The sequence below is a fragment of the Sinohyriopsis cumingii genome, chromosome 12 (genome assembly GCF_028554795.1).
Source record: "Sinohyriopsis cumingii isolate HCF-2022 chromosome 12, ASM2855479v2, whole genome shotgun sequence".
Lineage (NCBI taxonomy): Eukaryota > Metazoa > Mollusca > Bivalvia > Unionida > Unionidae > Sinohyriopsis > Sinohyriopsis cumingii.
The window spans coordinates 92,192,078-92,264,166 of record NC_142972.1 but is presented as its reverse complement, the minus strand read 5'-3'; the positions used below and the strand labels follow the sequence as shown (position 1 = coordinate 92,264,166).

The following is a 72,089-nucleotide window of genomic DNA, read 5'->3' as shown; positions in this document are numbered from 1 at the left end:
AGTCTTTGGCACGAATCGGTCGGGGTTCGGACCCACGACCTCCCGCATTCGAGGCGGACCCTCTAACCACTAGGCCACCGGATCGGTTTGGTTCAACCAGAACGTTGCCTTTGAAAATTTAATGTCATATGTCCTGAATTCCAAGTTCACGTGTTGTATCAAAAATTCTTGTCCTTAAAGTTCCATTTTCTAGGTCGAGATTTTTGAATGTTTCTGAAGAATTAAACCAGAGTGGTCGAAAGTTGTATTTTCTATGTCGAGGTTTTAGATTGTGTCGTTGAAATTACAAGGCAGTGGTTGAAATTTCAATTTCATACGTCGAGAATTCCTAATTTACGTATTTGTTCAAAGAGTTTGTGTTGAAAGTTCCTTTTAATATGCTGAGTATTTAAATTTTATCTCTCGAATTCCACAGCGCTGGTTGAAATTCGATGTCCAATGTCGAGATTTTAGATTGTATCTCCTTAACATGCTGAACCACATTGATTGTGCTGAAAATTTCCATTTCGTATGTGGAGGTTTGAGATTGTATCTGTTGTTATGCATATTTGACTTAATTTATATCGGATTTAATTGTTTGCAAGACTTAAAATCTTTTTATTTTTTAATTTCATTATATGTGAAAATAATGTAGTTTCGTTTACTAGGAACTCGATACTTTTTCAGGAAATAGTTTGACCTTGACTGTTCATTTCGTAAACACTTAAAGCTGACCTAGTTCCTGAACTTAATTCAAAGTTAGTAACAGTCACGTGAAGAAGTTCATTTTTTTAATTTATTTTTTGTGGGAATAATAAAGATGAGATCGAGGCTTTCTTGGATAGGTGACCCTCGACTTGTAAATAGACTTTAGTGAAGTAAACAAATTTTTTTTTATTCTCGGAGTAACATGATTGGTTTTTGTTAAAGACATTCAGGGGCAACGTGATTTATTTATATGTAAACATGATCCCGTGATCCTTATCCGCGCATCTGTTTGGCTCAATATTCAAGTTTTAAATCATCGTTTTAGAGAAATAATCTTAGTTGGGCTTCTAAACACTGGGACGTAAATGTGTTTCTTTTCTTGTGTCACTTTGGGAATTACATTTTACTGTTTATTCGAATTTTTTGCATTCTTAAAGATTAATTCTTTTCTCTGGAAATATTTTGAGTGCTCAAGCAGAATGCTTGAATAAAGAAATGTCAGCAATTCAAACAACGGATTATTTCTTGCGTTTCTACAAGGAACTGTAGACTTTAACACAGTACAGGATAACACAGTACAGCATACAGCATACGTCATCGCCTTCCATCTTGGATTCCTCTTCGGGACTCAAACAACTTGAATTCATTAGAATATTTTAATATTAGGACTTCTAAAATTTTGTTCGTGGATTATTCTAGGATTATTTTTGGATTTGATTTTTAAAACCGTAAGTTCTTATTTTTTTTTCTTCATTTTTACAGTATTTTTCCAGGGAAATAAATAATTTGTTAAATTTTTCGAAAGCTTGTTGCTTTCATGCTTTCTTGTGTTACTGTTTATTCGAGCCTAAACACGTAACACTGTTGAATTAAACAGCGGTAATTGGACATTTTATCGTGCTTGTCGGAATTGTCATTTTATATGGGGACATACTGTGTTGGTGTTAAAAGTAACATTACACAATGTCCACTTTAACAATTCAATATAATATTCCATGCATTTACAGTTTGAAAGTTACCATTCACAGGTCGATAATTACTATGAATTTCTTCGAGTTATTTTTATAAACAAGGAGGCTGATTCTCGTTGCTATGAAATTCAACACATGAAATCGAATTACTCGCCATATGAAATGGAGCTTTCATCACAAACAGTTGCTTACAACGTGTGAATTGGGAATTATCGACATATGATAATGAAATTTAAGCACCGCTGAATAATTCAAAATATACACGGTAAAACGTCGAAATATGAAATACAATTTAAACCGCCACTGTATAATTCAACATATAAAATTTGAAAATCTCGATCTAGAAAATGGAACTTTAATGACATGCAATATGATCAAACAAGTGATATTGGATTTATCGACATACGACATCGAAATTTCAACTGCAACTTTCTCATTGGACCAGCTTTTGCCCGCTAGTGCGCCTCACACAACTGGTGATATATCTTGGCTGATTAGTTTGAAACTTTGTTTAGATAGGTCTTTTTTTTTTCTTAATATGATTCACGCTCTTGCTTATCAGAAAGTGCCTTCTCACACTCTGTTGGAAACGTATACCACAAATAGACTAGGTCTCATGCATGCAATCGAATGATATATATATATATATATATATATATATATATATATATATATATATATATATATATATATATATATATACATCCCATATATGCATACATATAAGGTTTATTTAATATATGTTGTTAATGACAAAGTTTTCCATTATCTGTTAATATCCCGTGTGGGGGGACCCCTCCAGGATAGTCAACAATGCACAATCTAAGTGAAATTACAGTTTGTCCACAAAAGGTCAGTGTGTCAGTGTGTACCTGAATAAGGTCAACCACTACTGTGTATTAGCTAGTGTTGACCCAGATATTTACCCTGGAATATAATACGCGATACATCCCGTACAACCTGTTTATTTGAACTTTGATTATTTAAATCATTTCGGTTTAAGATAAACTCTTACTACCAGAATTATCTGCATTTGGTCATTCATATGATATCATTTCAATTGTTGAAAGTTATCTTAAGGAAATAGATAGAATCAGTGTCAATGTTCATCAGATAACTTCAATAAAGCCTAGATAGTTCCGACGTGCCTGGGACATAGTAGTTCTTATCAAATATTCCGTCCCTGAGTAGTATAGAATGTTGTAAAAATCGGAACTAGAACATACCTTTTGGATCAAGAGTGGAAAGGTGGTAATAACTGTCAGTGATCCTATATATATATATATATATATATATATACCACCCGATGGTGTGAAGTATACCTCGGATGAAGCATTTACTAAAATATAAATTGAAATGCATTTTTCCAATAGCTCTAGTTATACTTTGGTCGCCAACAATACTTTTTAACACTTATTATTATCCAAGCAGCGGCTAGGGTGGTGTGACATATCCGCTGTACAAATATACAAATATACTACCTAGGATCACGCTATTTTGACATGACCTCTGCTCCAAAATTGCTCGGCGTACTTGTCCGAAATAACCGCTCAGGCGACAGGAAAAACAATTACTGTTATCAGTTCAAAATAGATCTAAGATACGAAATGCCTATTTTGAAGTTTTGGATGAATATAAATACTTAGTCCTTATATTTCAGAAGAATGGAAAGTTCTCCAATGACCTGAAAAATCTAGAAATCATTGTAAATTAAGGTATGGAGTTGCATAGCAGCGTATACACATATTAGATTTGACTATTGTCATATGAAACTGTTCGATCGAACCACTGTACCGATTTTAACATATGCGTGTCATATTTGGGGATTTGAAGAATCTATATAGCTGGAACAAAACGCATCTTTATTTCCTTAGAATTATACTGAATGTCCAAAAATGTACCCCTCTTTGTATAGTTTACAGGTAACCTAAGGTCCAATACTCGAGAGACCGAAATGGAAATAGGTATGGTATAAATTTAATGAATTTTCGTTAAAATAATAAAACGTGAAATTGTAACGGAAGGATATTTACAGACAGGAGATAGAAAATGTACATCCGGTGGCAAAAGCCTAACTGATTATCTAGTTTCAACTTTAAATGACTTATAATGATAGTTAAAGTAATTTTAAGTTCATGACCGCAATCCTTATTACATTCCTGGTGAATACCAAATAACATGAGACGATGTAAACAGATTCATCAACAACATAAATAACACGTTTTTTTTAAGTCATACTTATATTTTCCGCAATATACAATACTTTGATTTTATATAACCTTTTTCAATTAATTAAACATTAAAAAAAAAAAAAAATTGTGCTTTTGTTGATTTTTAAGTGCCTTTTATAACCTATGGAGGGTCGATATAAACTGCATCCGGAAGACAACAATTAATAGTGTTTTAATGTTATACTACGTATCTGTAATTGTAAGATTTTGTGTCTGTGTACATAATGCATTTGTATGTTGCTTTATCACGATGATGACACCATATTGCTTACACGTACTTACAGGTTGACATGCAATGTACCCCTGATCTCTATAATAGATAGTGCGTATCCTGGAGATATACAGTCAATACAAAAAAAAAAACAAAACAATTATTTGTATCGGTTCAAAATAGATTAAGATACGAAAATCTTATATTGATCTTGTGGATGCATATCAGTATTTAGTAGTTATATTTCACAAGAATGGAAAGTTCACAAATGACCTCAAAAACCTAGTACCAACAGTTAAATAAGGTACAAGTTACGTAAAAGATGTATACACATGTTAAATTTGAGTATTGTCAGATGAAACTATTCGATCAGATCACTGTACCAATTTTAGCATATGCTTGTCATATTTGGTGGTTTGAAGGAGCTGATACAGTTGGGGGAAAAAAACGCATCTCTATTTCATAAAAATTATACTGTACGTCCAAAAATGTACCCCTCTATGCATATTTTACTTGGAACTTGGTCGTTTCTATCTAACAATACCATTTTAAGTCATATAATACCTAACTATTGGGCTTGATGAATAAATGGTCATAAAAGTGTTATGCATATTTGATTTAATTATATCTGTTATAATATATATTTATTTCAATTAAATTGTTTGCTTGTCAGTTTTAATGTTTTATATATTTTTCATTACATGCTATTGTAATGTAAATTTATTCACTGAAGATGATATTTTTTTCAGAAAATAGTTTAACTTTGACTGTTGGTTTTAATAAACACCAGGTGCTGAACTAGATGCTGACATTGATTCAAAATTAGTAGCAACCACGTAAATAAGTTCTGTTTTTATTTTAAAATGATTGGTTGTTGTCGATGTCATGATGGTACTACGTGATTAAGAACTAAAAAAAAAGTTTTAAATTTTATTTCTTAGAGTAAAATGATTGGTTTTCGTTAGTCCCACACTGGGTATACATGATTGTAACAAGTAAATAATTTCGACTAGGTTCTGGAATATGATCACGTGACCCCCCTTTTGCGTTTCAGAATACGATATAACCTTTCTTTTGGAGAGGTAATCACAGCTGGTCTTTTTCTTGTCACTGGAAGGTGTTGTGTCGTTTTGAGTTATTTCAAATTACTTGGATTCAAAATGATTCATTCTATTTTCCTGGAAAATACGTGCACGCAAGTGAGATTCTTGGACAAAGATATTTCTTATAAAATAAAATAATTAAGATTTCCAAAACCGGAGTGCGATTTCTTGCTTCTACAAGGAACTGTAGACTTCAACATTACAGGTTACTGCATACGTCATCGTCTTTCATCTTGGATTCTTCGTTGGGACTCGAACTTGAAATCAGATGAAACATTTTATTGTTAGGACTTCTAAACTTTTACTCGTGGATTCTTCTTGAATTGCGTTTGGATTTGATTCGATAACACCGTTAGTTCATATTTTTTCATTTTTACAGAATTATTCTAGGAAAATAAATTAATGTATTTTTCAAAGCTTGTTGCTGTCACCTTTTATTGGTTTACTATTTATTCGAGCCTAAACACGCAATATAAGAAAAGAAAACAAATACCTTATCATAAGTGTTCTGTCTTAAAGAACATTTTCGACATAATTCATATAACGATAAATTGATCCTAAAATTAAAGCTATATTAGATAATGTCGAATTTATCTACATATGGCGAAATCAAAACTTTGTCCTAGTTAAATGGCTAACAAACACGGTAGTACTCAGACAGATGATCAATAGAGACAAGTTTGAACAACTAATATGAATACGTTATATCAACGTCTTTGTTATCGTTTATTTAAAACTAGCTTCGAATACGAAAAGACGTATCTCTTTACCAAACAATAAATCTAAGATCTTAATAAAGTTTCGAACAATGAATCATAGATTCCCCGTTGAAACTATTAGATGTACTAGCGTTTCCTAAAACGAAACTTACTGTGCGAGTTTAGTCTAGTCTTGTTTTGTCTTCTCGTCAACAGTAAGGCGCTACCTTGTTGGTAGAAAAGTTACTTATAATCAATATATAATTAGATTTTCTTTGTGTAGCAGTAATCCGATGTGGTACACATCACAAGAAATCTGTGGAACAATCCAATATTCGTCCACTTTGCAAATTATGATCCAAAACACTGGTCGATATTGGGCTGTGGAAGGGTCGAAGGTATCAGAAAGTAACAAAAGTAATAGCCTTCAAACCCATACTTTCTTTAAGAACTGAAAAGGGTTTACGAATACAGTGAACGTGACTAAACCAGACACATTTGGGACATAAGACAGCTCTTGCGTTCCATAAGTGTGTGTGTGTGTGTGTGTGTGTGTGTGTGTGTGTGTGAGTGTGTGTGTTATAGGAACTCCATCATATTTTATGAAACAGACCCTAAATCGTGAGATGCTGTTTGTGGTTATTCACCGATGAGTACAAAAGTTACAAAACTAATGTATATACAACTACGCTCCCACTGTCACAAAACTAATGTGTCCATAACTACGCGATTACTGTCACAAAAACTAATATGTCTATAACTACGCTATCACCAATGTGTCTATAACTACGCTATCACTGTCACAAAACTAATGTGTCCATAACTAGGCTATCACTGTCACAAAAACTAATGTGTCTATAACTACGCTATCACTGTCACAAAACTAATGTGTCCATAACTAGGCTATCACTGTCACAAAAACTAATGTGTCTATAACTACGCTATCACTGTCACAAAACTAATGTGTCCATAACTACGCTATAACTGTCACAAAAACTAATGTGTCTATAACTACGCTATCACTGTCACAAAACTAATGTGTCCATAACTATGCTATCACTGTCACAAAAATTAACGTGTCCATAACTACGCTATCACTGCTATCCGCTCAATCAGTCGTGTATAATGATATTGGCTTACCCATTCAAATAACATGTTTCCTCGGCATTTATCCCTTTAGGTATTGGACCTTAATATGGATATAATTACACATTTAGAAAGGTGCCTTCCTACCTTGACCGAGACGGAGGGGTATGATGGGGGTAGTTCATTTTATTGCACAGTTTTGACTTTATAAAGCATTTTTTGTTGCGTCAGGCAGATAAAATAAGTTAAATTTACCAATTGTGTACTAATTCAAGCAAAGAAACAAAAAAAATCCAAAACAATTAAACGACCTTAAGGTGAATATGAAATTATATGTACCAGTAAACCTATCATATTGGATTTAATATTCACCCCAACAAAGGTCAATAATGATATAATATGATTCTCGAGGGAACATCTATCTCATGTAATATGTAAACATATACATCATAATTTCAAAGAGGAATTTTTAAGGATTTTGCGATTATGGTAGCAATAATTAGTTTTTTTCATTGATTTTGGCATGCTGTAAGCGTTTCATTGAAATTACACGAATTCACTCTATATACAGAAGTGAACGTTTCTTTGGAATAGACATAGTTATACTATCAGGGTTCGCGATTAACCTCCGGCTAAAATACGCAGGAGCGGCTGACAATTTTCTCTTGGCTTCGCTTTTTTTATGCTTTTACCGACATCTGCATAGTAAGTGACTTTGTCGGAAATTATTTTATTCTTGTTTTGGGAATCAGACATTCCTTGTCGAAATATTAAAATAACAGAAGATTTAAATCACAAAAGATTCGTTTAATCGCCATCATTATTACGCTTCTCCGCCCCTGAATTTTCCTTAAGAAAAACAACTGTTAAATTCCTACCTTCCACACTCGAATTATTAGAACCAATCTTGCCAATTGAATTACAAGGGACATTTTTATAATATTGCCCATAATAACCCATGATCACAAACATGACCCACTTTCCTCCTCACTAGGTAATATTCGGGACGCAATTAGTACCACCACGTGTAAGCATTATCTCTAACTGTGTTCAGAATAGGTTCTTTGTGGTGTTGAAAATACGAATTTGATGGATTTTCACGCGTTGCGCGGAATGGTTTTGGAATAACGCTAAAGAGGATAATGAGCAGGGAATCGTTGTTGTTGTGCCCATCTTTTAACTAACAGGATGTCACCAATCTCTGACAAGTTCAAAAAACGTGTACGTGTTGATGATCGTGTAGACTTACTTTCCTCGATTGTTTCTCAAATATGAGATTGTTTAGGCCGGAACTATTCGATCGCCATTGGTGCATTTGAGTCTGTATTTTTGTTTGTAAACTAATCCTTGTGTTGACTGCCACAGGTTGGTAAACAAACAATCATTTTTGCAATATACACTCCATGCGTATCAGGTAACCAAATGGAGCTAAAATAAGGACATATGATCGGCTATATATATATATTCTTTATTCATAACATGATGTCCTTTCATTCCATACAATTAATCAAAGGAAACACCATAATACTGAATACTGAACTTCTTTCCCATTTGGGAACCATGGGTAACAAACCTACGTCGAGTGTCAAATGTTTTTTACCCCTAGATTATGTGTAATATTTTTGTATAATGTTAATATCGCCAGTCCTTTACCTCAAGACTATTTGTATTATTTTATTTTAGATAATAATAATAATGCTACCCAGTTCTTTAACTCTAGGCTCTTTGTAATCTTTTTGTACAATATTTATACGTAAAGTCCTTTACCACATGGCTATTTCTAATCATTTTTTAATATTAATACTACCAGACCTTTACTACTTCCTGATGCTATGGGGATAAATGTAGGCATAGACAGTGTCTTGCTGATTTGCAGCATACGGTGGAATTAGATGGGATAGAGCCGAAATCACCAATTGTGGTGTTTAGATATCAGATTTTGTATTTGAGACCTAAACTAGCATGTGCACTTGATGGCAAAATATGATGACTTATTGACTTAAGTTTTTCAAGATTTTTGGAAGACAATAATTGATTGCTACTAGATATGTTGTAACCTGTATTATTTTATTTTATTTTCTATTATTTTGGCGGAGAAAAAAAAATGTTAAAGCAGGGTACTGTTAAAAAAAAAAAAAAACAACATCCAATAATCACACCGCGTGCGGCACAATATAACTGTGTTTTGCCTTGAGAAAATACAAAATTTAGTTTAGGAATACATGCGACTTATAAGTACCAGTTGAAAGAGTAGACAAGTGTCAGAAAATAATCTTGAAAAAATAACTTCATTTTTTTTAGACAATGAACCAATAAATAAGCATTACTCTCACTTTTTATCAAGACTTTTACAGCTAAAGTAACAATGAATAACCTGAGCTTCAGCAGTGAACACAAAATACATACATTACAAATGAAACGTTTCTAATATAACAATACATTATTGGTCCAACGCGTGTCTCAAATAATAATAATAAAAGAAGAAGACACATCAGGTGAACTTTCAATCATATTTCCCTTCAATTTCATTTTACCTTCCCACTGTGCACGGCCTTTGTGATATTGAATGAAATTGTGAAGTAAAAACCCTTCCGTAATGTCAAATTGAATGCATCGTGACATTTTCTTTCCCAAATTAACCAATAATACAAGCGAAGTAAATGAACCGTCTCGCACTGCCTGGAGTACTATATTATTTCACTCTGACGATTTGTACTTACGAAGAAAATGAAAATTACTTGAACGTGTACGAACCAGCTCAACGTATCAGCTGAACCACCGATAAATGTTTCAGACAATAATAATAACTTTCAATCATCTTTCTTTTTATTTTCTTTATCTTTCTTCTTTCTTTCCCTTAAATCTTTCCTCAAGCTCATCATGTGATACCGTAGTCCTCCCGATTAAGACCAGGATTCCTGTTCCAGTTTATCATCTATTAACAGAGTGCAAACATCTATCGTATAGTTTTCTGGCAACTAAATTCAGCATAACAAAGAGGAACACGTGGGACTGAGATCATGCATCTGGCAGACATCTGCATAATATCAAAATCCAACAGAAGCTTGCCTAGAAATCGCATTAGGTGATTTCTGCATAAAGTTTTTTCTGCTGCTGTTAATAAAACTACTGCTTTAGGGTTTTTCTCATCTTTGCATCCTCATATATATCTGATGGCATATTAGCATTATTTGCTCTATGCGGAAAGGACCGAATTTCTTGCGGAAAGAACCGAATGCCATGACGTTTCCTTTCAAAGTTAGTCAAAATGGTGTAAGCAGTTTTCGTAGAGATGAATCTGCGTCATTCATATTTTAGTATCCTCAGACATACCTGAACTGTGACGTGCTATAAATCCTAAAAGTCATGATATTTTCTGTCAATCTTGGCTGAATTCTGTGCAGCAGTTGTGAGTACATTTTATACAGCTAAAACCCTTCATGCCAAATGACTGCCATGTAAATCCTGTCATGCGCTGAAAAGTGACGTTAAACCAAGCAAATTCAGGACAAAAGGAGATTCAAACTTGTCATAGCTGATTAACATTAAAAAGTAATGTGACTCATTATTAGTTAAAAAATTGGCTCTCCATTCACGGTCAACATATATGCTTCTAAATTTGTGTTACGGAAAGAAAACTACAGTTCATGTATACTAAAGAATACAAATTCTTGCGCTCCAGGTCATCTGTTAAAATTATAATAATATCTCCGTTTTAATTTCTCTCTCAAGCTGAAGAATGACTCACAGGACGAGACAGTGTAGACTTTGTTATAAACTGCCTGTACCATCATTTCAGAAATTGTTGCTGATTATTATTATTATTATTATTATTATTATTATTATTATTTCTAGCAGTAGTGTTTATACATTGTCAACAAACTATATATCATCAGCAGCAAGAGTACCGTAGTACTACTAGTAGTAGTAGTGTTAGTAGTAGTAGTAGTTATTATGGTACTTAACGCCATTTCTCAGCGTATGATAGGCTATTCATTGCGGTCAGTATAACAGGTGGAGGAAGAGGCCGGGAAAACCCGGTAAGAACCACAGGCACACGGGACTCTAATGACGGCTTTCTGACATATCCACACTGGCGAAGCCCAACATTCGAACCCACGCGGACAGAGGCAAAGATGGCAGTGATTGTTAAAGGCGAGAGCTTTGGACAACTCGGCCATCCGGGGCCCCTATCACAGTAGTAGTAGTAGTAGTAGTATTAGTAGTAGTAGTAGTAGTAGTATACAATTATTTAATACTACTTCTAGTATTTGTACTTTTTAAGTCTATTCAGATTTTATGTCTAGAAATAATGATGGCATTGAGGATTCAGAGTGATCTAACTTTCAAAAAGAGATAAGGTACACTTGTGGTGAATGTGTGAAGTGCGACATTCAAAATTAGGTTTAACATTTCACTTTCTATTTCTCGTTGTAAACAGTGAATCTTTTCGACCGCATTCAGAACACGCATCGTTACGTTGTAAACAGTGAATCTTTTCGACCGCATTGAGAACACGCATCGTTATTTGAATGTATTAGAACCGTACCGCTCGATCTCTTCAAGAAGGAGATTTGGGATGAAAGTGTACGGTAATAACATTATTGTATCATTTGTTGTTTACAACATGTATGTATGATTTTGCGTCATCGTGGTGAGTAAGTAGTACACATCCTGCATGTGGTCCAGACCACGTGTTCCTGTTGTATCGTACTATAAATGACCTTAATGAACTGGTATGATTTAGTTGGCTGTTCTTCACATTTCATTCAAACACGATTAGGCTGTATACAACTATCTTGAAGCAAGCTATACAGTGACAGTAGATGTACTATAGCAATATGTACTGTAACACATGCTTTTTGTGACACTAACTGTACTTGACCACAGGGGCTCGTATCGTTGCTTACAATTGATCTCTCGTACATATACTCTTTAATAACTACAAGGGAGGACACTTCTCTCCTTTCTCGCGCGACCCGTTTAAAAATAAACGCTGTTTTTTCAAGCTACATTTCGCGTAGCGTAATAACTTTGGTACGATGTTTAGCTCAGGCATTCGACTTTGTATGCATATCCAAAGTTTGGCATACTGTCATACCTTTAAGGAATGCCAGATCATTTTCCCACGCTACTGCTCGACATGGCAGTGATCGCGTCCGCTTAATATGCAAGTGAGATCCTGCTGAATGGAATACTTTTCTCTCATTGGTTAAAAGAAAATGACGTCATGCATTTATTTATCACTTATTTTCAGTGGGCCAATGAGAAGGTAGTATTCCATTCAGCGCGTTGTTCTTGCATAATAAGCGGGCGCGATCACAGCCATGTCGAGCAGTAGCGAAGTGTAGCTTGAAATAACAGCGTTTATTCTTAAATGGGTCGCGCGAGAAAGGAATAAAAATAGAAATAGCTCCAGTGGATGAGGGACAAATAGACCTAATGGGTCTGAAACACCTTACTTCCACAGCAATTAATCTGAAACCCCTCACCAGAACACCAATCCCAAACTGAGGATCAAAAAGAGGGATAAGGTAGAATCCACCTCTAGTCCTTCCTTTGGGGAGGAAGACTCAGTTTTGGGAGAGGACAAAACCTCCAATACTGAAAATACACCTGAGGAAAAAGAAACACTGTTAAAATGAAGAAAATCGAACAAATTGGAACGGACAAAACAAAGGACGTGGAAACGGGAATGGACAGTGAAATGGAACAGTAACATAATCAGATAGTGAAATTGAGAATTATGAATTTGAGTCGGGATCTAAACCAGAAACCGCAAATGAACTACCAGATGAGTTAAATCAATCAGAGGGCCAGTGCCCCCAGGCTTAACAGATAACTCTTGAATATAACTATAAACAAAACGGGGAAAAAATAAGTATAAAGCGATTCGGCAACCTGGTTGGAAGGAAGAGAAAATGGAGGGTACGAACTTCCGTATAGCTTCCGTAAATAAAAATGGGATAAATGATGATAAAGTTAAGAACTTGATAAAGCTAACTGAATACGATATAATATTTTAACAAAAAGCTCATAATAAACGAACCAAACAAATGCAAAGTACCATAGAAAGAGAACTAAATGCGATAGTTATTACTAATGACTTTGTACAAGATGATCGGGGGGGGGGGGGGCAGTAATAATTAAAAACAAAAGGAACCGGACGTGGGAAAGAAAGGACGAATGGATAGATTTTAGAGGAAGGATGATGCATATATCGATAGAGAAAACCCATCTAATAAATATTTACGTTCCTGTGAAAAGGAACAAAAGAAGAGATTTTATAGAAAACTTAGATAAATATTTAAACAACTTTTCTATGGATAATGTAATTATAGGAGATGACTCTGACTGGGTGGGAGAAAGCATAGATAGAATGGGGGAGTTTACTCCAAAGGACATAATAAATTAAATAGGAGATGGAAAATTTAATATCTCAGAATAAACTAGTAGATCTGTATAGAAGACTAAATCTTTTAAGAACGGAATACACAGATGAATATGGAGACAAAGCAAGCAGATTAGATAAATTTTGCGTCACAAATTATGAAAAAGCCAACACAAAAAACGGAAATTTTAAAATTTAAAATATCGGACCACAGTATAATAATATTAGAAGTATTAATTAAAAATAGGAGTCAATGGGGGAAAGAGATATGAAAGATTAACAATACAATACTAGAAGAAAGAGAATATATAGAAATGACAAAGAGGGATATAACAAATTTCAGATTCAAACATGTAAACATAATTGAAGAATGGGATAAATTCAAATATGACATTAAAAAAAACACAATTGCCTATTCAAGAAGAAGGAAAGAATTAATCAATATGGAAAAACAGGTAATTAAATCACAATTAGAACAAACTAATACAGAGGAAAGAACAGAAATAATGAAAAAAGGTTAAAATAAATAGAAGAAGAGGAAATAAAGGAAGGAGCATTAGAGCAGGAAAATTCACACAATTATATAAAAAGCTGAAGGATTATACAAAAGGGAGGAAATAAGGAAGGGGGGGGGTAGAAACTGGAAAGGATTAAAGATAACAATAAAGAAGTAACATAAAAGAATGACATTATGGAGTGTGTCCTACAGTATTACAAAGATTTATACACTACGCAACAAATTGATAACAATACCATAGATAGTTACCTAGAGAAAGTACAGTATGAGATGATATCAACAGAACATAGGGACATGTGTGGCCAATTTATCTCGACAGAAGAAATTAATACAATAATTAAACAATTAGCTAAAGGAAAAGCGCCAGGTGGAGATGGACTTACCGCGGAATTCTAAGATTTCGCGGTGAGTTATCGCCGATCCTAGAAATGCTATACAACAATATTTTCTTAAAAAATGATACAATGATAAAAACTATGAGGGAGGGTATTATAACTATTATGTACAAAGGCAATGGAGACAAAGAAGATCTTAAAAAATTGGAGGCCCATCTCCCTCCTAAATCTGGATTACAAAATTTTAAGTAGGATGCTAGCGAATCGAGTAAAAAAGAGGATAGGGAAAATCTTAAACATAAATCAAGCTTGTGGTGGAAAGGGCAGATATATTCAAAACAACATTCTAAACATAAGAGCAGTAATTGATTACATAAATGAAACAGGTCAGAAAGGTGCTATGGTACTTTTTGATCAAGAAAAAGTTTTCGATAGATTAGAACACAACTATACACAAAAAGTATTAGAACAATTTGGTTTTGGAAAAAATTCAAAGGTGGATCGAAATCCTGTACAAAAAGATAACCTCAGAAGTACAGGTAAATGGCGCTATCATGAACGAATTTGACATACAAAGATCGGCGAGGCAAGGCTGCCCACTGTCTATGCTAGTATATGCAATAGCGATTGAAATCTTAAGCCATAGGATAAGAAACAAGAAAGAAATTGAAGGGATAAAAATCCCCAACTTATGGTACGAGTTCAAAATGCTCCAGCATGCAGATGATCGCACCAGCTTTATAAGAGATACCAGATCCTACCAATACCTAGTAGAAGAATTTGAAAAATTTGGCAAAGCATCTGGATCTAAGATAAACCATGATAAAACAGAAATATTAAAAATAGGCAACTGGTGGGGTAACCACCCGGTATCCCCACCACACCTAGTGAAAAAGAGGGTAAAATCACTAGGAGTTTACTTTGAGAAAAATGATGGTGAGGAAAACAATAAGAATATGCTGAGGAAAATAAAGGAAAATATAAAAATCTGGGCACAAATGCCATTATGCATAATGGAGCGGGTCCAGGTGGCCAAAACATACTTCTACTCGAATATGAACTGCATCATAAAATCAGTAGATACTGAAAATAAAGTATTGAATAAAATAGATAATGAAATGATAAACTCTATATGGGGCTTTAAAACACTATATAATAAAGGAAAATCTGTATAGATCAAACAGAAGAGGGGGTTAGCACTACCAAGCCCACTACTACTAAAATGCGCAAATTATATGAACAGATACAAAACCATAAATGTAGAACCAAAGACTCCATGGGAAGCCCTATATATATACTGATTTGGTTTTAGCCTGAAAAAACTGGAGGTACCCAGAAAATTTAGGAATATTAAAGATCTCATAATTAAAGTTAGAGAAAAAAAAAAGATTTGTGGAATAAAAAGAAAGACGAAACATATAACTGGATAAGGGAGGAAATCACTAAAAACAGTAGATGTAAAATAGAACAAGAAAACTTTGGGGTTAATTGACCAAGAGTGCGGGGACATTGGTCCCAAATCAAGTCACTAAAATTACAAAGCCTAAATTTTAAATACCTTCACAATGCATGGCTAACTGTGGATGTTGCATTTATACATATGATAAAATCAATACCAAATTGCCCTTTGTGTAAAAGAACTTGTTTTACTAAAAAAAACATGTAATCACACAATGCGAAAAAAGGAAAGACCAAATAATACAATTAATTATAGAGATCTGCAAAAGAGAACGGTACCGAAGGAATAACATACTCTTCCTAGATAGAGATTTTGACAAAAGCACAATTGTTAAGGTCATTGAATACATAATTGAGATCATGATGGCATGCGGGCAAATAATACAAATAAACAAGTAGGCTTAATACATGGATGTGTAACTTGTATGGAGGGGTGTGACACACCATGAGGGGGTGGGGGAGATTTGGTTTGCTACCCATTAGGGGTGTGCTGCTGCCAGTGTGCGGGCCAGAGCCCCCACCTCGTCCCTCAACTCAGACATGTGTTCTCACTCTCTTTAAGTATCCAAATGATCAAATTAGGAGCCAATTTAAACCTCGTCAGTAATATCTCAAATTTTAAAATAACTGAAATAAAGAAAAAGAATGGGAGGGGTGTGGAAGGGGGGTGGGAGGGGAGCTTCAGTTTGCTACCCATTAGGGGTGTGCCACCACCAGTGTGCGGGCTGGAGCCCTTACCCCATCCCTTAACCCGGACCTAAATTAAAATGTGCTTAAGTTTTAGTAGGGTAAAGAAAAAGAAACCAATGGATGGGACAGGGAATCTATGTGGGGGAAAGTACGAGGCAATGCTTTCATGGGGTATGTCACATGGTGCTACGCGAAGTGAACAGGCCCGTGAAATAGCCTGGGGATAAACACCCCATGTAGAAAACTAGCAGACCATACAGAAAACAGGGGAATAGGCTAGTTGGCAACGAATAATCTTCTATACCTTTCCTATCTAACTATACAGCTCCCTTACTGTATAGTTCTTTTCCCTCCTATGGAAATTTCCTTAAACCCATTTGGATTTTTTGTTTAATAGGTTAAATAATAAAGAGGCGGCCAAACTGGAGTCGGGAGAAATACAATTAAATAAAGAATGTGTGGACCCCCTCTCGAGCTCAGCCGGCCTAATTCTAGAATTTAACTAATGCTAGGAACGACACATACCAACACGCATATAAAACAATAGGTTTACTTTTTTAATGACAAACCCGTGATACACCGTTCACTCGCCGAAATTCAAAAATATTAATTAAAATTTTAATTATCTAAATTTTATCAAAATTATCAAATGGATCTGTGATATCCAAATAAAATTATATATCAAGACAACTGGGATGAATAGAAAAAGTCGTGCTGTTCGTACACGAAAACTATATAGCACACACAGAATATAGCATATATACACATAACACACACACAATGTAGCATATATACACATAGCACACACACAAGATAGCATATATACACATAGCGCACACTAGGAGACCTCTAGCCAAGGTCAGCTAAGAACTCGGGAGAGGGATTTCGAATAAGGTGATAGAAACCGAACTCAGATAAACAACTCTAAAGATAACACTAGGGCATAAATACCCCATCAAAAATTTCTATAAATTTTTTTCGGATCAAAATTCTTTAAAAAAATAAATAAACAAACAACATACTTGGTGGAAACAACAACACATAAAACACCTTTTCGTTTTTTTTGGATAAGTTGGGGGGGGGGCATCTGTCTGTCTGTCTAGCAGTTACAAGTTTTCAGATTGTTGTTCCTCATATGTTTTGTCCTAACGTGTTTTGGCACCGGAATGTATAAAACTAGTGTTGTGTGTTGTAATAGTTAAACGTCACCTCTCCCTGGAATTTTATTTTCTAAATGAAACCTTTCACGTGTGAATCATTGACAATGAAATGCAAAGAAAGGACAGTTGTTTATTGAACAGTCTGCACAGCATTCCAAATTTAAATGTTTGCAAACGACCAACTTCTAGTGTCTCCATAGACGCAGATGACTTTGTCTAAATATGTACAGTACGGTATACTGCGATCATAATCACGTACAAGCGATATGCATTTAGGATTCACTGCTTAAATCTTTGTAAAGAAAACATTACCTACTGTAAGGCAATGTAATGAAGACATGTGATTATTGTGTTGTGGCTGATTAGTCAATCCGATGACGTGCACGCAACAACTGATTTCTATAGAAACGTCATCAATAGGATATTAATAACTTATATTGCGTCAGAAACCATAGGTGTATTCAGTTCAATGGCTAAGGTCACATTTTAGTATTACAGATGGTCACGATACAATATCAGCCTGAAATTCTGATAGATACTGATAGTAGTAATGTCTGTCAACTTGCGTAATTTAACTACTTATGAACGTTATATTCATGTTTCTTAGCTATTATTTATATTTGTCTATTTTTCCTTTGAAACTCTTAAATATTTTAAATAAAACCCAGTCATACATACTCAGGGCCAAGACTTCTTGTGAAGAAAAAAGAAATACTTTCCAACGTGCCATCATAAAACCATAGCGTATCATCGCCACGCAACAGCACAAGTCATTATCACGAATAATGTCAAATACCTGTCCGTTTCCACTATGTTGTGATACATTCAACATTTGTGTTACTTTAACGTTGTATACAGGTGTCAGAATGTAATATGGGTAATTGTACGAAAGCCAGTTTCCTTCCGAATGTCCAACCTTCAGTCAGAGTGACAATTGGGTGATTATATGAATGCCAATATCCTTTCTAATAATAAGGTTTCGTTTGAATTTTGTGGCTTTAACGCCATTTTTCAGCACAAGATAGGCCATTAATGGTGACCAGTTTTATCTGATGAAGGAGAAAGCCTGGGAAACACCGGGAAGAACCAACGACCAACGGGAAGTAGTTGGCAAGCTTTCTCACATACACACGTTGGTCAAGCTGAGACTCAAACACAAGCAATCACATATAAGGTGTCCGTGATCTGCAAAAGAGGGCACCTGAGACGTCTCGGCCAACCGGGACACCATAAAAATCAGGTCTCAAGTCAGAATAACATATACTAAATGAGATTTCCAGATTCCTTTCTAACAACGAAATCATACGTCCGAATCAAATATTTTCCTTCTGGCAGTCCAGTCCTCCGTCAGAATGATACCTGGGTAATCGTACGCATGTTAGTTTCATTTATATTAACCAGTCTTCAGTCTGATGGACAACTGGGTACTCGTACGTATATCAGTTTAATTTCTATTCACCAGTCTTAAGTCCGAAAGACACCTGCGTAATTGTACGAGTGTCAGTGTCTTCTCTAATAACCAGTCTTCGTTCAGAATGACATCTGGGTAATCATATGATTCAATGTCAGTTTCATTACTATTAACCAGTCTTAATACCGACGGACAATGTCAGTTTAATTTCTATGAAACAATCTTCAGTCAGCATGACACCTGGATAACCGTACGAATTTCAGTTTAATTTATATTAACCAGTCTTCAGCCTGAATGACACCTGGGTAATTTTACAAATTACAGTTTCCGTTCAGTCAAGACTTAAACCAACAACGATTGGTCGCTTCTGATTTTGAACCAACATTATTACAAGAAAACATTATTCATATGCTTTGAGAATATTTATTGTTTTACTTATCATTATAATTATTTCGCTAATCATTGCTAATGAAAATCGTTTTAGTTTATTAGAGTACATGCTTTTTACATTTTTATTTATTATATGACTAGATCGAAGAAATATACGTTCACCGGCTTATAAATACATTATGTATCTACACTGGATACTCCCAGAATTAGGGACACAACTGTATGATAAAGCAGGTGTCATTTCAGAACTTCGGGAATTTTAAACACATGTCAATGCGATAAAGATTTTATAAATTTACAAATTGAATATGGTCTTGAAGGCAGTATGACGACAGGCAGACAGACAGACAGTGAATATATTACGATAAGATATAGCTTACATGTATCTTTGAACATAGTTTCAAGGTAAAGGTATTTTATTTTTTCAAAATAATAAATCCAAGATGACAAATGCATCATTCAGTATTAAAGTGCTGACAAAATAAATTATACGAAAATTAAAGGAAATTATGTGTAACGCAAATATATGCTGAAGACACGAATGCAAAGCGTAATGATGAACTGACATGCCAATGCACATGGTAGTAAATAATAGTCAGGAGCCATTTTGGAAATATATTGATTTGAATTCTGTGTACACGCAAGAAGCAGGATCCATTTTGACACTGTACTGGTTTTAAAGTCTGCATACGTACCAGGCACAGGAACCATTTACACACGGTTTAAAAGCCTTTGTACAAACCTGAGGCATCCTAAACTCACTTCCGAAAATGTCAACATATTTTAGTAAATAATGTTTTCGCGTTTCCTTTTCAAAATCTCGATGAATGTGTGTGCAACGTGTTCATGGTCTCGCCATTAAAATAAAAGCAATTAAAATGTACCAGTTTGCTTTTCAGGAATGAAACGTACGATTACGTCATGAATGATAATCAAAGGCAAGGAATCATTACTCTAAATGAAGTTTCTAAAAAATGAAAGATACACAACGTACCTGTATGATACATTCACAATAGTCCTACTACATTCGATTATACCGTTGCAAATGTGTTGACATGTTCAACCATAACTCAAAATTTATATTTTAAAACAAACAGAAATGAATGGCACCCTGGAGTCTCCACGTACGTACGTACGTAAGTATGTATGTATGTATGTGTGTGTGTGTGGCCGAGTGGTCTGAAGCGCTCATCGTTACGGATCACTGCCATCTTGGCTCTGTCTGCATGGGTTCGAGTCTTGGATTAGGCCAATGTGGGTATGTGAAAAAACTTGCCAGTAACTTTTCGTGGGTCGTGGTTCTTTCCGAGGTATTCCCTGGTTCTTTCTCCACCATTTATACTGGTCGCCATGTATAGCATATCTTGTGCTGAAAAATGGCGTTAAATCCCACAACAACAACATATATCTGTGTGTTTGTGTTCAGACAACAACAACATATACCTGTGTGCTTGTGTTCAGACAACAACAACAACATATATATGTGTGTTTGTGTTGAGTGTTTGAGCATATCCACCTTTCTTTTGGCACTGTAACTTTCCAAAGAATCGTTTTAGACAGTTATGGCCAGTTCTAAAACAAACTAAATTTGGCAAATTCTGTTCCGCATTTCAAGTCAAATAAAGTGTGCTATTTTATGCAACTACAGCTACATTTTATAGCGGGACTGCGTCACTATACATACAGTTAAACGTTTTGTATTACACGATTTCTCTAAAATATGGCCTAATTTTCTTTAGTATTTTTAAAGCTGTTTTATGGTGAATATGCACACTTTGCATAAATAAACACGAAACCCGTTATGCAGGATGCTTTACCCCATAATTATTTCTGTCAAACTTATTCCAATTCCAACAAACGACTTTTCTTTAGAAGAGTTCCTTTAAAAATCAGCAACAGCAGCCACATTAAAGTGCATAAGGGCATGATGATATGATATCAAGACTGGTTCTGGGAGGTTGTTGTTGTCAAATTAGGGAAAAACTGATCTAGTGTTTCTTTTTGCATTTTGTTTTTCTAAAAGAACATCAATTACTGACGCACGCAGCACAGACAACGGACGAGTAAAGGACAAACGCAGAGTATGCCATAACTTCAGTTTATCTTATGGCTAGGAATCTAATTATTATAGGTTACTGGATGTGTATGGGAAAATAAGAACGATCTTTTATCGAATCAAAACTGCGCGTCCTTTGGGAGAATAAGAGTTCCTATCTTCACCCCAAAACTGCAGTAACTGCAGTAACCTCTTTTCTTATATACTCATTTAGTATTGTACCAAAGGCTTAATTATTTTAAAAAAATAACACAGAAACATAGAAATATAGAAAATATATAGACACAAAGTAATTAAATGTATGCTGTATTCCAAAATAAATACACAACAGTAGATTCATCAATACACAATAACAATATTAAAACGTATATAGCACCGCCCAGCGACCTTTGAACTTCTTCGCGCTAACGACGTTCTTTTCAAAAAGAATTGTCATTTTGGTCTACTTAAAATTGAAATTTACAATCATATTGAGAATGAATGCGTACTGCAGCAACTTTTCCAATTGGTTCTAAAATGGACGCATTTTAAGGGGGTGGGGGTTGTCGATTCTACTAAGTTCTAAATAACTGTTTAAATAATCAAAATGATAATACAGCGTCTCGCATTTATTGCGGACATTGCGAATAGTTGCTTCTTTGTAAGTTTCATTTGTGACTCAGTAAACTCGTCCAGATTGTTTAATTTATCATCTCTACTTTCAAAGAGATGAAACAGCTTTTATAGTTCATCCACAAACTAATCTTATAAACTAAAACCGAAAGCGTCTACTACATGAGTGTCATGTTCTGTTTATAAAGTACTTCCTAACACACTATACTAAATTATGACGCACGTGCCGTGCAGTATTAAGCTAGTCAGTATCGCAAAATACTGAACAATTCTGACAATGTAGAGTTAAGGGAGAAAATAAAATGATAATACATTTTAAGTTGTTATCAATGCTTATGATCTTGTATTAATTATGTTCATATTTTGTAATGAAGAGTTTGTTAGGTGTTTACATCATTATTTGTACCCGTGACGTTTCAAGCTCTTGTCCTAATATAATTATTGACATAATATCTCAACGGAAGAAATCTAAATTTAAACTTTTTCCAGACTGTGCTAGCTATTCTCATACCACAAACTTCTTCTTAACTCGATAAGCGTTAACACAAACTGACACAAGACAGCTGCTAAAATCTTTGGAACACTTCCATGTTTTCCCATGTCATGTAATATGTATGAATATTGAAAGCCATTGCAGAATGAAGACATCTGTGTGCTATCCAGTCCTAATGAAAATTTCGTTATCTACGTATCCCAGAGCATGCCAGAAAGCAGGTGATTGGGTTTACGGTTCTATTTTGTGATGATATTGACTGCTTATGCTCTGGATCACAATCTTTCAAATCAGCTCCAGCACGCACTAAAGTTTTCACCGCCAACGTATTTTGTTTTTGTGAGGCGTAAAATACTGGAGTTCTTCCCGTATCGTCTCTGACATTCACGTCAGCACCCTTTGATATAAGAACACTAATCACACTGACGTCACCACGATGTGCTGCCAAATGCAAGGGGGAACAGTTCCCCGGAAGTCCTTCCGGTTTACCCATGGGAAAGTTTACATCGACGCCGGCTTTTAATGCTATTTTCACCATTTTCCTTTCTCCACGTAAAACAAAAGCATGAAATGGAGTCCAACCGTCCACTTCCGTTATGAAGACGGTTTTGGCATAAGTTTTGTTCCTTTTGACGAGTTTTCGCCCAAAATCAACTAATCTGTCCTCTTCGCGTTTAAGGAGTACAAACAAGGCAATTGCATCTTTCAAAGGGTCATTGCCGCTCATTGAGAAAAGCTTCATGAAGATTGATGATGATGTTTCTGGACCGTCCTGAGAAAATAAATTAGAGAAATAAAAATATTAATAATAACAATAACAATAATAATTATAAAAACGATGATGATGACGATGATGATGATGATGATGATGATGATGAACTGTGGCACTGAGCGGCCCTTAGGACATACAAGATTATTTTGAGGGCTAGGCCGATCAAAAGAGAATGTGACTCCACTTTTTACTAATTACGTTAACGTTAACCACTAAGCCACTGTGATAATGCGGAGCAATTATAAAGAGTTTACCATCAATTCAATTTGATCTCGTTCTTGGACAGATGAAAAGACAACTTAAATCCATTAAGCAAACATCTAACACAAACTCCGATAGTTTACCTGGAATAATTCAAGTTTTAAGGAAAGGGGTCTACCCACCCACCCTAAACATATCTCTATAAAAGCATGGACAAAAATTCTTGTTGTAGGGTTTAACGCCATTTTTCAGCACAAGATGAGTGGCCAGTATAAATGGTGGAGGAAGACCCCGGAAAAAACCCATAAAGAACCACCGAACCACGAGAAGCTACTGATAGGCTTTCTCACATCCCCACACTGGCCGAATCCGACACTCTAACCCACGCAGACATAGGTGAGATGGCAGTGATCCGTAACAGTGAGCGGTTTAGACCACTAGGCCACTCGAGGCCCCAAAAGAAGAGATGATTTAAAATCTAAATCAAATAAGAATAATCCAAGCCTCCATGTCTAGTCTGTACGTTTGTCGTGTTAACTATAAAATATATCATGGTCAGGCTATTTAGATACTATTCTTGCAATGTTCGTTGTCAGTTTATTGCATTTGTCTTAATCAATCCCTGACACACGTGATACCTTGCTGGATCCAGTGCACTTGAAAGGATTGTTATTCGCCATATGATTTGTATTTTATATATATATATATATATATATATATATATATATATATATATATATATATATATATATATATATATATATATATATCAGACAATATTGACTATGATAATAAACAACAAACATAACTAACAGTACCTTTGACTTACGTTTGAATAAAACCAGCCCGTTCTCTTCTCTATCAAAGTTGGATAATAGCAACCTTTCAAAAACAGTAAGTAATATATCTGAACACAAACCTCGGCTAATCACTCCTGGCTCATTTCCTAGAAATCATATGGGGACCGCTAAGAACAAAATATACCTGTTGACAGGTTGCAACTTGTACGAAAACCTCCAAAGTGCTGGACTTGATATTAAAATTGTGATAGCACTGTATGAGATTTATTACATTTTATGCCTCTTTATTCTCGTGAAAGAGTGGCATCTTACAGCACTAGTACAGTAAATATGTCGTCCTCAATTTCAAATATTCAAAAGATAACCTTTAAATAGAAAGCCGATGGAATGCGAAAGAAGCAAAATCGACTATACAAGGATCATAGAGGATGTCTCCATTTCAATCTAATAATTACCTGCCCATGGCAGGAGTTCTCTATACAATACACAGTGCATACATGAAGAAATATTGTCTTCATCTTTAGCAGCTGAATAGTTATGTTTATAATTAATTAGACTATATCTCTTTTTATTTTATACAATGTTCCTGACTCGTGACCAGAAGTGTGATGTTTGGATTACTTCCATCGGATTAGCGAGGATTAATCACCGTGCAAAATAAATTAAAAAGGGCTTCAGACAAACTAAAATACGGATGTGCGTCTCAAAAGCGCAACCATAATAAGCACTGGCTACCGTGGCGTGTCCTTCGGCAATGGAGTTTTATTCTACTCTCCGCGGCACAATAAAACCAACAAAGTGTTAATGTGCCGTAAAACACTAAACCAAACCAGCAAAATACTTAATAAAATATCTACAAAGGTAAGGCAATATCTTGCTGATAAGAAAGGTAACGTATAACATAAACAATAAAAAATTTAATTATGTCGCAGTAATCCGATGCGGCACACATCAAGTACTAGAGAGGTCAGCTGTTAAGACCACCGTCTGAACAAATTTGTCCGTCCTCTCTGCAAATTATGGTCCAAGTGACCAATCCTTTTTGGGGAGGGGGAGGGGACGGGAGATGAAAATATCCAAAAGTAAGATCCCCCAAAACCAAAGTGTCCTTACGAAATGCAAAGTGTTATACAAATACAGTGAAACTTGACTAAACAGGACACATCTGGGAACATAACAGTCGCTTTATACAGATGAGTGTTTACGGAGGCTTGACCAGTGTGAGCATTGTCCAATCTGGACCTAAATAACTGTCCATTCTGCAGATTAGATTTGTAGATTATAAGGATGGCTTGTTTAACAATTATACTAAAGAAAACCCGGGATCCATGCGATTTGAACGCCATATATCATGCATACACTGTGTGTGTATGTGTATGTGTGCTTGCTTGTTTGCACGTGTGTGTGTTTGTGTGTGTGCTTGAATGTAAGTTTTCACATCAACAACATATGTTATGATACATATTCTAAATCGTGAGGTATGGTTGGTGAATATTCACGGGTGTGTACAAGAGACACAAAACCCATATGTTTATCAACACGAAGTCACCGGCATTCGACGAATCAGAAGCGTATGTTGTTATTGGCTATCCCATTACAAGAAGCCGTTTACCCCGCGTTTATACCTTTAACAAGTGGACCTTAGTAATGGATAATATTACATGTTTTGAGATTTAGTCTGTTTTCCACTGACTGACACTGTGTAATGTGACGTGACAACTTAGGATACTGCACAGGTTTGGCTTCATAACGTATTTCTTGTGACATTAGGCATATAAAATATGTTCAATTTTACAAATTATGCACTAAATCAAGCAAGAAACAATTAAACGGCCCTTTTTGGGAGGAATTTGAAGCTTTAGGAACCAGTAGACATATCATATCGACCATAATAGTCACCCAAACAAAGGTCAATAACTGCATGATATCCTTCATAACTGAAATGTGTTAAGACTGAAATCTACTGAACGTACTATTCCAAAATTTTGAAGGCAGAATTATGGTGGTAATAGTTTTATTTAATGGTTTGTCATCCTGTAAGATTCTTACTGAAGTGAAATGAATTCATTCCGTATGCAGAAGTGAACGATTCTAGAGTACATACATGTTTATACTAGCCACCAGGGGCCCCGAGTGGCCGAGTGGTTTAAAGCGCTATCCGTTAAAGATCACTGCCATCTCACCTCTGTTTGCGTGGGTTCGAGTCTCTGATTCGGCTAATGTGGTATGTGAGAAAGCTTGCCAGTAGCTTCTCGTGGGTCGCTGGTTCTCTCCGGAGATTTCCCGGGTTCTTCCTCCACCATTAATCCTGACGGCCAGGTACAGCTATCGTGTGCTGAAAAATGGCGTTAAACCCTACAACAACAACAATACTAGCCACCAAAGAAGCAGCCTTTATCGTGATCTTCATTGTTTCAATGGATGTGTTTCGTGTACCTGTTCTGTTATGTGGCTTCAGATGCGAAACGTTGCATCACCGGACTATTCGATCACCATTGTTGAAGTTTAGTGTACTATGTCGCTTGTACATGAACGTCGGTATTGACTAAAAGCGGTGGGACAAAACAATGATCGTTTGTGTAATACACACGACTTACGTATCACGTTACCAAATGAGGTTAAAAAATAGGGCCATAGCTCGGTTATGGATCTTTATTTATCACACAGCAATCTTCAATAAATCTAATTAGCCTATAGAAATACCATAATCTTGAACAATCAACATTTTTCCATTTTTGAACAATCATGACCAAATTTATAACTCGTGGCAAGAAAACATGTGGTGTGCGGTTTTGTAATGGCAAATCCAAAGGAACATCGCCATTTTTTTAAATGGACGTGTGCTTGAATTTTGCAATTTTGAATTCAGACATCGCAGGAACGAACCGCCATTTATATTAATACAATTCCCAAGCCAGTCTAGAGAAGAAAAAGAACTGATAACGTATCAGTAGAACCGCTTTTCCGTCTCATTTCAATTCACGATAAGATCACCTTTAGAAAGATATTTAGTTGATTTTTACATTTCGTTATCAACCAATCGTGGTGTCCTAAGTCTATAAGCTCCAAGCCCTCTATTATCTTTGCGCATTTCTAGAATATTTGTATTATATTAATAACCAGAGTCCTTTACCCCAAAGCTATTTGTAATCCATCTGTATCATAGCAAGAACGCGATTGCCGATGCTAAGAAAATATTTTGCTTATTGAACAGATTCTAAAAGGTAGACAGCTGAGACCACTAATTTATGTTATGTAGGTATCAGAGTTTATATTTGAGAAACAGGACTAACGTGTGCACTGGGCGACCTTAAGAGTAACACGTGTATGTATTGATTGAAGGTGTGCGAACCTCCTGAGCCAGGAAAATGAGTGCTTTATGTGATATCTTTTTTATTTCTTCCCCTGAAATAAATGTCCCTAAAGTAAAGTGCAAATAAAAGTTAGGTAAATCAGTTCTGTCGCTCAGCGTGGGGTACTAAATCCTTACATTTTTAGGTTGTCCTGAATCAAATAAAGACCGTGTTCTGACAGTGAAAATGGCTATCCTATGTAAGTGTACAAACAAACTCTATGTACAAGTTGAAATTGCTGACAAAAGTCTCAGAAAAAAAGAAAACATCAACCTGATAGTACAGCCAATGACTTAATGTTTAAGTGGTAAAACTCCACCCTGATAGAAAAGGCAATGACCCGATGTCTGAGTTGTAAAACTCCACGCTGTTAGTACAGCCAATGATTTATTATTTGAGTTATAAAACTCCACACTGATAGCACAGCCAAAACCCTATTTTCATGGTGTGCCCGTGGACAAAGGGTATCCACACTCCAGCTGCCTCGGTACTAAATTCGCTCCAATTACATCGTAACTTAATTTCCTATACGTGTTGTTGACACTAAATCAAACCAAAACTAGACTCCTTCCTCCGAGCATATACTTATACAAATACCATAAAAATGGCCTTACATTCCATTTATACAGACGAGTTCTTAACAATAGATTTGCAGAGCATTTACTTATTTATTTTCAAACATTAAGTACTGAATATGAAATACAACATCCTGATCCATTATTCCATCACTGTTAATAAGCGAGTCCAGCATTTTCAACTCGATCAACGCACTAAAATACTTGAATGTAATACAGATCAAAACTGGGGCCCGGGTGGCTGAGTGATCTAAAGCGCTCGCCTTTATTGGTCATTGTTATCTCGCCTGATAGTGTGGGTTCGATTCTCGGCCATGGCCATATGGGTATGTGAGAACACTTGCCAATAGCTTCCCGAGGGTCGGTGGTTTGTACCGGAGATTTCCCGGGTTATTTCTCCACCATGTACAGTATATATCGTGTGCTGCAAAATGGCGTTAAACTCTCAACAAGAGATAAAACCTTTTAAAAGATAGTGCGTGATTTATATCATTCGCTTTACGTCTCTGCAGGCCCGTGTTCAATTCCCGATGTTCAAGATACACGTGACTGTTCAGCCATGCATGACCAAAAGTTACCTACATATTCTCTCATTTTCTCAAAAATGGACATGGACATTACACGGACAACCTTGTCAGGTACATCAAAAACAACAGTCAAAACTGTATTCTGTAAAATACAAGTAAAACAAAATTATTCAACACTGAAGATTTTCCCCTACGAGCAAAATAAATACCATTGAAAAACAACATTATTTTTTCTCGGTCACATGCAAATGTCTTTGACTAACTCTCCAGTCTGCTTGAAGTTTGCATTCATTTATGTTTGTCTTAAAGCAAAGAGCTGCAATAAAATGAGAAGTTACAACAAAAGACCAACGTATGTTAAATTTATTGTCAACAAGGAACAATTCTTTCAATTTTACCATAATAATGCATGCATATGAATGTCGTGTTTCCTGCACATGAAAATATTCGGTTTACACGGACGTTATCCAAAATCGTGCGGTGTTATCATCTTCAACAGTTAAATGGAAATTAGGTTAAAGCTAGGGATCTTGAGAAGAACCTTTATGGTGCCTTTCATTACACAGCAAAGGTATTTTTAATATAGGTAAGTACCGAATAAATCACCTCTTCAAACTAAAGAATATCGACTTGGTGAATTTACTGCTTGGTTAATTTATTCTGATAAGTCCGTGATTGTTTATCCGATAATAATACAATGTTGTATATGCTGCAGAGTTCAAGGACAGGAATGAGTTTAGGGCCTGTTGGATTAACGAGGCTTTCGGAGTTGTCAGCCAATCGAAAACGTTATGGAAAATAAACCAAACAAACAGTACCATAGAGCAGTGCTGTCCAACCGGCGGCCCGCGCCGTCATGTGGCCCGCTGGCTGATTTTAAAAAGCCCGCCAGAGCTCAAGCAAGTCGTTGCTTTTCAGTTGTCTGCTGCGGCCCTCGGCTTCAAGAAAATCATTTTTCAGTGGTCCATGGTATCAAAAAGGTTGGAGAGCACTGCTACTGAGTATCGATAAGTTTTGCGAATATAAGATTCGGCCACAGCAAGCCAACAATGCATTCATATAAAATGCAGTAAAGTCGCAAAAATACTATAATCTTTTGTACAGTAGCTTATATTTGCGAAAGTGTTTATTATCGTATCGCTTTTCGAAATTCGCAAAACTTTTATCAAAACATGTGATTGGGACTAATGGGGTAATAGTAAAAAGCGCGTGACTTGTGCAGTATTGTGTATTTACGTTGTTATAGGAAACAAAACAAACTAGTTGGCCTTGAAAGATCATTCAAGTAACAAGTGTCAACCATGTGACCATAAAATACAAAGGAGTGGAATCCGTTGTAATCTGGACCGCGACACGAAATGGTGTGGGCAGATACCTCCCTTTTAGAGAAGAAATTATATAGACTTTTCTTCGTTCAAACGCCACAAAATAAGTATTGTATTTACTATGTAATTCAGTTGCCATAACTGAAATACCGTGGCGTATTGTAATGAGAATATCAAAACGTTATCTTCTTACAACTATGTGGGAGTCATGTTTTCTACCAGAATGAATGTGTTAAATGCAATTGAAAGACTTTGCGTACACGCTAATAATGCTTTAATTCCAGTCAAGAAATTAATAAGAAAACTCGGACCTCCATCTCTTATCATCGTGTTCAAAAAATTTGATGTTCGTATTAATTCATTTCTCATCTATACATCAGAGATCTACCGCTCCGGTGGCACAGTGGTTTGAACGTCCGACTCGGATGCGGAGATGTCGCAGGTTCAAACCCCGGCCGAGTCAAACTCGCTCAGCATTAAGAGGTTTGTGCTAGACTGGTCAGCCTGGTGTCAGTATAATGTGCCTGGGTGGGACATGATGCTACATGTCTGCATCGTGATGCCCCAGTACTCGACATCACTGCAGACTTCGTAGCGATATGACTGAACAAATTTTGTTACTACGTTAAAAATCCAATCACACACATACGCACACATCAGAGATCTAAGGATACTAAAGTAGAAAATCTGATGAGAAATTCTAGCAATGGTTCCGAATCGTTTTACTATTATGTGATATGTATAAAGTAGTGGTGTAAATTACTGCATGTGCTCAGTTACGTAAATGCCGATAAATGTTACACGGTGTTACAGGTATTAGACGACAGCAAGAAAATAACTTGGGTAACTTGTATTAGACAGCTACTGTGTAAATATGGGCTTGGATTTGTTTGAAAATATGACATGATATTGACGATGTTGATCTATTTATTGTGCAATTCAATTTAGACAATGGGTAACGGATTGTAACTTGCAAGAATGGCACGATGAAGTACACTGATCAGCCTCTTTAAAACATTCATAAGAATTACAACTCTTCTAAAATGTTAACTAAGCTTTTATGGTATTGTACATAATGAAATAAGACGGATATACACTCCCTTTGTGTTAGGATAACCTCCTATTCATACATTCATAGGTAGACAATAATAATGTCCATAGGGCACGCATATGATGTTGATTAGGCGAAAGTGGGGCAACTGAAAATGAAGCCTTTTATATGAAAGCCCCAAAAATATTCAGAATTAAGATTTAAATTTTTTCCAAAGTACTATTACGAATACCCATCTTATGAAATAGCTTGCAATTTACTTTGTACTAAACAGGAAGAGGTACTCAGACAAAAAAACAGCATATTCTATATATTTTGCCTCTAGCTAAGGAAAACGACTTAAACCTATGCAATATGTACATTATGCCATGTATAAGAGACTAGCTGACTTACCACTATACTGTAGTCTGGGCAAATAACAATATATGTTCACCCCAATTATATAGTTTTCCATTGTATAATTTCGTACTCAAGCCAGTGTTCTTATACGAAAACAACGTAGTTCTTATACTGCATACAAATGTCCTAATAAACCAATCAAAATGCGTATTCCACAACCGGATCTAAAATGATGTATTTACCCCCATTATATGTCGCATTTCATGGTCACAACACATTTACTGCATTCATCACATTATAGGACGGGGCCCAGAGTGGCCGAGTGGTCCAAAGCTTGAATGGACTGATAATAAAGCAATTTTACATTGCCGATCTGTGTTTCGCACAAAGACCTTTCACTCAAATACACCTGTAACGGTTTCCCTCTGGTACGTAGCCATACTTTTGATGTTAAACTTACAGAGTATCCTTTTTAAGTCAATTTCCTCTACCATTTCCGGTCGATGTACAATCCACCGATGTTACACGATGTTGGTTCATTGGCGTTATATACTAAAGGAGGCAGCTCATGAAATCCAAAGATGTCGCTAGGACTAGAACAAAGTACTAAAATATCTGTTCGATCCGCCAAGGTGTATATCGGGTTATCATATCTGAACTTTGGCTAACGAAGATGCATAGACCCTAATCTACCTATGCACAAAGCTCAAGCGTACCTGAAGCTGCTTTGTTATCATTTACGTCCGCCCTGTATTCGAGTAAATTTATCAGATGGCCGGAATATTTTATCAAGCAATGATGTAAGGCTGAAGTGCAAGGTCGTTTGACCCTTAATAAATTTAAATATTACGATTAGTGTTAGCTTGTCCACTCTTAAGGTAGTTTTAATTCCAATTATTGCGAGGTTCTCTTTGAGCATGTCTGTTAATTCAAGCCCAAATTTGAATATACGATTTGAATCAGTGCCAAAATGATCAGATTTCTTGACTTGACGACCAGTGATTTCCCCATTATTTTACGAAAGACCTCCATGATGTTCGATGATAAAAAGGTTTCAGTTCCCTTCGTGGTGCTTTTAGAATTACGAGCAGTAGAAGCAAATATCTTCACTATATATATATATATATATATATATATATATATATATATATATATATATATATATATATATATATATTCCGTTAAAAATTTCTTCCATAAAAGACCTTTCTATCTTGCTTGAAAAACATATCTGACATTCTCAAAAAAATTTTAAAAAAATAATGTAGGTCCTAACATAGACTATTCCTATAACGATTGGTGCCTAAACTTTACTTTGATCGAATGAAGTACCACTTCAACGTGAACCGATACAAGAACTGTCCTCAGGGAAATAGATAAATCGCGATTGATAGCCACGTGACTAAATGTTCCCAGACTGTTTTTCATGCAGTGATTTCATCTGATATCAATTAATTTTGCATTTTGACAGCGGACCGGGGCTATGCTTTGGCAGGTATTGAACTCATGACACGTGAATTATAAATCCGATGCTTTAATGGCTTTTTGTAAAAGTAATTATGTTTTCAGTTATTACATTTAAAACATCTTCATTTATTCGTCCTTTCGATGCGTTATATGTTAGCATAAAAGTTTTTCACATACGCCAAAATATAAAGAAAAATCTTTTGCACACATGAATCCCGATTTCGATCTTTTAATTTTGTGACCGTGTAATAAGGAAGTTATAAAACAGAAAAGGGTTTTCGTTTCACTACTACTATTTGAGTTAATTAGACTGTCAACCAGGACAGTCTAATTAACTCAAATATAATATTGCAATTACAGTGCTTCTTTATGACTATTGTGATAATAAAATGTGTTTTATGTAGGGTGAGACTAAATATATGTTTGCTGTTGCTGCTGCTGTTGTTGTTGTTTTTAAATGTTCCGACAGTAACTGAAGCATCGCAACCACTGTATCCATGAGATGCAAGAATTCAAGCCAATATTAAGAAGTACTGAGCCTCAATTACTTAAACATTACTAATTCTTTAATAATTTTTACTCAAGTCGAACAAAAAGTCGCTACATATATTAAAATTATCACCAGTAAATTGGGCACATTAATTTATCCCGTTATATGATAAAAGTGTTTTCTTTTTCCCAAGTAAAACATATTCCACACCTACAGGTGAAAGCATTTGGATACTGAAATGTTGTTGCCGTAGGTGTACACAACGATAAATTCTTGATCAATAGCTGGCCAGACAATCAATATCAACAATGATAAAGTGGGTTATCAGCAGCAATGTTTAATCTGTGAGACAAGATCAGCTTCGTCAGGTAGTCAAAATAGGCTCCAGACTTAAGAGAATGTGCACGTGCACTTGATTAGGCCATGTCTGGGATAGATTAGGATTTATAAATAATGCTCTTATTTAATTTTAAAACCAATAATGTTGCGATGACTTTAATTTATCAGGTCCTATGTGCGATACACGATTTATCTGCTATTTGAAATAGTTATTTTATAATAAATAAAATGTATTAAGACTAAATTACAATTTTCCTTCTGGACCTCTCCTTGTGGCAAGAACGAAGATCGATCTCTCGCTCTCTAACATAGTGTGTATACCTTGAAAAGTACGTGTTTAAGTCTGACATTAACTGTTTTAATGTTGGCCCACTGTCTTCATTAAAATGAAGTTTACTATAAAACAATAAAATGTACCTGCCGCTCCCAACCTAAAATCATAAGTAGTGAAACGAGAACATTTTTTTTTTTTTGTTTTATAACTTCCTTATTACACGGTCACAAAATTAAAAGATCGAAATCAGGACACATGTGTGCAAAGGATTTTTCTTTATATTTTGGCGTATGTGAAAAACTTTTCTGCTAACATATAACGCAACGAAAGGACGAAAAAATGAAGATGTTTTAAATGTAAAAACTGAAAACATAATTACTATTACAAAAAGCCATTAAATTATCGGAATTTTTATTCGACGTGTCCTGAGTTCAATACCTGCCAAAGCAAAGCCCCGGTCCGCTGTCATTGCGTGTCTTAGGGAATGGGAGCTTAGTTCTCATTTCCTCGTCTTGATACAGAAAATAATGCTAAACTTATGGTAATGAACCAAGCAACCACGTTATTTGAACTTGACCAGACAATCAACATAAGCCGCGTGCTCTTATAACTGTTCAAGCGCATTTGACATGAGTCACATGACCGCGTGTACTATTCGACCTTGATTTGATGGACAGGCCCAACATTGAGTGGACAAGTCTGCCAAGTGCACGCAATTTCGCACGGAGTTTCTCCTTCCTGCAGACGACATGTGAAATGCACGAGTCTATCCCGTATTCAGGTATTATTGGATGTACATGTCATTTTACGGGTTTGATCTGGTGAACGAGACGGATGTTTAAATCCGAATTTCTGTATTTCACGCACACGTTCGGTCTATGTGCGCGTTTCTACTGACGTCCGGGAGTAATTGTTCCTAGATATACCTACATGGAACAAAGCTCGTATGCAATTTCACGTACACTCAACCCGGTCAATCTGCGTATAGTGTGTTCTGCTATCATGTGCCGGTCGTTTTATTGTCTACCACTTTTGACTCCAGTGATGAGACAAAGAAACAGTAAAGGCACTACTCAGCCCGAGCATAATAATATGGCAAACTGAGTTATACGTTATTTACTCTTGGAAGCAAATTTTACACCGATAAATACGATATAATCATTTACTCTGGCAAGCGTCTTCATTTCCTTAACATTGTCAGCCACATTCGCAAATGTAGCTATCAAAAAATACATGTAAATATGACATTCTGCAATACATTTTCATCCATATTTCACCCCCACCCACCCACCCCCGATAAAAGGCCGTTCCAGTTGACTTTTGACCTCAATGTCAAATTATAGCCGAACATTAAGGTGGATTTATTTTGCAAATATTAAGCGTTTATCCTACCATGATTATTCAGGATATATTTAATGAAATTTAACACGTGACCAATATGATAATAATTTGCAAAGGACTGTCCGTAAGTTTAAAACGATTAAAATACATACCGAAAAATATGCCAGACAATTTTTTTAAAGAAATCTCTCTCTCTCTCTCTCTCTCCAAAACATGCACATCCACCCACCGTCGTACTTCAATTCATTTCAGCATACCGCAAACAGATAAATAAGTATACATGATTTCTAATTCCTGTGTTTAGTTACTCGTGCTGGTATGGTGTTAATTTAAGATAGGAGTTAGTACAAAGACCTTCGGGGCCCGGAGTGGCCGAGTGGTCTAAAGCGCTTTCCGTTACGGATCACTACCATCTCATTTCTATCTGCGTGGGTTCGAGTCTAGGATTCTGCTAACAACAACAACAATGACCTTGATTGTTTGACAACTAAATTTTGATTAATGTTACTTAATTAGCGCTCTTCACATTAAACACTTACGGGTGCATATAAATACAAACACACCGAAACACCGGAACGCAATGAAAACACCGAAACGCAATGCATTTATATCGTATATGCCATGGTGCATATTGGTTGTTTATGTATAATTCATATCTATGAAATGTAATATTAGTTATATAATGAATTAATATGTAATTTCTTTACTGCAAGTGATGCAATATCAAATTAACAAGAAACTAGAAATTGCGCATTTTGGCAACAGTTTTTAAAGTAAATAAATTTAATATTAACAGCGTGTACTGCAATGTATGCATGAGTTTAATGCTTAAGCTATTAATTATTAAGTTGATTATTATATTGTGGTTATTAATAATTACATTTTTCTTATTATCCTAAGTTCTGGGATTGGTGAGAATTGCGCAAGCCAAGTGAAACAGCTGTATAGTTTAAGTGTAACTATCATAAATTATGCGTCAAAAATTATTATAATGGCCTAAATGAAAAGAAACGTGCGAGAATGGCGCGTGAAATCATGTCCTTACTTATATCGGTATTTATATCACAAAACAGTTTGTTTGCACATGCTTCAGAGTAGTTATATTTTCCATTCTGATTACCGTTACTGGTATACACAACACATGTACCGGCTAATAGTACATAGTACACTAATGGTTGGCTAACGTATGCTTTCAAGCATATCGACAGTCATTCGTTAACCGTTTTTCAAACCTGTTCTGCTATTGGAGGAAGAGTATGGGATACTAGATACTTGCAGAAATGGGTATCTACACAAAAAACTTTTTCGAACATATTCGGAATGTATTTGTTTCGTATAACACATAAATGTTTACAAATTATTATACAAGTAACAGAAATAGACACAACCCAAGTTATATCAATTAAACTTATAAGTCTGGCATCAGCATAGACGTGATGAACAAAGCACACACACACACCCACACACAAACATATATATATATATATATATATATATATATATATATATATATATATATATATATATATATATATATATATATATATTCCAAAGGACAATTTTCTACTACAGGGTGTTCCAAATGCAGTCCCGCGGGAGTCTTTTGTGTGGCCCGCGCTTATACAATAATTAGTTCTATAATTATAATGTAAATCAGCATGCATGGCCTACGAACCTTACATTTTTGGTTCATCTGACCCACGGGGTTGAAGACGGTGGATCACCCTGTTCTAGTACATACATGTTTATACACAATGCATCACATAACCAATCATAGAATTATAATATAATTCCTATTAATATGAATGTGAACATGATTAAAAAATATGTACAAGAAATAAGGGCACATTTAAAGATATCAATTTATTAGCAATCAAAGCAGTGGAATTTCGGCGTATGCGGTTTTTGAAAATCAGTTTCACAATAACGAGCTGGTTCAAACAAATTAATAGTATATATAGGCTTATACAATGATTGAGGAAATTACCATGCGATAAGAAGTGCGTTCGTTCCAATAGACCATATCTAAAATTATGCTATTTTGTTGTCTTAGTCTTTTTATTTGTCACTGTTCGTTTATTTTCTGTTTTCTTTGTCCCGGTTTCTTTCCGTGTGTCCTCGGTGCCACGATTTATGACTGTCCGTCTGATGAGGTCATGCATTTACTGTCTGTAAGAATGAAGCTTCTGAATTTTTGTATACTTTTTGTCTTTGTGCTGTAGTTTGTGCCATCCATTCTGTCTTCTGAAATTTGAAATTGTCTCTGACTGTCCGTGGACTCGATATTCACCGATCTCATTAATGCACATCTCAAGTCTTTGAAATGTCCGTCCACCAAGTCGTTTAAATAAGATACATCTACTGTCAGAGGCTTCGATTTCCATTTAGCGCGTGGTTAACGGACTCGCAATTTGTTGTTGGTCCATTCGTCGTCGGTCAAATCCAGTCGTGTTGGTCTTTTTACCTTGGTAGGCAACTGATTTTTCAGTCTTGACTTAAAATAGTCAATACATTTTGAAGAAACTTCCCGACAGAGAGACTCCTAGTTAACATACCTCTTCAAAACAAATGTATCAGCGTCCAAAATTCCTCCAAATCCAAATAGTTTGTCCAAAACAAGATTTCGGTCCTTTTTGCCAATAGCATCGTTTTTTAAGTCTGTGCGTAGTGTTTTCGCAAAGGTGTCTTGTGCATAAGGAGGAGCTCATCAGTTATTACGTACTTTTGAGAGAGTGACGTACGTAAGGTGAAGTTGTTTACATTTAAAACATACACAATGGAGATATGTTCACATACCTCTATGCTACTTTAATGTGGCTGACATTTCTTTGTATATTATACTTGTGGAAACTGTACATGATCTAAGCACACTGCTAACTAAAATGACTGCTCCCTTGTGCTAAAAAAACTCAGCCTGAATTAGTCCAAATTACACTATCCGTAGCAGCTATTAAAAAAGGGAAATGGATTTTGCCAGACTAGACAGTACAACCTTCTGAAAGTGCACTGAATGAATTACCAAATAAATAAAATGTGAAAAAATAGTTATCGGCTCTTTTTTATACAATTTACCTCTGAAGTTCAGGAAGTGAAAATGACCATGTGGAGCTAGCACTTTTTTGAAAGGTGCACATCTCGAGTAAGGCCAAGCTGTATACTCTATACCCATACTACACCCACCAATCATACACCAAAATAAAGTGAATTAAAGGTTCTTGGAACTATACCTAAGATATGCAAGGAAGGTATTTTTATAAAGCGAGTATAAGCTGGGGAAATTCTTTTTCTTTAACATTCTAACCCTATACAGAATACTAAACTGTAGAACGTCACCTTAAAATATAGAAATGTATGCAATTATTTTCCTTAGTTTCATATCATTATGAAACTGTAGAGTGCCACCTTAAGTCAACTATAAAAATGTATGCAATTATGTTTTATTTTCATATAATTATGTATTATGTTCTGAATAAAATGGTACATTCATATTGATGTTAAGTATAAAAATAAGATAATTATGCTCATTTTGCTCTTGTTTACATAATTTGCCATGAGGCATGTTTGTGTGAGTAGTTACCTTAATTATGGGGAAATTAGAAGTCTTAGAATATAGGAATAAAGTCAACTTAAATTTAAAACTGTTGCATTCAGTAAAATCAAATAGATAGTGAAAATGTTTCTTTTCATTTATTTGCAATGAAATTAAAAAATAAATGATGAAAAAGAAAAATCGCTTCTTCCATATTGAACAATAGGCAAATATTTTGCCGTTTGACCTTTATGAACGTCATCTGTTCCATCCCTTTTCAAACTGTACAATTTATTGTTGACATCTCAGAATAATTATGGCTAGTTTCATGTTCCTGTCTTCCAGCATAACATTTCATTGGTTGCTTTGTTGACAAATGTAATGTGCATTTTTACACTAGCTCACATTTTAGTATGGGGGGGGGGGCTGGACTTGATAGAGATTCTGACACTAATAAATACTGTTCTGTGGGGGAAATATAGGAGATTATTCAAAAGGACTGTTTTGATGCTTGCGACCTAAATGTTTCAGCCATACAATCAAAATTAAATCATACAATCACAATACCTATGTTCTCTTATGTTGCTAATGCTAGTTAGACATTTCACCTTTTCTTCTTGTCGGTCTATCCCATTGTAAAAAATTTATTTAAAAAAAAAAATAATTATCGTCCAGTTTTGACTAGACCTTTCATTACAAACATAATGCAATAACAGAACTGCTCCGGTGGCCTAGTGGTTAGAGCGTCCGCCTCGGATGCGGGAGGTCGTGGGTTCGATCCCCGGCTAAGTCATACTAAAGACTTACAAAAATGGTACTAACAGCTGACTCGCTTGGCGCTCAGCATTAAGAGGTTAGTGTTAGGACTGGTCGGCCTGGTGTCAGGATAATGTGACTGGGTGGGACATCATGCTACATGTCTGCGGCATAATGCCCCAGTGCTAGACGTCACTACAAACTGCCACACTGCAGACATCGTAGCGATATGACTGGAAAATTGTTAAAGCTACGTTAAAAATCCAAGTCACACACAATAACAGTGCACGCATACACATATATTAACGATACTGAATGGTTTTGAAACAGGAAAAGAGTCAGTAGTGGTCGCAAATGAAAATATGTATCCATTATTAACTGAATCGTCATTACATATGTCATTACCATGACAAAGTTGGCATACAAGTCACACGTGGGTTACGCCGACTCGTACTCAGCCTTTATGTTATAACAAAAATGTTATTGATTCGCTTTGCTTCGAATGTTTTCTTTCACAATTAGTATTTGCTCTATTTGAACTTTCTCACATTCAGTAGCTTGCGTTATTTTCTTCTCTGTTCACTTCACATAGAACATGTAGTAGCGTGTCGCAATTAATTGCATGATCACTCACGTGACCTACTGCACAATGTTACTTTACTGCACGGTATTTATAGATATTTCGTAATAAAACATAAGGATTTATATCTATGTTTTAGTTAGAAGTAATTAGTAATTGATACAAAAGTTGGCCTTTTGGGGTCGGGCCTTTTTGAACTGGGCCTGTTCAACACCAGTCCGTTTTGGCCATGGGCTCTTTTGATACCTCTCAGTTTGGACCCTGATCCGTATATGCGATATTGCTTTTCGATGTTTTCAATGCGTTCCGGCGTTTCAATGCACCGAAACACTTTTTGCAGTATATGTCTAATTTGTTTCATTTTATCTTTTGTTTAAAGTTTGAGGGGCCTGCAGTGGCCGAGTGGTCTAACGCGTTCTCCGTTATGGATTACTGCCATCTTACCTTTGTCTACTTTGGTTCGAGTCTCAGATTCGACCAATGTGGGTATGTGAGAAAGCTTGTCAGTAGCTTATCGTGGGTCGGTGGTTCTTTCCGGGTTTTTCGCCAGGTTCTTTCTCCACCATTACTACTGGTGGCCATGTATAGCCTATCGTGTGCTGAAAAATGGCGTTAAACCCTACAGCAACAACATTGTTTAAGATTTGTCACAAATAAATAAATTACTCTGATTCAAAGAATACTAGTGTGGAATCATCGCTCCCATCGGCTTGGATAGTAAGTTATTTCCTCTCTCCCTCGCACACACACACACACACACACACACACACACACACACACACACACATTATAATAACTCTACAGCATACACCCCGTTTTGTATCTTTCCTTAATCTAACGGAGCGGCACGACCCTGAAAATTAACCTATCACGTCCTTACGGTGCACCCCAAGGAAACTACATTTTTAACGCATTTTTATCCACAAATGCAACAACTCAAATTTCAGGTTCAAAAACTGTACATTCAGCAGTAACTGTACCACATTGCTGATATATATAGTACATACGGAGAGCGATCATCATATACTCGCCCCCCCCCCAATCCCCCGCAAAGTCAAACCCGGAAGACTAAAATTATTGTCAAGATAAATGGTGGCACGCATGACTGAAAACCACTTGAGCAAACATTACTTTCTTTATTCTTCCATTACGGAACTAAATGTGGGGACCATTTGATTAATGTCCGTACCAGGCTTGTGTTGAAAGAACTTTACGAGCACATTTGATTAGTGATACCATGCTAGTCAGACACTGTGTCATCAAAGGATCTGCACGATAGTTAGGGTCATTCTCCATTAGTGCAAAAAAGTGCGCATCACTCACAATCGCATTCAAAACTGAGTTTTTTGTAATAATTTAATCACGTCACACGGATACCTTTGATCATGCACGACTCTATCTCTAAACTGAATCAATATGTTTCAACTTAAAAGTCCTAAAAATAGACTTTCATATAAATGGCTTGCGATCGTGTTTTGATAGATTTTATCAAAATTCTAGGAAATGACAAGTGTTTTCTAGGTAATGTATTTACGTACGAGTCTGATCCAGTTGCAAACGTCATAGACCCTAATCTAGCGTGACTTATTGCACCGGCATATCATGATCTATGTTGTTCTACTGACTACGCCTAACAAATTGAATACATTCAGATCTGTCGGTCATTATGTCACGGCTAGTATAGTTCAATGCTGTTAAATCGGGCGTATACGCGAAAATATAGCACAGGTGGACACTTCCCGCCAAAAATAAAAATCGTCCGACAGGTTATCAGACAACGCGTACATATATGACAGTAGTAGATGTAAAACCTGAACTGACAGTGACTAGTCAATACTGAACAGAAAATCATAACATCTTATTGTTAAAGTGTCATTGTAGAGGTCATTCACCTTTTTATCACATTTACTCCGTGTAGTATTATTCACTGAATATATGTCAACACATGCAAACTCTTTTATGAGAGTTCGACTGGACATAACTTCGGTCATTAGCCCCACCGCCTAAAAAAAACCCCACAATGTCCTGCAAGCACCTTACCATGCTGGCACTGCTCTAGCTTAGAATCAAATGTTGAGACTAACGATATACTCCCATAATATAATGACAGACACTCAGACAAACTAGATATTGGCATTACTATAATGACAGACGGTCGGACTGCCGATATATTAGGTCGGTTATAATATCATACTTTAGGACTAACATATTCTAATGTTACGTGTTTAGGCTCTAATAAACAGTATCGAAAAAAAGAGTGAAAACAACAAGCTATGAAAAATTTAACAAATAATAAGATTGGAGGAGGTTAACACGTAAGGTTGGAAGACTCGATGACTAAATACTCACGTTAAGGAGACTAAATAATTAAGGCTAGAGGAGTAAATAAATAATGTTGGGAGGACTAAATACTTAAGAGTTGGAGGTCTAAATACTTAAGAGTGGAGGTCTAAATACTTAAGAGTTGAAGGTCTAAATACTTAAGAGTGGAGGTCTAAATACTTAAGACACGATGGCTACATAATTACGGTTAAAGGGCTAAATACTCATGGTTAGAGGACTAAATACATTCGGTTGGAGGATTAAATACTTAATGTTAGAGGACTAAATATTTAATGTTTGAGGACTAAATACTTAAATTTGGAGGGCTAAATAACTGGGGCTGGATGACCAGATATTTCAAACTGGAAGAGTACATACTTAAGACTGGATGACCAAATACTTAAAACTGGATGGTTAATACTTAAAACTGGAGGATTAAATACTTAAGACTTGAGGATCAAATACTTAAGACTTGAGGACTGAATACGTAAGACTTGAGGACTGAATACTTAAGACCGGGGACTGAATACTTAAGACCGAGGACTGAATACTTAAGACTTGAGGACTGAATACTTAAGACCGGGGGACTAAAAACGAAAGAGTCGATGACTAACCCAATGAAAAATGCAAAGAAAATGGCGAATCCATCGTTAAAATGCCGATTTTATATCAAATAACCAAGCAAATTAAAGACATGAATTTCCCCACATTTACTGAGTGCGTGTTTGTGAAGTTCATGCATGCGTGCCTATTAATTCGAGTTTCCCACCCCATTTTTGATATTAGGACATTTTTGTTTGGTTGTAGCGTCCGAGTAATTTGCCTATCGAAAAACTGGAATTCTCCGACACCATAACGTGTCGGCATAGGGTAGCCGCTTACTGGCCAGCATTGCAAAATTGAACGAACTTTTTTCGAGATACACCTGTATGAAATCGATAGCATTATGCTATATTTCTCAGAAATTGCGAGTACAACATTCGTTATATCTTTAACCTACTGATATACGAGACGAAACTATAGCGTTGTCGAAGTTTGACCTGGAACGCGCACAATTTTTGAGAAAATAAATTATATTCCTATCGATTTCATGCAGGTATGTCTCAAAAGGTCGTTCTAGTTTGCTAGGACGGCTAAGTAAGCGTTACCCTATGCCGATACCACATGGTTTCGGTGGATTCCAACTTTTCTATAGGTCAAATGATACTGATCCTGCACCCCCAACATAATTGACAAAATATCAGAAAAAATGGGGGAAGGGTCTTAGGAAACAATGACTAGTGTGCCTATATGTAGCCGTGCCTATAAGTACACTTGTATGTGTGTGCCATACATTATGTATGTGCCATATGTATGACATTTTAATATACTTACGTGTGCAAAACCTAGATCACAACCATTATATACAGAATATTCCATTAAAAATCGTGAATTACTTAGGGTACATCAGTTCTGTGTTCTGCGTAACCCAACAACTGGAAGAACGTAATTGTCCTATGTTATTAACGGCAAAATGGTCAAAGGGTTTCCACGACTGGCTTAGTCTGGCCTTGGCTGGTTTACTAAAGTACATAGCATCATTTGGGTCAGACACAATGTACATGAGAAGTAATTTATGCCTATACATGTAAAAGCGTCTTTATCACTCCGTCTACAATTCTACAACGAGAAGCCAGTGAGTGTTATCACTCAAGGGTCCAAAACTACGCAGCATTATTATTATTATTAGTAGTAGTAGTAGTTATAGCAGTAGTAGTAGTAATACAGTGTTGTAAATAAGATAACAAGGGCTGGTGACACTCTGTCCACTGTCCCCCACCGTCGGAATTTGAGGGACACAGAACATGGTCAAAGGAATCTTGCTTGCTTTGACATTGTTGTGAGCTTAACTTTGTTGTAAACACCAGTGCTTCCCAACCTTTTCGAGTATGCTACATCAACTGACAAAATACATAACGACAAATAACTATTATGAAAACAGTAACCGATATAAATGAATTTACGTTATATTCACAACAACAAGAAATTCGTGCATTTTAGAAATAGTATATGTGTGAGGAATAGATGATAAAAACGTTTTTTCGTTTTTTATTTTACCTCGAAGAACGCGCTTTTTTACGTTTTTTATTTTTTTGCGTTTTTTATATGACTTCATTAACACGAAAAAGCGAAACCGTATGCAGTGCAAGAGAGTGCGAGATGTAGTGTTTGTGCATGTAAATCTTCGCCTAAAGGAAAAGCTGGACAATATAAATTATATGGAGGAAACCACAGAGTGGTCAGATCAGTCAGATGGTGATAACGACATTGAGTAAAAAAAAATTCAATGTTATCTGGACTACGGTTTAAAACTTTTGACATTTTTTCATATTTGTATCACTGAAAAATTTAAAACTGGTATGTAGCGTGTAAATAAGTAAAATATTGATTTTTGTGTTGCCTAAAAACTACTTGAACGTTTTTTTTTTCGTTTTTTATTTATTGAGAAAAAAACTGCGTTTTTTTACGTTTTTTATTTTAATTTTAACGTTTTTAACATCTATGGTGTGAGGCAAGGGGGAGGGGAGGGATCCGCGGCCTACAGGTTGAGAACCACTTGGTCTACATGTTACCATCATATTTTGTCCTGGATACTTTGCTTTAAAAGTTGTATTATATGCTTAAATCAATCATACGAAAACGTTAACTTGTTTGAATATCTGACAAACCGGAAATGAGTTGCACGATGGAATTTTCCATTCGGATCTTTCTCTCAAAACCTTTAAGCTTATTATCTATAAGCGTTTGCTTTACTAAATTTTATGCTTTGTATATTAAAACGCTTTCTAAGTTAAAGAAACAATCACCAAATCAAACTGCATAAATAAAATTTAGTATTTTTTCGTTCTTTTTTTCACCTCAGTTAAATTGAATTGTCCTCGCTATAAGGAATCAGGTCACAGTCAGTACTTCACGAATGTAGTTCTAGTCTATTTTTGGAACATTTGTGCCTCACTCATTTTGGTGGTGATAGAAGAGTTTTATTTGTGCATTTTTGGTAAGGATTTAAAGGTAATCGTTTATTCTTGAGAATATGAGCTCAGGTTGTGGTTGTCTGTGTATATTTCGCCGACAGTGCACAGTGAGTAATAAGGCCTTGGTGATGATCCGAAAGTGAAAAAAAGTATTCTATTTACATGCTGCTCTGTTGACAGTCCAGCATCTTAAAAAAAGAGCAGGTCAACCTTTGACAAGAACTTCGCCATAAAGTCATCTTTGATGGTATTTAAGATTAACATATGATTTGTATTGATTGTCACACAGTGGAAAGGTCAGTACTGAGAAACAAATGTAGAGAACATATAGCAAAATGAATTGTGTTTTATGGACTTAAGGGTGTATTTAACATAGAAAACACGTTACACCAACAGCTGTCCAACACTTTACATTGTAATACAAACCCTGAATGTTTTCATTGTCAGATACATCATTTTAAAGTAGATGTAAATTATTAACCTTACAACTTTTATCACCTTTAAAGACATTGGCCATTATTAGTGCCCGCCGAGACATGCAGTTAGGCAGTGACGTTCACTAAAAAGACTGTAGGCGTATATTTAGACTATTTTTTTTAAAGCGCGCCAGGGGGTGGGAGTACATGATAAAGATTAGGTAGACAAAGTACAAACACCGCTGCTGAAAACCAGCGACTTCGCGAAAAATATGCAACACGATAATAATAATAATAATAATTATAAAGTAGTCGACGATGATAATGGTGGTGGTTTGAAGGAGAAGTGGAAAGTGCTTTAAAGTTCGCATTTTTAAAAGATGGACACTAGTCTGTGACCAAAATCTATTTACATTTATCAGTAGCAGAGCGAAACATTCAACTTTTGGGGGTATTGTTTATGATAATACATAGCTGACGACCAATGCAGACCTGGGAATTGGTGACTCGGAAATAAAACAGAGGAAATAAGTATAACGGCTTCCTACTCTAGTTTGAATTATCTTTAATGCTATGTAAAACTATTCCGGCGTCCCACCTACCCGACCCTAGCTAGCACCTGTTATAGGGAATACATATACAAAAATGGTGTATAACAATTGTGTATATCTAATGACAACCTAGTCAAATTGCATAGTTTAAATTCTCTATTTTTAATGGTTCCGTGAATTTCCAGAACTTAGAATAACATGAAAGTTTTATACATGTAGCAACTCTCCCTCTCTCTCTCTCTCACACACAGTGACACACACACACACATTCAAATACTCGTACCGGTTAACGTTGCTCCACTTCCAGTAGTGTATCCCCAATTTCTGACCACGTTACCGCAGCAACACTTGTTTGTTTATATCCCGTCACCAGTGGCTTGATTCTGCAAACTCAGTTCTCGCACGAGCTTGATTCGTAACTGTTCAAAACAAAACAGAGAAACGTGCAACACTATTCGGTTCCAACAGTCCATGCAATTACCATTTTGGCAGGTGACATGCCAAGTAAATCGTCAAACTTAAGTTTGGCCGATTAGAACAACTCCAGTCTCCGTTCAATAAGTAAATCAATATAACGCTTATTGTTTTGGAAACTTTCCCTTTAGTAAATTACTATTCCAGCGCGGTAAGATAACGTACACAATTAACTTCAATGCACTTGTCCAGAATAAATAAATATCCACACTTGCCTTTTGCACGCAAGTCAATTTTAAATCTCAAATTTAGCACGTGTTCAACTGCAAATGCTCGCCTTGTTAACGAGATGTCTTATAAATGTGCCGATATGAAAACCGAGAACGTGTTAAATAAGCACATGACTCCAGTGTTTATGTTTCCCAATCCCACTGATCACATGAAATTTAGGTCCATTTCGAAATCCTTAAACAAGGCGCGCCACCTGATTAATAGTTAATACCTTCGAATACTACGGTGTATGATTGTTGGTTACAATACGTGTATTTCAGTACCTAGTCACAGGTAATGATTAACCTTTACAGCAGACCACACTGCAGTTCTTTACCCTGTGGATAGATATTCACAGTGTACAACCAACTTGCTCACGATTGTGGAACTAAGCAATGCAGTGACGAGTTACCTTTCTATTCAGTAAATCAATGAATGAAAGTGTTAGATATGAGGTTCTTAATACAATATCAATTTATTCGACTGAGCATATAGCTTTACATTTTAGAAAAGAAGCGAAACTAGTCCATTTCTGGATGTACTCTCACATACGAATGCATCTCAATATTTAATGTTGTACACGGAAATTGTGTCATGGGGCGAATCGAAATAGGTCATTTCCCTCACACCAAGCCTATTTTTAGCATCCGGTATAATCTTGCCGAATCATACCAGCGACATTGGTCTGCATTAACACTATCAGATCTGTTCATTATGGATTCTGTTTTTTAATTACTGAATACATTATAGTCCACCAAAAACAACCCGTGCCTGACACAATATCATCATGTGTTTTATTTATATAATTGTAGCAGATAAAAGGGAAATAGGACTAGCGTCATACAATATATGCTATAATGGGCCAAAAGTTTATTTTTTGCGGTGGGGATGGAGGCACAGATTTGTTTTTGGAACCAGTATATTTTTTTCTTTCTTCTATCGTTTGATTTATCTCATGATAATTTATTCGCCTACTGTAATTGACATACACTGTTCTCATAAAAGGAATATTTTCCCCAAGCTTTCTTTTTTTATAGGCTAGATCGCTTTAAAACAAAATCTCATCCCCACCTTGAAAATTAAATGGTTCGTTTCAAAGAGAATATTTCCATCAGCCGATTTATTTTGCTGAAATACGATGCGCTTCAAGGCGAGCATGCTCTTGGTATTGAACAAAAAGTAATTCCGTTTTGCTGATTGATGTCCAGTGCTCTGAGTTATGGCTAGAGCAGGTAGCTTAACTTCATGTAAATATGTTGTACATTCGATGTTCATCTCTAGCATGGATATTCAAGCAACTACAAGGGCATTAGTGAATAATTTGGTTTGTTTATTGTGATGTTTGGTACAGGAATACGTGTCGACAAAATAAGTGCTCAGGTAACTGGAGTAGACGTACCTTACTTAGACGCAACACAATAGCAGATTCGAACTCTCACCCGTTCAGTCGTGAGCACACCGCGGCACCCTGTCTCCATTAACTGCCTCATACAATACGAGAGAGAGAGAGGGAGCATCGTATATCCAGGCATTATAATTGCACCTATTGTATATCCATGCGTTATCATCGTGCCTATTCTATATCGAGTGTTATCATGGTACCTTTTCCAGGCGATATCATCCTACCTATTATATATCCAGACGTTACCATGGTGCCTATTCTATACCCAGGCGTTATCTGCGCAGGCAGTATATGAATGGTGCGGCAAAATGTTTTATAATTTGGTTTTTTAAAACAACAATCTCCATTTATGATAATCTGTATAATCACGTAATTAAAGTATTTACAATCATTTAGATTATTGTTATTGTTGTTGTTGTTATTGTTATACATATGGGTGAGAATAAATAGAATAATATAAGCACGACTGATAAGTTAACATCTATGATGTGAGAGCAAAGCCTGCCGATAAATTCGCAGTGCCATTCCACTTAAGTCGTGAGTTTATCACCTTAGGAAAAAATACGGCAATTTGATATATATTATGAAAAGGTATAGGAGAGATATTCAAGTTACTGCGATTTTAAATTAATAATATTGTGTGATATAACTCGCATAGGTGACAGTCTATGACCAGGACAGTTTGTTTCATCGATCCCGCATGTTTTTTGAAAAAGAAGTGCAAGAAGTAAAGGTCCTTAAATAACTTCAGATGTCGTTGCAGGAATACACATCAATTTTTGGTGTGTTCGATGATTGCCTCTTACAGACTGCACCACATATGTTTACACATAAAATTCCGATATTGTTCTGAATATGACTTAGTCTCCTTCCTCCATATTGTTCGATGGTAATGGAAGTAGCTCGAATTACAGTTCTCGATGGCAAGCCAATCGCATCCAAGGTTTCTTTACCGATTAGACGGAAGAGGCCGAGGATATTCCGATTATATCGGAGTTAGGAATTTTGCCGATAGCTGCAATTTTGACCACCTGGGACTATTTGCGAAGCAACGATTTACTCTGCTTTTCTTGCGAGACAAAATGACGCCTCGGATGTTGGTCGACGTTGTAATTTGCAGAAATGTCATGAATTTGTTCGCCAAAGTTTCTGCAGAAAAAGAACCCTAGTCTATTTGGATCTTCGCTGCTATTTCTTAGGTTAGATTGATAAAAGGATTGGCTCAGAGGTTATCATTTGAATAATAGTTAGATCAGCTGCAGACTGCTCCCGTTGCCCAGTGGTTAGAGCGTCTGCCTCGAATGCGGGAGGTCGCGGGTTCAAACCCCGGCTGAGTCATACAAAAGACATAAAAATGGTTCATGCTGCTGCATCGCTATCCGCTCATCATTAAGGGCTTAGTATTAGTACCTGTCGGTCGGCCTGGTGTCAGGATAATGTGACTGGGTAGGACATCATGCTACCTGTCTGCGGCATGAAGTTGCGAATGACCATGAAATTCAGAATGCATCAAACTGTTTTTTGTTTTCATTCACTACTTGTCCATCAATCCAATCGTTGAAATAACCGAGGAAGTCCTTTTAGATTGCGAGTTATTCTTCTTCTTGTCCTTTTACAAGCCATTTTCGATGAACGAAATGTATGTGGGTTTTTTTGGCGGGGGGTGGGGAGTGTCTTTTCTTTATGTTTCTCTAAATTATAACAGCCACATACATTAGATGGATCTGTGTCTCTCGCAGAAACAGCAGAAGTCCACTTTCGTGAATTCTCAACAGCAAAAGTTTGCATAGCAATCACCCCAACTACTCCAGGGGGACTGCGGGTCAGGCCCTTTGTGGTAGGGTGGAAACTTCCCTTCAAACAACCGTTTTCTTTTTAATTGTAAGTGGGCTTCATACTAACTTGTGGGGGTAGGGGGAGTCTGTTGCTGCGACACTGGTGACAGGGTAAGCACCCCGGTATACCATAGCTCGTTCTTTTAATAACATAATCGGACGTATCCGGACCGAAGCGACGCCATTTAATAATATTGACAAGGAGCTGATGAATTTTTCGCGAAATCAGTATATCTGGGACTTGTGATCGCTCTGGTGGTCTAGTGGTTAGAACGGAAGCGGGAGGTCGTGAGTTCGAACACCGGCCGAGTCATAACAAAAGCTTACAATAAGGGTACTAACAGCAGCCTAGCTATGCGCTCAGCATTAAGAGGTTAGTGATCGGACTGGTCGGACTGGTTTCAGGATAATGTGACTGGGTGGGACATCGTGCTACATGTCTGCAGCATGATGACCCAGTGCTAGACATCACTATGAACTGCCACACTGCAGACATCGTAACGATATAACTGAAAAATCGTTAAAGCTACGTTAAAGATCCTAATCACACACACACACACACACACCTTGCGTCTTTTGAATTAAACCTACGATGCCTACACTCATAGCTAGGCAACAGAACCAAAAACATGGCGCATTTACTATACTGGCTAATATTTTCATGGCAAAAGAACATGACTACAATTTATGTGCAACAGCTACAACCGCGCGCACACTGTATGATTTGGACTTTTAACGTAGCTTTTAACAATTTTGCAGTCATATCCCGACGATGTCTGCAGCGTGGCAGTTTTATAGGGATGTCTAGTACTGGGTCATCATGTATCATGCATCAGACACGCATCGTCATGTTCCACCCAGTCACATTATCCTGACACCAGAGCGACCAAGCAAAGCAGCTGCAAGTGCCATTTTTATAAGTGTGTGGTATGACTCCGCTGGGAATCGAACCCGCGACCTCGCACATCCGAGGCGGACGCTCTATCCACTTAGTCATCCGGTAATAGCGACGTACATTACCTTTTTAATTTATACTTGCGCAGACAACTAACAATTGAGAAGACGGATTTAATTAACAAGCCTGTTTCTGTTAATTGCAATTATTGTATTTCTTACGCCATGAATAACTGATTTTTAATTGCTAAAGAAGTTAAGAAAATAGAAGCTAAGTCAAGGGAGTCTTTCTTCTCCACTACCTTAACGTTATAGTTGACAGTAATTCGTGTAAATATAAAATATCCCCACTTTGCACGATTTCATATTGACCAAGAAAGTGTAATAAGGATCTGTCAAAGCATTACATAGTTTTGTCCCTTATTGAGAGGTTTTTCATGTAAAAGTTGAATATATATCTAAAATTAATAAAAGGGCCAATAAAACTTAAATTGTTAACAGGTCCCTCCCTTAATTTATTTTTTTATTCGACTCAAGATCTTAATAAAAAATATTCTAAAATAATCTAAAATTTGCATTGATAAATGTAATAATTTGAATATTTATTAGCAAAGTTCTGTGTCCGTGACGTGAGGTGTCCGTAACTGCAGATTTAACTGGGGCTGTTATGGTGTAAAGCATATAATTCGTATGCAAATGTAGAAATTGTACAGGCCAAAACAAACAAGACTTTGAAACAATGTTGTTATTACTCAAATTAATAAAGTTTGTTGTTGGTTGGTTTTAACGGCAATTTTTAACGCTTTACGTTTATATTATGCGCAGCAAAGTCGGAACTAAATGCCTTTTGCATCGAAATACACCGAGGCAGCTGACACGGGCTCGAATAGGTGCGTATCAATACCGTGACAATTGACTTCGAAATCCGATGCTATAACAACTGAGCGAATTTTTGTTTTTACAAAATATAAAAGCAACACACATGCATCATCATATTTTTAAAGCAAAATATTGCCACAACACTCGAATGAAAAGATAAGCTTAAAGACTGGCGCGAAAACATACATTTTCCCCATCATTATGTAATTATGCTAAGAAAGATTAAAAGAGACAAGATTGCTAAGATCAATTTATTTTACAAACAATGTTAAGCCAGTTTTTTCATATGTTCTGTGTAATGACAATTTGAAAGATTTTTTTTTTAAAAAGAATGTAAAATATACATTTCGCGCCTCCTTTAATCCGATGATAATTCTCTTTTAATCCGATGATAATCCTCTTTTAATCAGATAAAAATCCTCTTTTAATCAGATAATAATCCTCTTTTAATCAGATAATACTTCTGTTTTAATCTAGTAAAATTTCTCTTGTAAACAGATAATATTTAATTACATTATGTTCATAACGAATGAGAAGGATTTAATTATTAAGATGAAATAGCCTTTTACTTCATTGAAAACTTTTCTAAACTGATCACTGCTCCTTTCCTAAACGCTTACTATGCGCCAGTAATATTCATTTTCCTTCAATAAAACTTACTTATTTCCATTATAAACGTTAGGCGTTCTGAATAGAATGTAAGAACAACAGCGTACTAACCGGGGGGGGGGGGGGGGGGAGGGGGCGGACGGGGCACCAGAAGTCTTGGGGCGCCACAACCCCATTAGGCCTTCATCGTCAACCCCGGGCTCCATTTACCCATTTACCATAAGTACGCCACTGTATAAAAATTCATTCAATTATTTGTTATAAAGGAAAATAAATATGAAACTTAATGATTTCCATTAAAAGGCATGCAAAACATTTTTTTCCCGAAGCAGACACTATTTTCATTAATGTAGATTAATGAAGATTGCTCGCCCAGTAATGTTGCCATTTTACCCTTGTACAGAGTAGAAGCTGAATGGTCTACGATTTTTTTAAATATTTTTTTTTAATTTTTAAGTGCACTACATTACTAATGGCCTCTTTGTATACTATGTTGTACGTAACAGCCTTTATTTTCCATTCCCCTGAAGAACAATAAAAAATTAAAACAGATAACAAACAAATGAAAATATTATGGATTAAATGAAATTGGTAACAAAAAAAAGAAGAAGAAAAAAACCCACAAAAACATGTGAGACAGAATCAAAGATGAATATTGAAACTGACGAACGATAGGTATCCTACTTACCAACCATTCAGGAAGACGTTCGGTGGAACTTTCAAGTAAGACCAACTAAATAACGTGAAATGTATACAGACCGATTTTTTAAACTGTTTCTGCTACATGTATATACTTTATAACGGGAAACATCATAACACACGAGGTAGTGGCGTGACTGGAACTAACCTATCGGGCACGAGGGATCAATCAGCTCTTGCCTTACTATTCACATTCTTGTAGCAGTGATAGAAATGAGCAAAGCAAGAATACTGAAAGGAAGGAAGAAATTGAATTAGCGAAAGGAATTATTATTATTATTATTATTACTACTACTACTACTACAACTATTATTATTATTATTATTATTATTATTATTTCACTGTTGTGAATAATTTGTTAATTTTCACTGTAATAATATGGACATGTTATTTATTTATCTTTTTATGGTGGGTGAAGGGGAACCCCAGTCCCCTTCCCCTGAAAATTAAAAGGTCGATCCCATACAATTATTAAAAAACGAGAGGTAGAAACTGTCAGTTGTGTGGGGAAAAATAAATCATGTACAGAAAGATGACAGTAACTTTAATGTCGACCTTTTCAACTTCATTTCAACTATATTAAGTGATCGCTATGTAGAGATTGGTTGGCGACGGAGTGGATAAAAATTGTCCAAGTACATATCTGACAAGTAAGCACATTGCTAGGCACGGACATTTTTGACACTAAATTGCACTTATAATGATATTTTAATACTTTTCTTGTATTTATTAATTAATCATATTTATTTGTGAATTAAAATTTAAAACGTCCATAATCTGATATTGTTTTCCCTGCGGGCTCCATCCATCCATACTGTCAGGTACACGCACGCGCGCGCGCGCAAGCACACACACATACACACACACGTAAACACAAACAAACACACGCACACACACATTTACATACATACATACATACATACATACATAACGTGGCTGACGTGCTTTCGCGGTTCGTAGACATTCAACACGAGAGTATGTGCCGTACAAGTTTGGACAATTTCTTTTTTTTTTATGTTTAGACAAAGAAAGGAACATGACTGACCCACAAGCGATAAGCATCCGTGAGTAATCAGTGGAAATGGGTCAAAAGTCCTGAGTAGATAAGGTCAGATAAAGTTGCCTAAAGAAGTTCCGAGTAGTTCATTCAGATAAAGTTGCCTAAAGAAGTTCCGAGTAGTTCATTCAGATAAAGTTGTCTATGTAAACTACTTGCATTGATCAATATGTACGGGAGTAGATGTTTTTTATGCATGTAGAGATCATGTAATGCATGTCAGCCAATACAGTTTTACAGGATTTTCTTTTTCTTTCTTCTTCGTTTGATGAATAAATAAACAATAAACAAAATGTTAAACAAAATAATAAACAAAATATTCATCGGTAAGATCTGTGCATATTAATCGTAGTTCTATGACCGAATTTCAAATCAAATTTTATCCCATCTGTGTTGGCAGTTTGCTACTATTACTACTATTGATACTGCTTCTCCCTCTCCTCCTCCTACTCCTACTACTACTACTATTGAAACTGCTTCTCCTTCTCTTCCTCCTCCTCCTCATATTGATACTGCTTCTCCCTCTCCTCCTCCTCCTCCTACTACAACTACTACTTTGGATACTGCTTCTCCCTCTCATCCTCCTTCTCCTCCTATTGATACTGCTTTTCCCTCTCCTCCTCCTCTTCCTACTACTACTACTATTGATACTGCTTCTCCCTCTCCTCCTCCTCCTCCTACTACAACTACTACTTTGGATACTGCTTCTCCCTCTCCTCCTCCTTCTCCTCCTATTGATACTGCTTTTCCCTCTCCTCCTCCTCTTCCTACTACTGCTACTATTGATACTGCTTCTCCTTCTCCTTCTCATATTGATACTGCTTCTCCCTCTCCTCCTCCTCTTCCTACTACTACTACTATTGATAATGCTTCTCCTTCTCCCTCTCCATCTCCTACTCCTACTCCTACTACTAATACTATTAATACTGCTTCTCCCTCACCTCCTCCTCCTCCTACGACTACTACTACTATTGATACTGCTTCTCCCTCTCCTCCTCCTACTCCTACTGATACTGCTTCTCCCTCTCCTCTTCATCCTCCTTCTTCTTCTACTACTATTGATTCTGGTTCTCCCTCTCCTCCTCCTCCTACTATTACTCTCACTTCTAAAATTACTCTTACTAATACTAGACCTCTTCCACCTCCTACTCCTCTTCGTCCTCCTCCGCCTAGCACTTATACTAGAACAAGAACAATATCAATTACTACTAATAATACTACTACTCATGCAAATATGCATCAGCGTCCTAATGCTGCTGCTGCTACTACTGCTACTACTACTGCAACTACTTCTACTACTTATCCTAATAATACTTATTGCTGCTACTGCTTATCCTCCTCCTACTAAAACTACAGATCCACCTCCTTCTCGTCCTCCTCCTCCTGTTACTACTACTGCTCCTCCTCCTGCAACTACCTGTGCTCCTAATCCTACTATTACTACTACAACTGCTCTTCCTCCTCCGACTATACCTGCTGTTGCTACTCCTCCTATTACCACTACACTAATACTTCTTCTCCTCCACCTCCTCCTCACGATACTACTGACAATATAACTACTACTGCTACTACTTCAACTACTTCTACTATTAATCCTAACACTAAGTCTGCTGCTCCTGCTGCTCCTCCTTCTCTTCCTCCTCCTACTACTACTGCTCTTATTCCTCCTCATACTACTGCTATTATTCATGCTACTACTACTGCAACTGATTCTCTGCCTCCTCTTGCTACTACTAATACTACTATTATTAATACTACCACTACACATACTACTGCAACTATTGCTAGTACCAATCATACTACTACTACGCTACTGCTGCTAATTGTACTCCTCCTCCTAATACAACTGTTACTATTTTTCATACTATTAATACTCTTCCTCCTCATTCGACTACTATTCATAATTTTACTCCTCCTCCTCCTCCTACAACTACTACTACTACTCACAATGTTAATCCTCCTCATACTACTGCTACTATTACTACTCTCATCGCTACTTCTACTAGTACTACTACTGTTACTACTATATGTACTTCTACTAATATTACTACTACTTATCCTTCTCTTCCCGCTGCTGCTCCTCTCTTACTCCTTTTCCTCCTCCCCTCCTCCTCCTCCTACTACTAATACTACTACCATCATCAATTTACTACTATGTAATGCAAGATAAATCTTGTGGTAAAAGGTCCCACATCACTAAGTAGTGAAAGACGGTTAGTTTTCAGAACCCGAATCTGTAAAATTTGTAGAGTCGATAAGATTTTGTATTCCATGATGTCTTCTGGTGTAAAATAATAGGGTCTTTGTTTAGTTAATCACCATAACGAAATTATGCCTTAGATGTAGTGCTGAAAATTTAATTCGTTTTGTACATGTTTCTTACTTTAAGAAAAATAGTGCGAAAGCTTATTGTAACAGTGAATATTGCACTTGTTGTAACAGACAGCGAATTTTAATTGATCTATATGATTTTGAACCTGGTCAAACATGTTGCATGTTTAAGGATGAAAGCATTTTAGTACATTTTGTTGGGATTTGATTGATAATTAATGAGGCTTAGTTTCATAACTATATCAGGCGATACTGGACAAGGGTGAATACTGGGTTTTCTATATCGTAATGTCCTAGGGACACTGTTGCAGAAACATAATTTGTACTTGTTGAAGTATTTGTTTTAAGTTCAAACTTTGCCAAGATCGGTATATTAAGGTGACTATGAATGTATAATATTTACATCCCTTGAGGGGGTATGTTGAAAATGACGGTTAGATATACTTGAGATCTGGTAGTTGATGGTTTGGGGAATGTTTCCCAGGCAAAGTCTCGCGTTTAAAAATGGGTTACTCAGCAGAAATATGCAGCTTTATTTTTGCGCGTGTTGATGGGTTTTGACTCTGAAAGTGTGCCATGCCCTCATTAAGGTTTCGAAGGAACGTGTCACGTGTCTATGAGAGACACGTAATCAGGTGTTGTAAATTGACGGTTCTGCTTAAGGTACTTTGTCAGATTTTGATGCATAATTCGTCTTTGATATGAGTCTTAAGACAAATGTTTGAATTGATTTGTCGTAAATGATACATGAATCATGTTTGCTAAGAATTATTAGGATTGTAAGATTTTTTCCACCCAGAAATTGTTAACCAGAGCAATAGTATTGTATAAGACAGTGGTGTGCAACCGAATCTGGCCCGCGAACGTGTTCTGTCCGGCTCTCAAGGAAAATTAAAACAATACGGAAATATGATCCGTGAACAGTAAATAAATGTCTTTGCGGCCCTCAAGTGGTCTTGGAAAATGCAATCTGGCCCTTGGCCGAAAAAGGCTGTGCACCCCTGGTATAACCTAAGAAAGTGAATTTTGTTTCATCTAATTATTTTTGAATTATTTTAACATATGAGTTTTTTGCACTAACATTTGAACAGCAGTATGTGGACATGTGTCCGACAAGTGTCCGACATTTAGTTCAGTATGGCGATTAAAGGTTCAAACTGTTGCGAATTAATTGTCATTAAGCGCAAGCAGAATGTATTATTGAACTATTATTATTCGTAACCAGCTATATTGGATAAAACTACAATACTTTTCCAACACGTCTGTGCAAAAAGAGAAGATGTAGACGAATATGGCTTTTTAATTTGAGACAAGGTCATGACCTGAAGCCAATTAGTAGTCAATTGTCTGTTGTGAAATGTGATACAGACTATTCTAGGTTTACCGGATTGTGTGTGTGTGTGTGTGTGTGTCTGTGTGTGTGTGTGTGTGTGATTTTGATTTTTAACGTTGCTTTAACAATGTTTCAGTCATATCGCTACGATGTCTTCAGTGCGCCAGTTTAAAGTGATGTCTAACACTGGGGCATTATGCTGCAGACATGTAGCACGATGTCCCACCCAATCACATTATCCTGACACCAGGCCGACCATTCCTAACACTAACCTCTTAATGCTGAGCGTCAAGCGAGGCAGCTGTTAATACCATTTTTGTAAGTCTATGGTATGACTCGACCGGGGATCGAACCTACGACATTCCGCATCCGAGGCGGACGCTCGAACTACTAGGCCACCGGAGCGGTGATTAGGTTTACCTGAGAGATGAATGTATGTTCATGTCAGAAAATAAGAGATGGACGGAGAATTAGACCGCAGTGATTGTATTTTAAGAGGACTTAACTTCTACAACTAATATAAGAGATTCCACGAATAAATATCATAGATTCCACGACTAAATAAGAGAGATTGAACAACTAGTATAAGAGACTGGAGAACTGGCAGAGGCCACTAAAGGCAGTGTGATGCAAAAGTAGGCCCCAGGGAGCCCGAGAGTGTTTCAGTTCGAGTTGACCCCAGTCGACAATATGCTGTTTCTGGAGATTGAACAGCAACCAGTTATCCGGTTAAGGAAGGCATGCCGGACAATTATGGTTGGAAACATTAGCTTGATTTTGTGATTTTTTGGCGTATAAATATAAACGGAACTGATAATTTGCATTTTAGAACTTTCAGTTTATTTGTTTGGTGCATGCTACAATCGATCATGCATAATGTCAATATTCTTTTGATCCTTTTAATTACATTTTCTATGCTATATATGCATCGGGCCTCAAAATCTTATATTCTATATATCAGCTCCTGTTTCCATTATTCCATCCATTAATTTAATTTTAGTTTAATTTTAATATTCGCTCGATCAGGACACTATGACACCATGGTGGACCATCCTCTAGTCATCGATAACCACCAAGCAAAAACACCACGACACTTGTGTATTAAATGTTACTATAAAACGTCGATGCTGAAAATGACCCCCCCCCAAAAAAAAAATGAATCGATGTATAGCATATTTTAGCACATGGTCGAGGTCAGCAAAAGGCGGTTCATACAATATTGACAGAAGACCATCGCGATAATGGCAAGAAGTGTTGTCGATGTATCTGTTGCTAGTAGTAGTAGTAGTAGTGGCGGTTTTGGTCTGAGCTTTGACGATGACGACGGCAACCATTTGTTCTCCATGACAATATAGTCTAAAGCGGACTAGTGAGGGTCTGGCAAAATGTATTATCTACCGCTTCAATAAATCAGTAAATAAGACAATGCTATGTAAGTCAAGCATTACGTGATAATGCTACATCTGCGTCTTAAACTTCTTAAGGTGTCTGCTCTGTCTGTGTGTCTGTCCAGCTGTCCCATTAATTGACTTTATATATGCATATATTTAGGAATTAATCCTAATTTGGTCTCTATCACTGACTTGAATGCACACCAATCTACACAACATGATTGAGCTGATTTGCAGATTACGTACTTCCATCCATCCATCCATCCTTCCATCCATACATATATACATGCATGCATACATCCATACATACATACATACATACATACCGTATCTGACGTGCTTTCGTGGTTTGTAGACACGCAACAGACGAGTCTGTGCCCAATAAGCTTGGGATTTTTATGTTTAGACAACGAAGGAACATGACTGACCCACAAGCGATAAGATATCCGTGAGTAATCAATGGAATTCGGTCAAAAGGTCCGACTTGCCAAGGTCAGTTAAAATTGCGTTAAGGTAGCAATACCTGCATTGGTCAAAACTTAGGGCAGAATATAGTTTGTTATGCATGCTTATGTAAAGCTTAGGTCGCCAGCATAGTTGTACACATTTACGTAGGCCTACAAGAGTTATTTTAATTGTTGAATAAAAATTCCCAAAATGATTTCCAGGTAAGTCGTAATTTTATGACACTGAATTTCAAATACATTTTATCCGATCTCAGTTGACTGTTTACATTCACTTCTACAACCAATACCACTACCACTACTACCACCGCCACTTGTTCCTAAGAAATGAGAGACGGTGAGTTTTCGGTACTGGAATCCAATTGCAAAATTTGAGACATCACTACGATTTTGTTTTCCATGGAGAATTTATAGTCTGGTACTAAATACTAGGGTCGCAGTTTAGTATAACACCATAACAAACATTTTCCTTAGACGTAATACTAAAACATATTACATTTTTTGCAAGTTTCTTGATTATATAAATTCTCCAAGATTAAGAAAAATAGTGCGAAATATTATGCATCAATTATTAATATAAACATTCGATGATGAAAAAGATCAAAATGATCGATCATCCTAACTGTACACGTTGGCATGTGGTCGAGGTCAGGCATTAGGCGGTGCATAAAATATTGACAGATATGAAGGATATTCAGGATAGTATCCTATTTTTGATCTTTATCACGGTTTTGTATGTATACAAATCTGCGTGTCATGATTAGGCTAATTTGCAGTTGAAAGCCATGCATACATACAAACATACATACATACATACATACATACGTACGTGCGTGCGTGCGTGCGTGCGTGCGTGCATACGTACAAACGTACATACGCACGCGCGCGCACACGCAAACATACACACACATACTGTGAAGTGTCGAGTTTTGAATTGTATTGAACTTTAAGGTTGAATGCATTGAGCATTAAAATTGTATGGCATTTAAGCCAGAAAAGTCTTCGCGAAGGGTCACTTCGATCTTTCGTCTTTTCTCCCCGGTGTCAGTTAAAATTTGAAAGGCTAAATTTTATGATTGAGTGGGATTTGACCAGGGGCATTGCTACGCTGTCCTGAGAATGTAAACATTTGAGCTACCAACCATAACCGTATGATAGGAACCCATGTCAAATTATCATTTTCAAAGGAAATTTATATGCCGTACTTCACAGATTCTATGCTGTCTGGGAATCTGACGAAAGAAATGATTGTCTTGGGGATTGGCCAGAATAAATTAAGGCGTACGCTTTGGCGGCAATGTGAATTTAAAGTGACGACCTTAGTCGAAATTCTTTAGTCTTAATATTCCTGAGAGGAAAAATTTGATTCCGGGGAAAGCCTAAAGAGAATAGTGTTTTCCTCGTTAAACTAGAAAGGGACCAGGTAGCTGTCTTGTAAGACAAGACAGGGTTTCGTGCTAGGACGCACAAGTTCTGAAAGAGAACATAATTAAGGATCAGATTTCTGGGAGAGAGACGGGACAGTCTGAAGATAAAAGTTTGAGAACACAAAGAAGGACGAGGTCAGAATAAAGGAGCTGGAAGTCCATGAAGGGGCGCAGCATAAATAAGAGGAAGTCGATGAAATAGGAAGACGCTGATTCACAGTCAAGGGTGGAAGGTGATGCAAATCAGTCGTGGACATTGCGCTCTTTTCACGACTCGTTATTATAAAGAAATAAATCCAAACTGGATACTGCTATTAAATTTTGTTGATGTAATTTAGATTAAATTGGAATTGCCGTTATTAATTTGTTTTGATTAAATTTGTTATTTTATTGTCTAAGAGGGCTTGTATTAATTTATTTCTTCCTAATATTCTTGCTCGGTTCTCTGTTGAAATTCTATTATTTTTCAATCCCACCGGGCCATTATATCGAGGGAGGTCATCCACATACATGCATACATACATACATACACAATGCCGCTGGAATTGTATTTGTTCAGATACTTAACATCGTAAAGGTTTCCTCTTTATTTACCTTCAATTTATTTGTATGGTACCAGCGATGATCATAGTGAGAAGTAGACTATTCCATGAGAGAGAGAGAGAGAGAGAGAGAGAGAGAGATTTGGAGACAGGTGAACAAGTGATTGATTTGAGCCCCTGCCTCTCTCTCCTTGTGAGTGGAGATGGGATGTGGCTATATTATAATATACTATGTGAAGTCTGGAGTGGCGTCTTAGACGTTTTGGTCTAGTGGAAACAGTTGTGCATATGTTGATGCTAATTTTCTTTGTTATGTATGTATATTTTATGTGTTTCAGATCAGTCACTGATGTCGTATATCAATAGATAATTTGGTGCAGTGCTGGCCATAGAAGACTGTCGGGCTGTTTACACAGTTTCTCTTTTCTTGTTTGCGAAACAAAGGCAAGACATTGTTACACGTTTCCAATGTGAATGCCTAAATGGCGGCGACGGCACAGGCGCCAACGTCAGGCCTGACATTTAACCGACTTTGATGAGAGATAATCTACGTTCTCGGTACGGAAGAGAATACCACTCTGACCTACTTTTCACGCTCAGATTATTACTTTAAATAGTTTAATTAAAAGTTTGCTGTTTCTTTGGAATTGTATTTACAGTGATGACACTTGGTAGGTGTGTTCATCTTTACGTCTCTATAAATAAATACCGAATAAACCTGCCCCAACTTCAAAGAGAATAGTCCATGAACGGCTGCAGATCTGAGTCTGTGTTGTCTGTTCTACCGATTTCTTCTAACGAACTTTATAGACCCAGGTCTGACAAGGAATTAGGCGACGACAGAGTTACATGGATGCAGTTTGCATATAAAGATTATATAACGCATTTTCGACATTTAATATTTTTGAGAAATTTTATCACACAGTTTATTACGTTGTGGCTACTAATAAATATCCAGTGGAGCACTTGGAAAAAAAATGATCCTTACAAAGCAATGTTCACTCACTGAGACATTACACCTTTTCATATGAAGAAAAGTTCAAACTGCATACTGTAATACATTGACAAACACAACCATCATACCAGTGACTTAGAAACGTAAAGAAAATGCTCTTTTGTTATGCAGATTTTGCAAGAAAATAGATATGAATTTTTTTATATCATATTTTTATAACTCATGTTTGTTGCAGGAAATTTGGTTCAGATTTTAAGTTGCTTATACGTACTTGCAAAACGCCGCAGAAATAGTCAGACCAGTTAGTACAAACTCTTCTACATTTTTATAATCAGAGTACAATTTAAATTAAAATATTAAGTTGTATCACGATTTCTTCGTATCCGGAATAAGACAATACGAGACAAAAATTAGAAAAATTATGTTCACCCAACCTTGATTGAGTTCATAACAAAACTGCGAGTGAACTTATTTTTGATCTGAGATTGAAACGTGGTAGGTTTTGGGGTTTTGGAGGGACTCTGTGTGTGTGTGTGTGTGTGTGTGTGTGTGTGTGTGTGTTGGATTGTTAACGTAGCTTTAGCAATTTGTTAGTCATATTTAAAATTGCTACGATGTCTGCTGTCTGACAGTTTATAGTGATGTCTAGCACAGGGGCATCATGCCGCAGACATGTAGCATCATACCCCATCCAGTCACATTATTCTGACAACAGGTCGACCAGTCCTAACAATGACCTCTTAATGCTGAACGCCGAACGAGACGGATGCTAATACCATTTTATTAGTCTTTGGTATGACTCGGTTGGGGTTTGAACCTGCGACCTCCCACATCCAAGGCGGACGCTCTAACCACTAGAACAATGGAGCGGTATATGTAGGGATTAAATGTAGGAGTGTCTCAAAGAATGACTCTATGTCAAGGTGCTCTTAGCTTAGTGCCAGATCCTGAAGGCCAAACAAAAACTGTTAAAAACATTATTAAATTTGACAGGTCATTGAAAGAATGCTCATCAACATGTACAAAACTCCGAACGGAAAATATTACCCGTGATGCATACTGTTTTAATGTCACAATCAATATCAGCACCACTAAAATAAAACAGTAAAAATTTAAATAAAGAATTGACAAAAACAGCACCTCAATTACATTAGCAATAAAACAGCAGCCTTATCAACAACAATACTAATACTGATAATCATAGTATTTACTACTGTTACCACTTTTATAACTAATAATACTACTGCTATTGCTACACTGTTGTTACTACTACTTCTGCTATTGCTACACTGGTACTACTACTGCTATTGCTACAATGTTAATACTAACAACTACTATTGCTACAATGCTAATACTATTACTACTGCTATTGCTACACTGTTACTACTACTACTACTGATACTGCTACACTATTACTACTACTTCTGCTAACGCTATTACCACTACTACTTCTGCTAACGCTATTACTACTACAACTGATACTCTTAATACACGAGTACTACTACTGTTACTCATGAATGCGGACAGGTCAGAACAAATAAGATACAATCTCTGGGGTCCCACAACGATCAGGGGGTCCACCAAAACCGTTACGATTTGTAATTAATAGGAACCTATAGCAGAATGTTTTCTAGTACCCACAAATCCTGTTTGCGCCCTGCTTCTACCGCTACCAGTGCTACTACTACTACTGTTACTATTACTACTTAGTAGTGACAGTATAATATCAGTAAGTATTATCCACAAACTGCTTTCAAAAGGCACCATCGATATTGTGATACCTTTGCTTTATCCGTCTGTCCGTCTGCCCGTACCGTTTTTACCCCTAAACATTTGAGTGTACGGTCACACAATTTGGTAATAGATGTTGCGATTGCTGATGATCTGCGACACGTGTATTATCACATTTATGACTGTTTTGCCTTGGGTCGGGGGGGGGGGGGGAGTAAAAGGTCAAAAATTATCAACACATACACACACACAACACACACGCGCGAGCTCGCGCAGATAGATAGATAGATAGATAGATTATGGTAACGATCCCCCTATTTTACGGTTCGATTGTGGTTACAGGTGGAACTTGCCCACAATGCATGTAGTACAATTTATATTGATTTACCTTGGTGCACCACGGAATCATCATTGTGTTCACGATTCCTGAAGCCATATATCCAGTTGTTGTTTTTTTAGGGAGACGATGAAGGTCAAATGTGAAAACATTTCCGTTAAGATATTTTTTAAATATTGTGCAGGCAACACGTCCTTAATGTCGCTAGAAGATGAATCATGTATATGATTAATTTTGCATGTATGACCTTTGGGTCACCGAATGGGGTTGGGCATATGTGTGCGCCTGTTTGGGGAGGGGGAAATAATACAGAGTGAAAAGTGAGGGAATTTTGAATATAATTTATAGGTAGATTCTTTATAGCGTCCACGACAATTAGGTTCAAGCACATACTGAGAAACTTGCATTAGTAAACTGTAGTAAAAAAAAAACATACGACACACCTAATGCATAAACATGATATATGGAAAACAAGTGTAAGTTTAGATACGTTTCAGTCGGTCTTCATTGTATTCGAGTGGTATTGAATTTTAGGAATTCCTTTGTGGATTGTGTCGGCTCAGTTACATAGTTCATAATGAATGCTCCTATCTATTGAGATAAGAGTAATAGGCGATTCGCGAAATTGAATACCTTCAAAATAGTTTATATAATAAAATGTCTAAATGCACTTCTCTATATATGTGAGTGAGTGAGTGAGATTCAGTTTTTAACGGTGCTTTCAAAATTTTTTTCCAGTCATATCGCTACGATGTCTGCAGTGTGGCAGTTTAAAGTGATGCCTAGCACTGGGGTATCATGCCGCAGACATGTAGCATGATGTCCCATCCAGTCACATTATCCTGACACCTGGCCGACCAGTCCTAACACTAAACTCTTAATGCTGAGCGCCTAGCGAGGCAGCTGTTAGTACCATTTTTAGAAGTCTTTGGTATGACTCAGCCGGGGTTCGAACCCACGACCTCCTGCATTCCTGGGCGGACGCTCTAACCACTAGGCCACCGGAACGGTCTCTATATATACATGGCTAAAATGAACTGTCTAAACAGTATTTACTTTCTTTATAATCGTCCTTCTCAGCTGATGTGTTGGTTAACAAGAAAATTATGAAAAACATGTTAAAAAATAAAAGAAAACGCCAATATCTAGGCACTTACGCCACTATGCATAATGGAGCTGGCCCAAGTTGCCAAAACTTACATGTATTTAAATATAAATTACACAATAAAATCAACCGACATAAAAAATAGAAATCTAGATAAATTAGATAATGAAATATTTAATTACATTTGGGGCTACAAGAATCACTATGTTAAAAAGGAAACTTTATATAGGGTAAAAACGAGAGGAGGGCTAGCTCCGCCTAGCCCAGTACTACTCAAATGTACAACTATACTTAATCGAATAAAAATGTTAAACTCGGAGCCTAAAACACCTTGGAAGGCCTTATACATTTATTGGTTTTGGCTTTACAGATAGAAATAGGGAATATATATATATATATATATATATATATATATATATATATATATATATATATATATATATAATATGTTATACAAAAATTAGCTGTCCCCTGGAAGTTCAGAAACATAAAAGATTTATTAGTCAAAAACAGGGATAAAAAGGAATTATGGGAAATAAATAAATACAACACTTACGAATGGCTAAGCGAGGATATCACAACAAAATCTACGTAGCAAAGTAGAGCAAGAAACCTTTGCTATTAATTGATATAGAGTATGGGGGCACTAGGCATTGATTCGCTAAAATTACATAGCTTAATTTTTAAATACATGCACAATGCACGGCTAACGGGGCAAGTCACCCCAAGAAGGTACATGATTAAAGTATTACCAAAATGCCCAGTGTGCAAGCTGCAGGGCTAAGTTACAAGGCGCTACGCGAAGTGAACAGGCCAGGGGAAGAGTCTCAGAAATCCCCATACGAACGATATGGACAGAGAGAGCACACAGACGGGAAGATAGGAGTAAACTTAACACTAAGGGTTACCCATAATAACGTATGGGGTTAACTAACATACTTTCTTACCTAATTGATTTTAGGCCATTTTGGGTCAATTTTCTGTTTTAAATGTACCATATACACCAGATACGGCCACACTTAGACCATACTGGCAGACAAGGCTGTGCCCATAATTTAAGAGAAGCATATGGAGAATGAAAGAAATGCAGGGTATGGCTGTCTCTCGAAATGAAAAACGTCTCATCATAAACATACATCAGACAGGGTATGGCTGTCTCTCTCGAAATACAAAAGGTCTCATCATGAACACACATCAAACAGGGCATGTCTGTCTAGATATGCAAAAGGTCTCATCATAAACACACATCAAACAGGGTATGGCTGTCTCTCTCTCGAAATGAAAAACGTCTCATCATAAACACACATCAAACAGGGCATGGCTGTCTCTCGAAATGAAAAACGTCTCATCATAAACACACATCAAACAGGGCATGGCTGTCTCTCGAAATGAAAAACGTCTCATCATAAACACACATCAAACAGGGTATGGCTGTCTCTCTCAAAATGAAAAACGTATCATCATGAACACACATCAAACAGGGCATGGCTGTCTCTCGAAATGAAAACGTCTCATCATAAACACACATCAAACAGGGCATGGCTGTCTCTCGAAATGAAAAACGTCTCATCATAAACACACATCAAACAGGGTATGGCTGTCTCTCTCAAAATGAAAAACGTATCATCATAAACACTCATCAAACAGGGCATGGCTGTCTCACTCGTAATGAAAAACGTCTCACCATAAACACACATCAAACAATATAATTTGTTTTCTTTTTTTCCTTTAGAAATGAATACCGTTAGTAGTGAAGTGGGATACCCTAGCGACAATGGAAATTATCATTACAGACCCCCTTGGGACAATCTGGCGACAATGGAAAATTAACATGGAGAAAAATCGTGGGACAATCTGGCGACAAGGGAAATTAACATGGAGAAAAAATCGTGGGACTGTTGAGCGACAAGGGAAATTAACATGGAGAAAAATCGTGGGACTGTTGAGCGACAAGGGAAATTGAACATAGGATTTTTGTTTTAAAAAAAAATAAAAAATTTTTTTAAAAAAAGGGGTAGGCAATTCAAAGACTATCTCTTTTCGAGAAATATGGCTGGCCCTGAAAAGGGCCTTTGGGTTTTCTTCTGCTTCTAATTTCTTCTTTTCCTCCACCAAGTTCTTATTTTATCTCCTACACTCTTCTTCTCTTTCTTTTTTTTCTTCTCCTCTTCTTTCTTCTCTTCCTCCTCTTCTTTCTTCTTCTTTTCATTTTCTTCTTCTTTTTCAATTTTTTCGTTCCAATTGCGTATTCTTATTCTTTCCTCTTCATCCTCCTTCTCCTCCTTGATCTCTTTCATGACACCACTAATCTTGTCCTTTGCTTTCCTTAAGTTATTAATTTCCATCTTCACACGATGGGGACTATAGGAATAATGGTCTTCAACCAGTCTTAATAGCATCTGTTCCATTATTCCTAAGTTGTCTAAAACGTCTTGCAAGGTTTGTAATTTGTCCATTTGGTTTGACGCCATCTTCTTTGTATTCTTTGCAGAATGGTTTGAACAACTAATACTGTGGGTTCTTATACGAAAAGCGCGAACGTGAAGGAAAACATCCCCCTAAAACATAAAATGGATCTTACCTAGATGATGACCAAACATCGCGCGGACGTGAAGGAAAACATCCCCCTACTTTCTCATTTCATATAATATAACCCTAACTATACTCTCCACATTTGCTAAGAAACCCATAATCTACTATTCACACAAACATACCTGAGCTCTTACAAACACACAAACACACTAACACATACCCTCACAATATCTTAATAAAGAGTTAGTGTTTATTTTCACACTACTCTACCTACACACATTGGCAAATCGATCGTTATTTCTTTTCTAGAGTATTGGGTAGCCCTGAAAAGGGCTGTTTTTTTAAACTCCAGATGCACCTATCTAATGGTTGCACCTTCCTGGCCTGGCGCCGCACACGCATCTTCTTCCCCAGTCTTCTTTCACCTTTCTTCTGGGGAGCGCAGAGGGAGGATGATTCGCTTCAGCACCCCAATCCTCTGTTTCAGGAATATTAAACGACATCATCTCTTCTCTTTTCTTTTCCTCCTCTTCCCTCTGTCTTCTCTCCTCTTCTTCCTTCTGTATTCTTGCTTCTTCTACGATAGCCTCCGCTGATAGTTCGTTTACTATGCGCCTGGCATATTCCAGGTGCATCTGGAGTTCTAACAGTTTCACTATTCTGCTATTCATTCTTCTGGCTGTGTTGATCAATCAACAAGGGTAGCTGGACTTCGAACGAGTTTCAATTTATACTGAAAGCGCGGACGTGAAGGAAAACATCCCCCTAAAAACATAAAATTCATCTTACCTAGATCATGACCAAAAAACATCAACAACGCGCGGACCTAAAAGAAACACTCGCTTACTTTTTTATGCTACCCATCACTTCAATAGACTATCCACATACGCAAAGCAATCCAATCTAACCCAAAATCTACACCTCAATCAGCCCCCCAAAAAAAACAAACATCATTTTAATCTACTATCCACACCAACCTACTTTATCACTTACAAACACAATCACACAAACACATACCCTCACAATATCTTAATAAAGAGTTAGTGTTTATTTTCACACTACTCTACCTACACACATTGGCAAATCGATCGTTATTTCTTTTCTAGGGTATTGGGTAGCCCTGAAAAGGGCTGTTTTTTGTTTTGCTATGGCATTCTTTTTTAGTTTCTAAGAATGCGATGTCCTCTGAGGATAGACTTTCTGGCAATAGGTCTGCTTCTTCGGAAAGAGAAGAAGAATTCTTTGGTGTCGATACGACAATCGACAAAGCCTCTGTCAGCTTCAGGTTGCTGCTGCTGCTGCTGTTGTTGCTGCTGTTGCTGCTGTCTCTGAAGTCTGTACTTCTCTGTCCATTCTTCTTTCTCCTTGTTCATTTCTTCTCTGAAGAGCTCTTCTATCAGGTCTTCAGTGATTTTTAACATTCTCACATTCTCTATTTCTTCTGGTTTCGGTATCAGACTGTGTCTGACCCTATGTAAATTCACGTAGGCTTCGTTGAGCTTAGCTAGTTTGGAGCACATCTTCTTAGGAGGATGAGTCGACAATGGATGGTTAGACTGGGAACAACCCGGTTCTTAAAGTTAAAGCGCGGACGTGAAGGAAAACATCCCCACACGGTTTTCGAGCCGCAACGTTCATGAGAGGGATAGTAAGAAATGAAAGAGCATCAATCCAACATTCTTATAGCTAGACAAAAGACAAAAGCATTTTTTCAAAACACAACATTTTTTATTCAAAAATCACTTAACACTAAACAACAACTTTAACATTTTTTAACAATAATCCAACACTATAACATCAAACAATTTTTTTTCAAATCACAAACATTTTTTTTCTCAATGCACAATCTACTTTAAACAGGGCTGACAACGTTGTGAATGAAATTGTGATTTCCACTGTTGGAAATCATTAGGCCATTGATGGACACTACGTTTCCTAGCTTGAGACAAAAGATAAGCATAATGGTCACAAAACCATCGATCTACTTTCACATCGTTTCTAGCAGAAGAACGAGGATCGAAATGAGTCACTAAATGTTCTAAGGAATAGCCTAGGCTTCGATGATGCAGAAAATACACACAGTACTGTCCACACACCAAGGAATCTGTGCCTTGTAATTTCACATTATTGAATCGGGTGGTTTGAGCATTTCTTCTCATAAAGTCAATGATATCGTCTTCCAAAGGGGGCAATCCATACGAATCGAAATATTCCACACATCCTTCTTGAGGAAAGTAGACGGCTACCCAGTGGGTTCCTGGGAGATGACTGTCGTCCGTGTTGATCACGTAAGCTTGATGGTCTTTAGGTTTGCGATGAGGGAGTTCATCTTTAGCACAGACGACAGGATTCCAAGAAGCCGTATACGAACTGTGGTTCAAAAGGTAATAAAGTTCCCAGGTATCCATTGTTTTGTGTTTTTTTCTTCTTCACAGGTAATAATAAGTCGTCAATTCGATCCTGACTTTTTGCTTGAAAATGTCTGACGAATAAACGGTTATTCGTTCTGTTTCCTCACTCTGATTCAGGAGAGCTTCGATACGATGGATCTCTTGAGTGGTTAATGCTGGACAAGAATGTTCACGCAAGTCTTTATACCACTGGTGCAACACGTCTTTGTTCGAGATGAGACTCCAAGCTTCGTCCAGATACTCGTCCAATTTTTCTTCTTGACTTAACATTAGGCATTTATCGTGTTGAATTTGACTGGGATGATCGTTTTGACATCCATAACAATTTTTCTTGATCAATTCCGTCATTTTGTCGACCAAGTGTTTGGCAAAACAGGAGACTAAATGGGCTTCTTGTTCTGGCCATCTCGATTTCATCATGATCACTTCTTCTTTTTCCACGGTCTCCTTACATTCCATCTCCAAAGTTTCTCCACTAGGTAAAGAGGGATAACAGTCTTCCATGGCTTCTAGTAATCTAGGATGACTTCTCTTAAACTGTTGATTTCTATCGTATTATCAAATTCTGCATACAGGATGACGTTCACTGTGTTCCCTGCTTCCAGTGCACTCGCAAACTGAATTTCCACTCGAATCTGGCCAGATTTTATAGGGTGGAAATGTCCCTCGTCGCTGCCTTGGTCTGGAGTGAAATCGAAAGCCCACAAAGCATAGCCTCCGTCATAATCGTCGTACGTAATGCCGTGACTGGTGTTGGTTCCTAACTGACCGGTGGCTTCGTACAGGGACAAGTACGATCTCAAGTAATTCTTCTGGGCAAAGTTAGGCTCGAAAGGTCGGGTACACAAGGTCTTGCCATCGCGACTGACTTCGATCTTGGACACATTGTAATGCTTAAACTCAAAAGGATTTTCGTTGTGGACTCCGTTGAAGGCTGTATTCTTGACGA

General features: G+C 36.7%; 1 protein-coding gene across 7 annotated transcripts; it reads right to left on the bottom strand.

Moving 5' to 3' along the window:
• Positions 1 to 21,658: 21,658 nt before the first annotated feature.
• Positions 21,659 to 53,535, bottom strand: LOC149786983 (uncharacterized). 7 transcript variants are annotated; one of them, XM_089977536.1, is made up of 2 exons: positions 53,514 to 53,535; positions 21,659 to 23,272 (listed from the first exon to the last, which is right to left on the bottom strand). In XM_089977536.1, exon 2 carries the CDS (start codon positions 23,240 to 23,242, stop codon positions 22,688 to 22,690), a length of 555 nt encoding a protein of 184 aa, XP_089833662.1. In that variant the 5' UTR covers positions 23,243 to 23,272; positions 53,514 to 53,535; the 3' UTR covers positions 21,659 to 22,687. The 7 variants fall into 7 exon arrangements, with proteins under 7 accessions (XP_089833662.1, XP_089833657.1, XP_089833656.1 ...); XM_089977531.1 differs by lacking the exon at positions 53,514 to 53,535 and adding an exon at positions 46,806 to 47,539; XM_089977530.1 differs by lacking the exon at positions 53,514 to 53,535 and adding an exon at positions 43,916 to 44,104.
• Positions 53,536 to 72,089: the final 18,554 nt, after the last annotated feature.

What these genes read in the sequence shown, in the direction of transcription:
- LOC149786983 (XM_089977530.1), bottom strand. Translation starts at nt 43,960, where the DNA reads ATGGAATATTCTGTATATAATGGTTGTGATCTAGGTTTTGCACAC. An exon ending in GTGATCTAGGTTTTGCACAC is followed by an intron (nt 23,273 to 43,915) that starts GTAAGTATATTA and finishes TTATTTTCTCAG; the next exon opens with GACGGTCCAGAAACATCATC.